Genomic DNA, 70,874 nt, shown 5'->3' with positions numbered 1-70,874 from the left:
TCACCTCGACAGTAAGTCAAATCAAATTTATTTATATAGCCCTTCGTGCATCAGCTGATATCTCAAAGTGCTGTACAGAAACCCAGCCTAAAACCCCAAACAGCAAACAATGCAGGTGTAAAAGCACGGTGGCTAGGAAAAACTCCCTAGAAAGGCCAAAACCTAGGAATAAACTTAGAGAGGAACCGGGCTATGTGGGGTGGCCAGTCCTCTTCTGGCTGTGCCGGGTAGCGATTATAACAGAACATGACCAACAAAGCCTTATTTTTTTCATCCATTGTGAATGACAGTAATAGTTCCTCGCAGTATTTGAAAAAATCTTTCCAACACTCTCCTGGCCTCGACAATCACCAAGACTCTGTGTGAAAGAGCAAACTATTACGATCTAATGATCCTATATATCCAGTGGAAACATAAAATACCTGAACACTTTTCCCAAGCGCAAAAACAGCTGTCGTGCAGGAAACTGCTGGCCCGGAATAGGCTAGTTGATACAATGTCACAGCTTTGGGTGGGACCCAGTTGATTGATTTGACACAATGTTGCACTTCACTAGCTCAAGTCAAGACCGATAGAAAGGGAGGCAGACGGGCGGAGTAGAGATGAACGCGATTGAAAGAACCTGCATTTGTCGACTTTAGGCTCATGTATTTTACTTAGCTGACGATGGAAGTTATAGGCATGGAAGGTAAACACCGTATATCCGGGTATTTGGGAAAAGCCACGGGATGATTTGTCAATACCGTTAACCATTTCTTTCAAGTTAATACATTTTCATATTTGTAGCTACTTTAAGTCAATACCCGCAGTCACTTGTGCAATACTTTAGGAGAAAAAAGCAGATGGAGTTAATTTCACCTGTCACATTCTGAAGTTTACCGTAGTTCACCAGAACAGTTGAGCCAGCCATGTGTTTGGCACACCGGGAGAAAGCGGGAGCAGGTGAGTGCAGCTGTGTATTGACAGGGGTCGCGTTTTATCCGAGACAGAAAATACATTTGTGCAACATTTTCATCCGATGGAAAAATAAGTGCATTGCTAACGTTATTTGGCTGGCAGCCACAAAAGTAAACGAGTTTACAATGTAGCCAGCTCAATTTCCTAATGTTTTGCTTTAAGTTACACGTGCGTTTTACAAGCGAAAAGTAGCTACACATCAGTTCGAGCGCTGATTGAATGCTTGTTAGCGAATTCTCATTTGAGTGGAGAAGTGCAACTGATGCACGAAATTAGACTGATGCCAAGCAAAAATTACAATAGAAGTATTTTTACATTTTGTTTTTACAAAAATAAATGTTATGCGTTATTTGTCTCATGTGTTAACGCTAAATTCCGCTTTAATGTGACCCCTAAATTTAACTTGCTAGTTAATCAAATTAAGCGACTGAATTAATAAGGTGACAGGGCATCATATTGTGTTTGTTTTAGCCTTTGTAAGTTGTTTTGTACATATTGTTGCTGCTACCTTCTCTTATGACCACAGGAGCTTCTGGACATTGGAACTGGGATTGCTCACCTCAAACTGTACAAAGAGTTCTTCTTCAATGAGTCAGACCGGAGGGATATAGACACTAGACCAGGTCCCTGTGATTCACTGGAAAGGGAAACTGATTTTGCGGAAAGAGATCAAGATCCCTTGTGAGGATCAGGCGACGAGTGGCTAATCTGCCTTCCGTCCAGCTAGCTAACGTTCAATCGCTGGAAAATAAAAAAAGGGATGAACTGAAAGCACGTTTATCCTACCAACGGGACATTAGTAACTGTAATATCTTATGTTTCACTGAGTCGTGTCTAAACGACAACATTAAGAACATACAGCTGGCGGGTTATACACTCTATCGGCAGAGTAGAACAGCAGCCTCTGCTAAGACACGGGGCGGGGGCCTATGCATATATGTAAACAACAGCTGGTGCATGATATCTAAGGAAGTCTCAAGGTTTTGCTCACCTGAGGTAGATTATCTCATGATAAACTGTAGACCACACTATCTACCTAGAGAGTTTATCTGTATTTTTCGTAGCATACCACCACTAAAACCGCACTCAATGAAATGCATACCATCATAAGCAAACAGGAAAACGCTCATCCAGAGGCAGCGCTCCTAGTGGCTCCGTGCTTTTACACCTGCATTGTTTGCTGTTTGGGGTTTTAGGCTGGGTTTCTGTACAGCACTGAGATATCAGCTGATGTACGAAGGGCTATATAAATAAATGTGATTTTTTTTTTTTTTTTTTGGGGGGACTTTAATGCAGGGAAACATTTACATCAGTTTTACCTCCTTTCTATCAGCATGTTAAATGTGCTACCAGATGGAGAAAATTATAGTACACCTTTACTCCACACAGAGACACGTACAAAGCTCTCCATTTGGCAAATCTGACCATAATTCTATCCTCTTGATTCCTGCTTACAAGCTAAAATTAAAAGCAGGAAGCGCCAGATACTCGGTCTATAAAAGTGGTCAGATGAAGCAGATGCTAAACTACAAGACTGTTTTGCTAGCACAGACTGGAATATGTTCAGGGATTCTTCAGATGGCATTGAAGGAGTACACCATATCAGTCACTGGCTTTATCAATAAGTGCATTGAGGATGTCGTCCAAAAGCCATGGATTACAGGAAACATTCACACTGAGCTAAAGGATAGAGCTACGCTTTCAAGGAGCGGGAATCTAACCCGGAAGCTTATAAGAAATACTGCTATGCCCTCCGACGAACCATCAAATAGGCAAAGTGTCAATGCAGGACTAGGATCGAATCGTAATACACCAGCTCCGACGCTTGTCGGATGTGGCAGGGCTTGCAAACCATTACGGACTACAAAGGGAAGCACAGCCGAGAGCTGCCCAGTGACACGAGCCTAAAAGACAAGCTAACTAACTACTATGCTCGCTTCAAGGAAAGTAACACTGAAACATGCATGAGAGCATCAGCTGTTCAGGACAACTGTGTGATCCCGCTCTCCTTGGCCGATGTGAGTAAGACCTTTAAACAGGTCAACATTCACAAGGCTGCAGGGCCAGACGGATTACCAGGACGTGCACACTGAGCATGCGTTGACCAACTGGCAAGTGTCTTCACTGGCATTTTCAACCTATCCCTGACTGAGTCTGTAATACCAACATTTTTCAAAGAGACCACCATAGTCCCTGTGCCCATGAACACCAAGGTAACCTGCCTAAATGACTACCGACCCGTAGCACTCACTTCTGTAGCCATGCAATGCTTTGAAAGGCTGGTCATGGCTTACGTCAACTCTATTTTCCCAGAAATCCAAGACCCACTCCAATTTGCATACCGCACCAACAGATCCACAGATGATGCAATCTCTATTGCACTCAACACTGCCCTTTCACACCTGGACAAAAGGAACACCTATGTGACAATGCTATTCATTGACTACAGCTCAGCGTTCAACACCATAGTGCCCTAAAAGCTCATCACTAAGTTAAGGACCCTGGGACTAAACACCTCCCTCTGCAACTGGGTAGGTAACAACACAACCGCCACACTGATCCTCAACACTGGGGCCCCCTCTGGTGTGTGCTTAGTCCCCTCCTGTATTCCCTGTTCACTCATGACTGCACGACTCTTACACCATCATTAAGTTAGCTGATGACAACAGTGGTCGGCCTGATCACCGACAACGATGAGACAGCCTATATGGAGGAGGTCAGAGACCTGGCCGTGTGGTGCCAGGACAACAACCTCTCCCTCACCGTGATCAAGACAAAGGAGATGATTGTGGACTACAAGAAAAGGAGGACCGAGCACGCTCCCATTCTCATCGACAGGGCTGTAGTGGAGCATGTTGAGAGCTTCAAGTTCCTTGGCGTCTACATCACCAACAAACTAACATGGTCCAAGCACACCAAGACAGTCGTGAAGAGGGCACGACAAAACCTATTCCTCCCCCCACCCCCCCAGGAGACTGAAAATATTTGGCATGGGTCCTCATATCTTCAAAAGGTTTTACAGCTGCACCATCGAGAGCATCCTGATGGGTTGCATCACTGCCTGATATGGCAACTTCTCGGTCTCCGACCGCAAGTAACTACAGAGGGTAGTGCGTACGGCCCAGTACATCACTGGGGCCAAGCTTTCTGCCATCCGGGACCTCTATACCAGTCAGTGTCAGAATAATGGTCAAAGACTCCAGCCACCCTAGTCATAGACTGTTCTCTCTCGCTCGGCAAGCGGTACCAGAGTGCCAAGTCTAGGTCCCAGAGCCTCTTAAATAGCTTCCACCCTCAAGCCAAAAGACTCCTGAACAGCTAATGAACAGCTAATGAAATGGCTATTTTCATTGCCCCCCCCACCCCATCTGGAACGCTGCTGCTACTCTTATCTATGCATAGTCACTTTAACTCTACCTACATGTACATATTACCTCGACACCGGTGCCCCCGCACATTGACTCTGTACCGGTACCCCCTGTATATAGCCCCGCTATTGTTATTTACTGCTGCTCTTTAATGATTTGTTATTCTTATCTCTTATTTTGGGGGGAGATATCTTCTCAAAACTGCATGTTTTTGTGTTCGGCGCATGTGACAAATAAAATTGGATTTGTTTGAAAAGTCAAAGTCCTTTTGGATTAGTTATTTGTACAGCTGCCACTAACTTGATTTCCTTGGGATTTTTCTCCTCTGTACTACCACTTAACTGTATTACCACCACAACGGTAGTCAGGAGTCACATGACCACAGTGAAATTCCACATGACCATTTTGAGTCACGGTATCAAGGCTTCTCCATAACTGTGCTCTGATGTCTCTGATGGTCATTAGTAGCCTACCAAACTTGCTAACAGCCAGTCGCTAATGGCCGGTACTCAGCACTCTATTGTCCTTCTAAATCCCTCCGACATCAATACAAATGAAATTACACTTTATGAGTGCCCTGGTATTCTGAGTTTGAGTGGAATAGGATCACCTGTTTGGCAGCGAGAGCCAGCTCCTCATAACTGGTTGATGCATGGAATAAAGTGTTTGTTGCACAACATTTCCATAGGCAAGGCAATTGCATGAGACCACAGAGTTGATGGCCTCTTTTTAATAGAGGACCCATTAGCTTTCTATAGGCTAGGACTATTATATTTATTTCTCAACTTTCCATAGATTAAGCATTTTTAAAAATCTTTACAACTAGAGTAGCCTGCCTGGCTGGCATGAAAATGAACAGTGGGAAAAGCGTCCTTTACTATTCAAGTGCATACTGATGGCGTCTTTCGTTTTTACACTGCCCCTGCTCTGACAGGTGCATGATAAATGTCCCATTTGAAATCGAAACAAATTTCACACACATTTAAAGACAAGATTAAATTGAGAATAGTCTGAATGGTGAGAGTTATCACTTGTGAATGATGCACAGCACATGCCTTCTTCTGTGTGCAACTTTTTCAAATCAGTCGCATGCATCATGCCCAGCCCATGTTTTGCATCACAAAATGGTGTAAGCCCAGCTGAACGGTGTTTCCTCAGACACAGTGGTGCAGCTGGTTTCCGGGTTAAGGGAGCAGTGTGTCAAGAAGCAATGCGGCTTGGCAGGGTGCTTTTTCGGAGGATGCATGGCTCTCGACTGTCGCAGCGATGGGACAAGACTAACTACCTCTTGGATATCACAAAATTGTGGAGGAAAAATGGGTAAAAAGTACAAAACGATAATAAAAAAAGGAATGGCTTGGAGATCGGTTGGTGACCACTGGTGTAAAGTAAATATATGCATTATCGGCAGTTGTCTCCCTCTTACCCTTTTCTTGTCTTTAACGTCCTCAGTGATACTACCTTTTCCCCTTCTCTGTGCTCAGCTTTCCTTCTCCCTCACTCTTCTCCTTTCCTTCTCCCTCACTCTTCTCCTTTTTATATCCCTCACTCTTCTCCTTTTTATATCCCTCACTCTTCTCCTTTTTATATCCCTCACTCTTCTCCTTTTTATATCCCTCACTCTTCTCCTTTTTATATCCCTCACTCTTCTCCTTTTTATATCCCTCACTCTTCTCCTTTTTATATCCCTCACTCTTCTCCTTTTTGTCTTCCACACTTTTTTATTGTCTTCCACACTTTTACTCCTATTAGTCTTCCACGCTTTTCTCCTCTGGTTTCTCCATCTTCACAGCTGCTTTCCTGGGAGCCAGATAACAGAGAAGTACAAAGCATGTTCCATTTACTTGTTCCACTGCCATCTCTGCAGCTTATAAGCCTCTTACACCACTACAGATTTCTTCTAAACTTCCCATAGCAAAGTTAGGTTAAGGCCCAAATGGCACCCTATATAATGCACTAAAATTGTTTAGGGCCTATACGGCTCTGGGCAAAAGTAGTGCACTATATAGGGAATAGGATGCCATTTGACACACTTATTTCTTCTAAACAAACTGCAGAGAGCAAACTCATTCATATAGGATGTTTCAGTGCTAGGGAGGAAGTAAGTGTGTGGGGAAAAATCTCAAAGAAATTGCTGATAGGGGCTTTCTTGGCTTGGGGGCTTTGACACTTTGTCCTCAGTTTCTTTCGGCTCCTTTACTGCCTTTTCATTTTTAGGACTTTTCTGCTTGTCTTTGTCATCCTTTACTGCCATCTTTTGAGTTTTACGGCTTTTTCCCTTTTCCCTCCAACTTCTTTCCATCATCCTCCCCCTTCTCGGTCATGGTCTCTTTCACATTTCTTTCTCCTTCTCTTCGTCTTTAGTCTTCTCTTCACCTGTCTCTTTCTGCTCTTTTTTCCCGGCTCTACCTCAAGGCGTACCCACACTTTTTCCCCTCTCCTCCCACCTCCATCGCTTCCTCTTCATTGTCGACAGAGAGAGAGAGAGTGATGCAATACGAGGGGTAGGAAGCAACACACCTGTAATGGAGGAAAATAAACCTTACCTGTGCTGTGTTTTGTCAACCCGTGCTCTTTTTTTTCTGAGGTCCTTGTTCTTCCTTCACCTCCCTCTTTGGGAACGGCTTCCTTGCATTACTACTGAGCACGTGTGCAATTATGCAGCCTAATTCCTTTCTCAAACAACTTGTGTGCAAGCTTCTCTTTACTTTTAGTAATAATTCCCACGCACCTGCAACGAGTAAAACCAGATGTGAGTGAATTTTTTTCATTTTTCAAACACCTTTGAAAATGCAAGCTGCACTAGATAACATGGACAGTTAACAGCGTGTTATTAGAGGCTGATGGACTTGTATAGAGACTGACCGGTCCGGCGCTTGAGTATTACTGAAGGTGAGGTGGACGTGGCAGTTTCAGGGGTGGCAGCTGGGGTGCCATTTGACACACTTATTTCTTCTAAACAAACTGCAGAGAGCAAACTCATTCATATAGGATGTTTCAGTGCTAGGGAGGAAGTAAGTGTGTGGGGAAAAATCTCAAAGAAATTGCTGATAGGGGCTTTCTTGGCTTGGGGGCTTTGACACTTTGTCCTCAGTTTCAGGAGTGACGGGGGCAGCAGGAGTGACGGGGGCAGCAGCAGGGTACAAGGGGGTGGGGAGTGCCTTGAATACTTCATCCTGTGAGGGAAAGAAAAAAGTTGTTACTCAGATCTACACACACACACACACACACACATGTGCGTGCACACACACTTTGCTTCGTCTTTAATTGCATAGACCAGGGGTTTAAAGTAGGTAGCTGATCTAGAACCCGTTTTGCCTTTTAGATTCTAATGAATAAGATTACATGGTCAGGGGGGACCTGATCCTACTATGAGGCGCTTTGTAAATACAGGCCCAGTGCAGGGTGTGCAAATAATCTCCTTATTAGAGAGGGTTTACATAGAGAAGGAAATGTGGTGGGAAATGTAGTAGCTACCTTTTCCTTCCTGGGTAGGACAGCCCTGTCCTCTTGTTCCTGTTTGACTGCCTGTTCTTTCCCGACTGGAGCCTCATCACTGTCCAGGATCTGACGACTGCGTTTACTGAACTTTTTTTACTTGCAAATCAAGCTGGTTGTGGACTCCATTCTGCACTTTGAGAGAACTTTTGACAGGTCTAGCAAGTGTCGTGTCTTTGGCATCATTAAAAGTGAAGACTTGTTTATCAAATCACTTCTCTGTAATTATTATTACGCGATTAAACTAATCATGTAAATGTAATTAACTAGGAAGTCGGGGCACCAAGGAAATCTTATGATTAAAGTTATAATTTTCCTAATATAACTCAACTTAATATCTGATCCATTAGTCTAATTAATGAATGATTCTTTACCTCATGTTAGTCTCATTCCAAATGTCGGAAATTGTAGGTTATATGCACGAACCCAGCCTTTACTATGAATCATCCATACACCAATTATCTTAATAGTTTATTTACTAACTAAATAATCACAGAAATGCATAAACAAACAGATATGGTTACAAGGAAATGATTGGGGAGGTTCCTTAGTGGGCTAAGCCAATATGACTGCTTGGTGGACAACGGGAAGTGGATGTGGACTGAACAGTGGGAAAGACCAACAAAAGGAATCACTACAGTTGATAATTATATTAATTGAAATGCTAATCCTTTGCACATGACTGCTCACTCATTCGGGAATAACTGCAATCAATATATATTTATGCTCAGTGTGTCGTTGTGGAATCGTCTGTCTGAGTTCATACGAGTCTCTCTCGCTCTCTGCCTCCCTGAAGATCAAGTCTTTCGTGGTTAAAATGAATACTTCAGAGTGCCATTCCGAAATCTTCTCATAGAATAGATGTTTCGGCGGTTGTCGGTAGAGGTCGACCGATTTATGATTTTTCAATGCCTATACCGATTATTGGAGGACCAAAAAAAAGCAGATGCCGATTTTTACTTTTTACTTTAAAAAAAAAATATATATATATATATATATGTATTAATGACAATTACAACAATACTGAATGAACACTTCTTTTAACACATCAATAACATTAATTTAGTCTCAAATAAATAATGAAACAATTCTCAATTTGGTTTAAATAATGCACAAACAAAGTGTTGGAGAAGTAAAAGTGCAACATGTGCTATGTAAAAAAGCTAAATGTTTAAGTTCCTTGCTCAGAACATGAGAACATATGAAAGCTGGTGGTTCCTTTTAACATGAGTCTTCAACATTCCCAGGTAAGAAGTTGTAGGTTGTAGTTATTATAGGACTATTTCTCTCTATACCATTTGTATTTCATATACCTTTGACTATTGGATGTTCTTAAAGGCACTAGTATTGCCAGCCTAATCTCGGGAGTTGATAGGCTTGAAGTCATAAACATCGCAATGCTTGAAGCACAGCGAAGAGCTGCTGACAAATGCAGGAAAGTGCTGTTTGAATGAATGCTTACGAGCCTGCTGCTGCCTACCACCGCTCAGTCAGACTGCTCTATCAAATCAGACTTAATTATAATATAATAACACGCAAATACGAGCCTTAGCTCATTAATATGGTCAAATCCGGAAACTATAATTTAAAAAACAAAAACATTCATTCTTTCAGTGAAATACGGAACCGTTCCGTATTTTATCCAATGGGTGGCATCCATAAGTCTAAATATTGCTGTTACATTGCACAACCTTCAATGTTATGTCATAATTATGTAAAATTCTGCAACAAGCCAGTCGGCCCAAACTGTTGCATATACCCTGACTCTGAGCGCAATGAACGCAAGAGAAGTGACAATTTAATATTTCCTGCTAACATGAATTTCTATTAACTAAATATGCAGGTTTAAAAATATATACTTCTGTGTATTGATTTGAAGAAAGGCATTGATGTTTATGGTTAGGTACATTCGTGCAACGATTGTGCTTTTTTTTAGCAAATGCGCTTCTGTTAAATCATCCCCCGTTTGGCGAAGTTTGCTGTCTTTGTTAGGAAGAAATGGTCTTCACACAGTTTGAAACAAGCCAGACGGCCCAAACTGCTGCATATACACTGACTGTTGCACAGAACGCAAGAGAAGTGACACAATTTCCCCAGTTAAAAGAAATTCATGTTAGCGGGCAATAAACTAAATATGCAGGTTTAAAAATATATACTTGTGTATTGATTTTAAGAAAGACATTGATGTTTATAGTTAGGTACACATTGGCGAAGTAGGCTGTGATTCAATGATAAATTAATTGATTGATTATATGCAACCCAGGAGAAGCTAGATAAACTAGTTATATAATTATTGATAGATTTTTATAAGATACGTTTAATGCTAGCTAGCACCTTGGTTCCTTGCTGCACTCACATAACAGGTAGTCAGCCTGCCACGCAGTCTCCTGTGGAGTGCAATGTAATCGGCCATAATCTGTGTCCAAAAATGCAGATTACCGATTGTTATGAAAACTTGACATCGTCCCTAATTAATCAGCCATTCCGATTAATCGGCCGACCTCTAGTTGTCGGTCTTCACATCCCAGGTTGACAATTTCTAGCTGCAGACTAGTAATTAGTATCTAAGATTTGCTCTTATTCTGTCAGGATTGATAGTCTCAGAGTTTAACCATTTCCACCTGTGTAGCCAATGCTCCACGTGGTATGGTTAGGAATTCAACAACCATTGCAACCTTCGGACTCTGAGGCTTTTGTGGTTTGAAGAGGATTTCCTCTGGAGGTTTTTTTTATCCGTAACAGTAGAAAAGGGCTTTTCCATTACGCCAGATCATGTCTCGAGCCAATGACTTGGTTAAACTTTAAAGGAATACAATTCTCCTTCATTAAAAGGTTTATCACCTTACATTTCACAAATAGTTTTATCTTTACTCATTAATTTTATACAAGAATTGGATGCAAACACCATAATTGAGAAATGTACATATTCAGAGATCTAGTTGTGTGTTTCCTGTCCTCTCGGAGGTCACCAAATGAAACACACTCGTCATACCTGTCCCTTAAGTGTCCACGGACTATTCCCACCTCACAAGTGGACCTTTTGTATCAAATACCCATTTTGGGCATTTAGGAGTTAGCCATGTGAAATCCTTTGTTCTCTCTGTGTGTCTCTTTCTGTAGACCTACACTGCAACAAATTATCATATCACCCTAGACCAATCTGTTTGCTTTCGCCACAGCTAATTGCTTTGTCATCCAAGCAACGGCTAGGCCCCAAGTTGCTAGGTCCCAATTCCTTTTTGTAGTGCACTGCTTTTGACCAGGACGCATAGAAGTCTGGTCAAAAGTACTGCAATATGTGCCATTTGAGACGCAGATGGGGTACAGTTTAAGCTTGAGGCATTTCCAAGTTATATTCTTAAAGAATCAACAGTATCAGTCAAAAGTTGACACACCTAATTCCAGGGTTTTTCCCTTTATTATTTTCTAAGTTGTAGAATAGCGAAGACAAACTATGAAAACAAATAATCATGTAGTTTAAAAAATAAAAAGCATTAAACAAATCAAAATATATTTGAGAAAGATTGCCTTGACAGCTTTGCACACTCTTGCCATTCTCTCAACCAGCTTTATGATGTAGTCATCTGGAATGCATTTAAATTAACAGGACTACCTGACATGATGACTCCTTGCTGTCCCCGGTCCACCTGACTGTGCTGCTGCTCCAGTTTCAACTGTTCTGCCTTGTTATTATTCGACCATGCTGGTCATTTATGAACATTTGAACATCTTGGCCATGTTCTGTTATAATCTCCACCCGGCACAGCCAGAAGAGGACTGGCCACCCCACATAGCCTGGTTCCTCTCTAGGTTTCTTCCTAGGTTTTGGCCTTTCTAGGGAGTTTTTCCTAGCCACCGTGCTTCTACACCTGCATTGCTTGCTGTTTGGGGTTTTAGGCTGGGTTTCTGTACAGCACTTTGAGATATCAGCTGATGTACGAAGGGCTATATAAATAAATTTGATTTGATTTAGGTGTGCCTTGTTAAAAGTTCATTTGTGGAAATACCATTCCAAGATGGCGTAGCAGTCAGACGTCTTTGTCTTGTCCATGTGAATATATTTTTATATATTTTTCTTCGCATTCTTTTTCATATTTTTCCTAAACCTCAACTTCAAAATACACTCCTGCAACCCGCCTCACCCAATGTGGCGTGGATCTGTTTTCTTTCTAAAGTATTTCTATTTACCTCTGAACTAGAATACCTCAACTGAAGCTAGCTAGCTAACAGCTATCAGTTATCTAACCACTGCTAGCGGTCATCAGCTAACCACTGCTAGCGGTCATCAGCTAACCACTGCTAGCGGTCATCAGCTAACCACTGCTAGCGGTCATCAGCTAACCACTGCTAGCGGTCATCAGCTAACCACTGCTAGAGGTCATCAGCAAACCACTGCTAGAGGTCATCAGCTAACCACTGCTAGAGGTCATCAGCTAACCACTGCTAGAGGTCATCAGCTAACCACTGCTAGAGGTCATCAGCTAACCACTGCTAGAGGTCATCAGCTAACCACTGCTAGAGGTCATCAGCTAACCACTGCTAGAGGTCATCAGCTAACCACTGCTAGCGGTCATCAGCTAACCACTGCTAGCGGTCATCAGCTAACCACTGCTAGCGGTCATCAGCTAACCACTGCTAGCGGTCATCAGCTAACCACTGCTAGCGGTCATCAGCTAACCACTGCTAGCGGTCATCAGCTAACCACTGCTAGCGGTCATCAGCTAACCTTTAGCTCGGAAAGCTCTCGCCAGTTCGTACAACACGTTTCAAACCAGAGCATACCGGACCTATTTTTCTCTCCATATCCCAGTGATTCCTACTGCAAACTCTGAACCTTTTCATCTGGATCGTGGCAGCTTGCGCGACATCCCCCGAAGGCCCATTCTGCTAACGGCGGCCTGCTAGCTATCTATAGCATATTGGACTGTTAGCTGATCCATGGGCCAGTTTCTTGGACCACTATACCCATTTTGCAAATTGGACTTGGACCCCTCTGCTACTTGGAACCCTACTAATTCCATGACTGGTCTATCGACATCACTGCACAAGGAGGCAAAAACAGACTTCCTCCATCGCGATGTCCCTCTAAGGCCCTTCTGCTAGCTTGCTAGCCCCGGCCTGCTAACTGTCTGAATCGCAGTGTCTCCAGCCAGCCCAACCACTCACTGGACCCATATGTTCACTTGGCTACACATGCCTCTCTCTAATATCAATATGCCATGTCCATTTCTGTCCTGGTTAGTGACTACTGTTTTATTTCACTGTAGAGCCTCTAGTCCTGCTGAATATGCCTTAACCAACCATGTTGTTCCACCTCCCACATATGCGATGACATCACCTGGTTTAAAACGTCTCTATAGACTATATCTCTCTCATCATTACTCAATGACCAGGTTTACCTCCAATGTACTCTCTTCCTACCATACCTTTGTCTGTACATTATGCCTTGAATCTATGCTATCGTGCCCAGAAACCTGCTCCCTTACTCTCTGTTTCGAACAAACCAGTTCTTATAGCCTGTAGTCGTACCCTTATCCTACTTCGCCTCTGGTGATGTAGAGGTGAATCCAAGACCTGCAGTGCCTAGCTCCACTCCTACTCCCCAGGTGCTCTCATTTGTTGACTTTGTGACCGTAAAAGCCTTGGTTTCATGCACGTTAACAATAGAAGCCTACTCCCTAAGTTTACTTTATTCACTGCTTTAGCACATTCTGCCAACCCAGATGTCTTAGCTGTGTCTGAATCCTGGCTTCGGAAAACCACCAAAAACTCTGAAATTTCCATCCCTAACTATAACATTTTCCACAAAGATAGAACTGCCAAAGGGGGTGGTGTTGCAATCTACTGCAGAGAAAGCCTGCAGAGTTCTGTCTTACTATCCAGGTCTGTACCAAACAATTCAAGCTTCTACTTCTAAAAATTCACCTTTACAGAAAGAAGTCTCTCACCATTGTCGCTTGCTATAGACTACCCTCTGCCCCCAGCTGTGCCCTGGACACCATATGTGTCCCCCCATCAATCTTCTGAGCTCGTGCTGTTAGGTGACCTAAACTGGGACATGCTTAACACCCCGGCCATCCTACAATCCAAGCTTGATGCTCTCAATCTCACACAAATTATCAATGAACCTACCAGGTACAACCCCAAATCCGTGAACACGGGCACCCTCATAGATATCATCCTAACTAACTCGCCCTCCAAATACACCTCTGCTGTTTTCAACCAAGATCTCAGAGATCATTGCCTGCATCCGTAATGGGTCTGCGGTCAAACGACCACCCCTCAACACTGTCAAACGCTCCCTAAAACACTTTAGCGAACAGGCCTTTCTTAACGACCTGGCCGGGGTATCCTGGAATGACATTGACCTCATTCCGTCAGTAGAGGATGCCTGGTTATTCTTTAAAAGTGCCTTCCTCACCATCTTAAATAAGCATGCTCCGTTCAAAAAATGTATAACTAGGAATAGATATAGCCCTTGGTTCACTCCAGACCTGTCTGCCCTTGACCATCACATCATTACCATCGAATAGCCCCAGTGATATCCAACTTTTCAGGGAAGTTCGGTACCAATATACACAGGCAGTTAGGAAAGCTAAGGCTAGCGTTTTCAAGCAGATATTTGCATCCTGTAGTACAAACTCAAATGTTCTGGGACACTGTAAAGTCCATAGAGAATAAGAGCACCTCCCAACTGCCCGCTGCACTGAGGCTAGGAAACACTGTCACCACCAATAAATCCACAATAATTGAGAATTTCAATAAGCATTTTTCTACGGCTGGCCACGCTTTCCACCTGGCTACCCCTACCCCGGTCAACAGTCCTGCGCTCCCCACAGCAACTCGCCCAAGCCTCCCCACTTCTCCTTCACCCAAATCCAGAAAGCTGATATTCTGAAAGAGCTGCAAAATCTGGACCCCTAAAAATAAGCCGGGCTAGACAATCTGGACGCTCTTTCTGAAATTATCTGCCGAAATTGCAACCCCTATTACTAGCCTGTTCAACCTCTCTTTCATACCGTCTGAGATTCCCATAGATTGGAAATATGCCGCAGTCATCCACCTCTTCAAAGGGGGGGACACTCTTTACCCAAACTGCTACAGACTTATCTATTCTACCCTGCCTTTCTAAGGTCTTTGAAAGCCAAGTTAAAACAGATGACCGACCATTTTGAATCTCACCATACCTTCTCCGCTATGCAATGTGGTTTCAGAGCTGGTCATGGGTGCACCTCAGCCACGCTCAAGGTCCTAAACGATATCTTAACCCCCATCGATAAGAGACATTACTGTGCAGCCGTATTCATCGACCTGGCTAAGGATTTCAACTCTGCCAATCACAACATTCTTATTGGCAGACTCAACAGCCTTGGTTTCTCAAATGATCGCTTGGTTCACCAACTAATTCTCCGATAGAGTTCAGTATGTCAAATCGGAGGGCCTGTTGTCCGGACCTCTGGCAGTCTCTATGGGGGTGCCACAGGGTTAAATTCTCAGGCCGACTCTTCTCTGTATATATCAATTTCGCTCTCGCTGCTGGTGATTCTTTGAGCCACTTCTACGCAGACGACACCATTCTGTATACCTCTGGCCCTTTGTTGGACACTGTGTCAACTAACCTCCAGATGAGCTTCAATGCCATACAACTCTCCTTCTGTGGCCTCCAACTGCTCTTAAATGCAAGTAAAACTGAATGCATGCTCTTCAACCGATCGCTGCCCGCCCACCCATCCAGCATCACTACTCTGGATGGTTCTGACTTAGAATATGTGGACAACTACAAAAACCTAGGTGTCTGGTTAGACTGTAAACTCTCCTTCCAGACTCACATTAAACATCTCCAATACAAAATGAAATCTAGAATTGGCTTCCTATTTCGCAACAAAGCATCCTTCACTCATGCTGCCAAACATCATAAAACTGACCATCCTACCGATCCTAGACTTCTGCGATGTCATTTATAAAATAGCTTCCAATACTCTTCTCAGCAAACTGGATGCAGTCTATCACAGTGCCATCCGTTTTGTCACCAAAGCCCCATATACTACCCACCACTGCGACCTGTATTCTCTCGTTGGCTGGCCCTCGCTTCATACTCATTGCCAAACCCACTGGCTCCAGGTCATCTACAAGTCTCTAAAAGGTAAAGCCCTGCCTTATCTCAGCTCACTGGTCACCATAGTAGCACCCACCCGTCGCACGAGCTCCAGCAGGTATATCTCACTGGTCTCCCCCAAAGCCAATTCTTCCTTTGGCCGCCTCTCCTTCCAGTTCTCTGCTGCCAATGACTGGAACAAACTGCAAAAATCTCAAACTGGAGACTCCCTCTCTAGCTTTAAGCACCAGCTGTCATAGCAGCTCACAGATCTCTGTAAATAGCTCATCCAATCTACCTCATCCACATACTGTATTTATTTATCTTGCTCCTTTGCACCCCAGTATCTCAACTTGCACATTCATCTTCTGCACATTCTACCATTCCAGTGTTTAATTGCTATATTGTAATTACTTTGCCACCATGGCCTATTTTTTTGCCTTACCTCTCTTATCCTACCTCAATTGCACATGCTGTATATAGATTTTTCTACTGTATTATTTATTGTATGTTTCTTCAATTAAGTAACTCTTGTTGTATGTGTCTCACTGCTTTGCTTTATCTTGGCCAGGTTGCAAATGAGAACTTGTTCTCAACTAGCCTACCTGGTTAAATAAAGGTGAAATATATATTTTTAAATTAAATTTAAAAAATGCTTTCCTTAATGCGTTTGAGCCAATCAGTTGTGACAAGGTAGGGATGGTATAAGATAACCCTATTTGGTAAAAGACCAAGTCCATATTATGGCAAGAACAGCTCAAATAAGCAAAGAGAAACGACAGTCCATCATTACCTTAAGACATGATGGTCAGTCAATGTGGAAAATGTCAACAACCTTAAGTTTCTTCAGTTGCAAAAAACATCCAGGTCTATGATTAAACTGGCTCTCATGAGGACTGCTACATACAGGAAAGGAAGACCCAGAGTTACCTCTGCTGCAGAGGATAAGGTCACTTGACCTCTGAAATTGCAGCCCAAACAAATGCTTCAGAGTTCAACAGACACATCAACATCAATTGTTCAAAGGAGTCTGTGTGAATCAGGCCTTCGTGGTTGAATTGCTGCAAAGAAACCACTACTAAAGGATACCAATAATAAGAAGACTTGCTTGGGCCAAGAAACACAAGCAATGGACATTAGACCGGTGAAAATCTGTCCTTTGGTCTGATGAGTCCAAATGTGAGACTATTGCTTCCAGCCGCCATGTCTTTGAGACGCAGAGTAGGATAATCTCCTCGTGTGGTTCCCACCGTGAAGCATGGAGGAGGAGTGATGGTGTGGGAGTGCTTTGCTGCTGACACTGTCAGTGATTTATTTAGAATTCAAGGCACACTATACTAGCATGGCTGCCACAACATTCTGCAGCAATACCTCATCCCATCTGGTTTAAGCTTAGCTTAAGCTCATTTGTTTTTCAACAGGAAAATGAACCAAAACACACCTCCGCTGTGTAAGGGCTATTTGACCAATGAGAGTGATTGCGTTCTGCATCAGATCACCTCTCCCCAACTGAGATGGTTTGGGATGAGTTGGACTGCAGAGTGAAGGAAAAGCAGCCAACAAGTGCCCAGCAAATGTGGGAACTCCTTCAAGACTTTTGTAAACACATTCCTTATGAAGCTTGTTGAGAGAATGCAAAGAGTGTGCAAAGCTGTCATCAAGGCAAAGGGTAGCTACTTTGAAGAATCTCATGTGTAGTGTAAGTCCAAAAATGTATGTAGAAACTAAGGATTCTAGCTTTAAAACACTTACTCTAGTTTCTCCTTCACTGGTCCATCAAACTTTGCTTTCCTTTGCCAGTTTGGGACTGGAAGAAAGAGCTAGAGAAAATGGAAGAGAAGTCAGAAATATGTGCATAAATATCTTCCATAATAGGTTGTGAATACGGTATGTTTAATGTCTGACAAATCGTTTGTGATAATTTTTCTATCGGGGAGCTCCCACAAATCAGTGGGGCCAGAACGGTTTGACGCTTCGTCCATTTCAGGTGGCGTTATCTTGTCCAATCATATACAATTAGGGTATCACCTCCAAGTTCACTGACGTCTGGAATGAGTTTTGTGGAGGAGCAAGCTAAAATAAAAATAAAATGCCTAAGTGATAAAGTAAGCAAGGTTCCATCTACATGACTCAAACGCATATCACTAGGTAGCTAACGCGTTAAACAGCTCAGATTCTTTGGAACAGTTTGCATGCGGAATTGTTGAAGCGATCATATTTACTACGAGTAGGTCGATATCGTTTATTGTATAAGCTCTGAAAATGTCTTGTTGATTGGTCGTTCCTCCTTGAGATATGAGTTTTTGTTTGTTAACCTGAGTTCACCTGTGTTGTTGGTCCCATTTTTGTAAAATTCTTCGTCACATTGACCTGTGCATTAATTAGCACAACATTCAAGTGCGCTTGAAGTTACTTGGATAATGTCGAAGATACTGGCTGTACTAAAACGTTAAAGTTACTTATGCTTCGCTGCATGTTATTTCAGTTTTCCGTTGTGGTCAATTGTATTTAAATGCAAATTCCTTGCTTAACACTGAAATTAAACCAACACCACACGGACACTACCTGTGCAGAAATGCGATCGAAATGTTCGGTGACTTCAGACGATTCTCCCGGGGAAATGTTTTTTGAGCCATTAGCAGCTGTGATACTGTCTCAAGCTGGAGTGGAGTCGTGTAGCTACAGCACGATACTGGTGATTTTATGGGGATGCTTTATTAGTCTTTAGGTAGCCCAAATATTTTTATATTTTTATATTCATAAAGCACAGGACAACAATTTGACAAGTGAGATATTTGATAATACATAAACTACATCTCTGAAGATTGTAGAAAGTTCACTGTTCATACAATTCATCATACATATCATACAGTTGCAATTTATCTGCTCTATACATGAAGTGCTTTGTTACACAAACATATTATAAAACGACCTCAATAGGAACAATACTATTATAAAATTGTAACTTCAATAACAGCCTTTTCAGCAAAAAAACTACAGACAAAGACCTATTATAATGTCAAAAGAGGAAATTCTCTCCTGCATTTCTCCTCCTCTGACTCTACTCTCCATCAACATTTCCCACATTTCTCTCTCCTGTTTTGATCCCACTCTCTTTCGCTCCCAGTCCCACACGAAGGGTGGTGGTTCTGTTCACATTGTTCAAACCCCACTCTGAGCCAACCTTGGTTGGCCAGCCGTTGGGCTGGAGGTGTAAAGCAGCAGAGGTGGGAGGTGGAAGGACTGCTGAGAGTTCACTCGGGTTAGAGCTCCCAGGAGGAGGGGGCACAGAGAGGAAAGGTAAGTGTCCCTGAAGATAGTGGGACTGAGGGAACGGGATGGGCTTCTGGAGGCAGTACGGAAGCAGGAGAGGGTGTGTGACACACTGGAGGGCTGTCAATCAAAAGAAACACAGACAGACACCACACACAGTCAGTAAGCCACATACACATTGATTTACATCAAAAGATGGCACAAATATCTTGAGGACAAGGGGCTATAGGTATTAAGCATCTCAGAGTAGGAGTGCTGATCTAGGATCAGTTCCCTCTTGTCCATATAATCTTATTCATTGTAATCTGAAAGGCAAAACAGCACTCTTAATCTGAGAAGGTTGATACATACAGCCCCTGAAATCTTGGAGCCCAAAATGAGCACTGAGTAACGTCAAATCAATTGAAGCGGAATGATATGATCAATCATCAATATGGTGGAGTGTGTTATCATGAGGTTTTATGGGAGGGAGGGTTGGGTTCTTACCTCTGTCCATCATGGCCCCTCTCCCTCCTCCACACAGTGGGGCCCCAGTCACCCCACCCTCAGGGAGGGGGAACGGAAGAGGGGCACTCTGTACCAGCTGGGAGGGACAGGGATGGTATGGAGATGGTCAAAAAGAGAAGGTGTGTTCATAACATTACATCCTTATATGCAGTGAGGTTGGTATGGTTGTGAGATGGTAGGATATGTGTATTTAGCTGTGTCCCAAATGGAACCCTATTCCCTGTATGGTGCACTACTTTAGACCATAGATCTGTATAGGGAACCGGGTGCCTTTTGGGACGCACACCGTGAGATAAACGGGGGATATAATGACCTGGTGGCAAGGTGGGTACCCTGGGTAGTTAACCAGGATCAGTTTACTGAAGTTAAACTTGTAGGTGAATCTCTTCCCTTTGGTCTTATGAAGAATCCTCTTATTGTAGTAGTACCTGTTGGTAACAAAGAAGGAGCAACAGTAGTATTGACAGTGTATGTGTAGCAGTGGAGGCTGCTGAAGGGAGGACGGCTCATAATAATGTCTGGAATGGAGCCAATGGAACGGCATCAAACCATGTGTTTGTGTTTGATACCATTCCACTGATACCGCTCAAGCCATTACCACGAGCCCTTTCTCCCCAATTAAGGTGCCACCAACCTCCTGTGATATGTAGCCTGATCCACCATCCTGACTTTACTAAGGTCACGAGATCAGGATGGTTGAACGAGGCTACTGTATGTGAGCTTAGCGTAAGAGTCTGTGTGTGTGTGTGTGCGTGCGTGCATGCATGACTTGTGTGTTTGTGGAATTACAGTTACATCTGTAAAACATCCTCATCATCATCACCATTTGAGTGTGTTATGTCACCTCACCTCAGTGCTCTGCTCAGCTTGTCATAGTTCATGTGGGGTTTGCCTTTCCTTTCTCCCCACAGCCTCGCCAGCCTCTCAGGGTCTCTGATGACAAACTCCCCCCACTCCCCCCCCCATCCGATCGCCCCGCCCTCACCCCGCCCAAGGAGTTCCAACAGGAAGTGCCACAGCTGCACCTGTCTGGAGCCAGGTGACCATGCAGGCTTGTATGCCCAATCAGGGAATAACACTGCTAACAGGAAGAGACAGGAGGAATCGTTAGATTAAACACACAGGATCTTTATCAGTTCTTCCATTCCTTGCATCCTCTCTCCTCACCTACTTCTCAACCGTATTGTAGTAGAAGGTCAGAGGTCCTTTCCTTCGGACCTTCGTCTCCAATTAGTTTTGAGAAGGACGAGAGGAGAGAGGATGCGAGCAAATCAAGGAAATACAATTGAGATTTGCTTGCAGAGAGAAATGCATAGACACAGACACCTACGTAGACCACGCAAACCTCAATTTGCAATGATAGTAAATGCATTGTAAAAATGTGCGCACACACTGTACCTGCCCAGTGCCTAAATGATGTAATTACTTACTCATGTTTTAGGGACACAATATAAAATGGGACCCTTACTTCTGCTCCAATATGGTGAGGGAAGGGATCCTATAGAGGCGTGACAGTTACACTGCATCTGTAAAATATCATCATCGTCATCTTTATCTTCGTCGCCATAATCATCATTATCATCATCACTACCACAATGAAGTCATATTTTCAAGAACATCTGTAAAGTTGTTTAAATATCTTCATTACCACAGTAAGGTATTGAAATAAGGTATATAATATATATAAAATAATAATAATATATGCCATTTAGCAGACGCTTTTATCCAAAGCGACTTACAGTGTATGTGTGCATACATTCTACATATGGGTGGTCCCGGGGATCGAACCCACTACCCTGGCGTTACAAGCGCCATGCTCTACCAACTGAGCTACAGAAGGACCACCCACTTTCTTTCATCTTTCTTTATGAACTGGATGACAAATGACAGTAACAGTCACAGCAGAAATGCAGTCAATAATAATATTAGAAAACTTCAAATGTGTAAAGATTTCTTTTCTATAAATGTCAAATATTTATGTTAAGATGTTACAATAGAAATCCAATGTCATCCTAAGCAGCTGATTCCTCTTCACACTGAAGTAATATGATTGCATCATCATTGTTGATGGCCTCCAAAAATACCATTCCACCAACCTAGACTGAAACGTGCATTTAATCATGGGACAAATAAAACATACCGTCTCTTAAAATGTAATTCGTTTGTTTGTAAAATGCTCACATTTAGAAAGGAAAGCAGACAATTTCATGTCATTTGTAGTTTCGTTACAACCTCTTAGAAAATAGATATACAGTACAGTTATAAGAACCAACAAATAAATTGCAGCATGAAAGCAGAATCGCCCATCACAGCACACAGCTGAACTGAGGATGTTTTTACTAAACAACCTATACGATTCCTCCAATTTCAGGAACAAAATAGAATCAAATAACTTTATTTTTCCCTTGAGTGAACTTCTTATTTTTTTGGAGTGGTTAAACGATAAACAAACACAAGCAGAGGAGGAAATGTGATATAAGAGTGGTGCTATAGTTACCTCTGTGGCCAGTGTTGCAGAAATGTAGGCTGATGCTTCTCCAGATGAGCAGAGAAGAGCAGTTTGTCTGTTAGTCCCCTTGACGAAGTCTGGACAGATTGAGGGACAGCAGTCTTGTCAGAATCGAGCTTATACCCCCATCCCATCTACCTTTCTCTCCTACCCTCCTCCTTCCTCGCTCTCCACGCCTTCCACTGTTCTTCTTTCCTACCGTCCCATGATCTAGAGTTAAACTGAAGAGATCGCTATGATTGCCAGTGTGGTGACATTCAAAATGATGTCAAAATGTACATATTTATTTATTTGTTTGTCAGGGACCATGTACAACATGCCATTGCACCAGATTTAGCTCGATCGCTCATTTTCATCTGTTGTCCCTGGGCAGAAAACAATCATCAATACATCATTACAATGCTACGATATAACACACTATTAATATATATAATATAACAAATCATAATATACAACAATAGACAATATAATGATAATATTACATCAGAGTTTAAATGTCCCGTCCAAGCAATCCATATGGGTTCTGGTCAAAAGTAGTACACTGTATAGGGAATAGGGTTCCTTTTAGGACGCAGTCTGTTTTCACCTATGAATAGTGTCTTTGATCAAGGAACAGCAAGGCAGACAGTATAAGTAGAGTTAGCCAGTATCATCAGAGCCCATCTCCCCCTATCTCAATCGCAGTATACATGAGTGTTTCATTGAAACGTCGTCAAAGGTGATTAGGCGTATACTGTGTCCGGGCCTCTGCCCTTTTCAAGTGTTAAAAATAAGATTTACAATAACACTTTTAATGCAGCAATGGTTGCTGAAGAGCACTTTATTCTCGATATAGCAATGGTTTGATAAAGGTGTGGAATCAGTGCACCCTTCCCGCCCGCTGTCCCCTCAGATACGATAGCTGACACCGGAGGCTTTTAATTCCAGTGTAAATACAAATACTCTTCCAGACAGACATCAATTATGCATGCTGCTAATTGAGTTGAATGTTGTGCTTTGAGCAGTCTTGGGACTCCGGGTCACATGCGGGTGGATCGCCTGAAACCAGACACACATGCATGCACCCCACACACACATACAGAGCCCTTGGCAGCCCAAAAGGGATACACTGGTGACACAGCCTACGGTGGACATAGATCACACACAGAGTTACAGATACAAGAGGCATTGAAGTCATCATTGGGGGTGTCAAAAATATGTTTCAGTTTGGCGTAAAATTCCTTGTTTTTTCCCCCCTCTGACTCCGCCTGCTATTGGACCAGTCAGTCATCAACATTGCAATGCTCAATAGAAAACCCAACTTGCACACAGGAATTTGGTTTTACAACAACTTGCTCTGAGCTTCTTCTCCTCTTTCAATAGTATGTACTGGATGCATTCCAAATGGCCCCCTATTCCCTACATAGTGCACTTTTTTTTGACCAGATCCTTGTGGGCCCTGGTCAAAAGTAGTGCACTATAAAGGAATAGGGGGCCAGTTCAGACGCTGAATATGTCCACTGTGACTAAACTTATCATAGTGTTTTGTATGTATGTGCATGAATGGGATGGGGGGGGGGGGCTAAATAAGGATTACCTTCTTCTAAAAGGACTACTGTTTGTTTTACAGCTGACGACCCAGAAGCTTAATCTGCTACTTAGCTTAGCCTCTGTTCAATCTCTTTCCGCGACTTTTCATGCCTCCGTCCTCTCCTCCTCTCTCTCCCTTCAAACCGTCCATTTCAATCCTTTCCTCACCCAATTTCTCTTCCTTTTTTCCCACTCTCCTCTTCTTTTCCTTTCACTGAGTGAAGGGATATGGTGAGAGAACTGTTTATGATACAGGTTGATGATTCCATAGTATGTATGAGAGGGGAAAGTGTGGTCGCGTTCCAAATGGCTACCTATTTTCTATGGGCCCTGGGAAAAAGTGGCCCACTACAAAGGGTATAGGATGCCGTTTGGGATGCTGAAGCCTGTATGGGAGACAGGATGATGGTATTGTGTGGGATGAGGGTCATGCTGCAGGTCTTAGGGTCAAATCCTGTTAGGAGTAAGAGGGATGAAGGTTTTAGTGTTTTTTCAGGGCCTAGTATTCAGTCATGGCAATGAGTTTAGTGGGAACATCAGTTCTCATCATGTGTGTATGTGAGAATGGAAAGTGTACGTTTGTGGCTTTATCCCCAATGGTACACTGTTCCCTATGCAGTGCACTACTTTTGACCAGAGCCCTGGTTAAAAGTAGTGCACTATATAGGGAATGGGTTGCTATTTGTGACAAACACGTGTGTGTGTGTTGAACAGGACCCAGATTACCGCCCCACTCTTTTTTTGCTAATGCCCTCTGAGCTAAAGCCACTTAAACCCAGAAGGTTACAGGACCAATAGTCTTTTCCTCCCTCTTTCCTTGAATGTGTCCCAAATGGCACCTTATTCCATGCATAGTGCAGGCCCGGTCAAAAGTAGTGCACTACATAGGGTATAGGTTGCCATTTGGGATGTACTCCTTTTCTACCCAAAAAACACTTGTCTGTCTTTTTTCCTGCTGACTCTTCTCTCACCCTCCCTCTCCCACTCTCTCTCCAGGGAGCTTGTGGGTTTTGAAAGGTTTCTCAATGTTCCTAATCCTTCCATCTCTTTGTCGGGGAAAAAATATATCCGCATGAAACTCAAGAAGAGCCCAAAAGGAGCTAGGTTAGGTGTGTGACTGTGTGTGTGTGAGGTCATAAAAAATGTGTGCACCTTTGGTTCACTGGTGTACATCACAAGGCATAGAACTGGCATAGAACTGGCATAGAACTGGCATGGAACTGGCATAGAACTGCTCTAAACGTTTAATTTGGATAGAATGTAACTGGATCGTTCCTCCAATTTAGTGCCGTTTGAGAAGTGTAACTGTTAAAAAAAAAAAAATTGAATATCACCTAATTTTAACATTGTCATAAAACTCATATGTTTTTATTATTATTTAACCAGGCAAGTCAGTTAAAAACAAATTCTTATTTACAATGACAGCCTACCCCAGCCAAACGGAGATGAAGCTGGGCCAATTGTGCATCGCCCTATGGGACTCCCAATCACGGCCAGTTGTGATACAGCCTGGAATCAAACCAGGGTCTGTAGTGTACTGAAATGCAGTGCCTTAGACCGCTGCGCCACTCGGGAGCTCATGTTCATAAACAACATTTTCCCCATCTCAAGAGGTTGAATAAAAAAATAACTATAGTAAGTGCCAAATAAAGTAGCAGGGTTAGCTGACAGGGTTGACAACTTCTTCTTAAATCAGCCATACATCCCCTTGTCACAGCGTGATTGGAACCAAGGTTGTGTGCAACAGAGTGGAAATGTAATGCAAGCTTCACAAAACATTTTAATTGAACATTTCTAGCCTATCTATGGGTAACAGGGTTGACGACAGTGGAGGCTGCTGAAGGGACAACAGCTCATAATAATGGTCGGAACGGCGCAAATGGAACGGAATGAAACTCCTGGAAACCATGTGTTTGATCCCATTCCACTGATTCCACTCCAGCCATTACCACAAGCCCGTTCTCCCCAATTTAAGGTGCCACCAACCTCCTGTGGTTGATTTTTATGCTCAGCTCAGTTTTCCACCACAAAATGCCCAAAAAGAGTAGAACCAGCTCACCTGATTTTACTATTAGATTTTCAATGTTTGTTTTGAAAATAATATTTAAAAAGGAATAGTTTCGCCATATTAAAAAATAGTTCAGTTCATGTAACAGGGTTGCCGTTAAAATGAGGTACAGACATAAATTAATCACTAATCACATGAAATAAATCAATTTTCAGAAATGACTTTGTCAAAGCAACAAAATAACCAGGGCTTCACAATGATGGTGAAACTTGGATACATTTTGGGATTCAGTGGGTTCAAATCTTCCTAGAAGTGACACAGGGGGAGGGACATGTCAAAATGCAGAATTTTTGCACTTTAACAAGCAAGCCTTTTCATGTAAAACAAAATCTGATTTATTGAATTCTCAATGTTGTCTATTGTAAAGGGCACTTAATTTTAAAGGGATTCTCTGGTACTTGTTTATACTTTTTAGCCAGTAGTTCTGAAAGCAGCACTCACGAGCCAAAAGTGGTCCCTGAAAATGGTGTACTATGTCACATGTGCACCCCATCATTGCTCTCTTTCGCGCTCTGCTGTGTGTGCATCATGCTAGCGGTCATTCATATGGCGAGGGACTGAAGCCTATTGGTTGAACTCGAATTGCTTGAAGGCTGGCCCACATGGGGGAAAATGTAGGGGAATTGGTGCAGCACAGCTTCCAGAAAAAAAGTTGCTTTCAAGCTAAGGATTTTGTGGCTAATTGAGGTAAAACAATAATTCTGCTCATAGATTTAGCATATTTATAACTGGGTGGTTCAAGCCCTAAATTCTGATTGGCTGACGGTCATGGTATATAAGAACATTTATTTTTTACTCAAATTACGTTTGTAACCATTTTGTAATCGCGTTGTCGTGCCTAAGAACAGCCCTTAGCCGTGGTATATTCGCCATATACCACACCCCCAAGGCCCTATTGCTTAAATGAACAACTGACACATCCAGCCCAAAGCTGGAAGTTAAAAAAATACTAAGATGCCAAAGTTCGAGCATGTCTAAAATAAGTATTTTAAAAATAAATATTGGTGCAAAATGTCTATTCAAAATATCAACGGGTCTCAAAAGGCACTCATTTTGTGAAATGACACGAACTACACTGCTCAAAAAAATAAAGGGAACACTTAAACAACACAATGTAACTCCAAGTCAATCACACTTCTGTGAAATCAAACTGTCCACTTAGGAAGCAACACTGACAATATATTTCACATGCTGTTGTGCAAATGGAATAGACAACAGGTAGAAATTATAGGCAATTAGCAAGACACCCCCAATAAAGGAGTGGTTCTGCAGGTGGTGACCACAGACCACTTCTCAGTTCCTATGCTTCCTGGCTGATGTTTTGGTCACTTTTGAATGCTGGCGGTGCTTTCACTCTAGTGGTAGCACGAGACGGAGTCTACAACCCACACAAGTGGCTCAGGTAGTGCAGCTCATCCAGGATGGAACATCAATGCGAGCTGTGGCAAGAAGGTTTGCTGTGTCTGTCAGCGTAGTGTCTAGAGAATGGAGGCGCTACCAGGAGAAAGGCCAGTACATCAGGAGACGTGGAGGAGGCTATAGGAGGGCAACAACCCAGCAGCAGGACCGCTACCTCCGCCTTTGTGCAAGGAGGAGCCGGAGGAGCACTGCCAGAGCCCTGCAAAATGACCTCCAAATGGGCATGTGTCTGCTCAAATGGTCAGAAACAGACTCCATGAGGGTGGTATGAGAGCCCGACGTCCACAGGTGGGGGTTGTGCTTACAGCCCAACACTGTGCAGGACGTTTGGCATTTGCCAGAGAACACCAAGATTGGCAAATTCGCCACTGGCGCCCTGTGCTCTTCACAGATGAAAGCAGGTTCACACTGAGCACGTGACAAGAATCTGGTGACGCCGTGGAGAACGTTCTGCTGCCTGCAACATCCTCCAGCATGACCGGTTTGGCGGTGCGTCAGTCATGGTGTGGGATGGCATTTCTTTGCGGGGCCGCACAGCCCTCCATGTGCTCGCCAGAGGTAGCCTGACTGCCATTAGGTACCGAGATGAAATCCTCAGACCCCTTGTGAGACCATATGCTGGTGCAGTTGGCCCTGGGTTCCTCCTAATGCAAGACAATGCTAGACCTCATGTGGCTGGAGTGTGTCAGCAGTTCCTGCAAAAGGAAGGCATTGATGCTATGGACTGGCCCGCCCGTTCCCCAGACCTGAATCCAATTGAGCACATCTGGGACATCATGTCTCGCTCCATCCACCAACGCCACGTTGCACCACAGACTGTCCAGGAGTTGGCAGATGCTTTAGTCCAGGTCTGGGAGGAGATCCCTCAGGAGACCATCCGCCACCTCATCAGGAGCATGCCCAGGCGTTGTAGGGAGGTCATACAGGCACGTGGAGGCCACACACACTACTGAGCCTCATTTTGACTTGTTTTAAGGACATTACATCAAAGTTGGATCAGCCTGTAGTGTGGTTTTCCACTTTTAATTTTGAGTGGGACTCCAAATCCAGACCTCCATGGGTTGATACATTTGATTTCCATTGATAATTCTTGTGTGATTCTGTTGTCAGCACATTCAACGAAGTAAAAAAATAATTTTAATAAGAATATTTAATTAATTCAGATCTAGGATGTGTTACGTTCCCTTTTTATTTGTTTGAGCAGTGTATAACAACCTGTGGAAGTGTCCGAGTATCTGGACTACTCACCACTAAGCAGTTGTTTTGTCTTATGTTTGGATTTGATTATTGTATTGTCTGTTATTGAGATGTTGTTGTAAACTGTCTTAAAAGCAATTACAAAACAGCCTAAAAAGCATTCTGATATTTTCATACGTCTTTATTGTGTGTAAACAAACTGAAGAGCGCATCAGCCAGGTTCTTGATCATTGGGATCATTAACATGATCAATATTGTACATAAATATCATGATTAAAACAATCATTATAATAAATAACATTTTAAAATAACTCACTGCGACTGTAACAGTTCTGTCAAGCAGGGTAACAATCTAAGAGCTGCTACTGTAACAGTTCTGTCAAGCAGGGTGACCATCTAAGAGCTGCTACTGTAACAGTTCTGTCAAGCAGGGTGACCATCTAAGAGCTGCTACTGTAACAGTTCTGTCAAGCAGGGTGACCATCTAAGAGCTGCTACTGTAACAGTTCTGTCAAGCAGGGTGACCATCTAAGAGCTGCTACTGTAACAGTTCTGTCAAGCAGGGTGACCATCTTAGAGCTGCTACTGTAACAGTTCTGTCAAGCAGGGTAACCATCTAAGAGCTGCTACTGTAACAGTTCTGTCAAGCAGGGTGACCATCTAAGAGCTGCTACTGTAACAGTTCTGTCAAGCAGGGTAACCATCTAAGAGCTGCTACTGTAACAGTTCTGTCAAGCAGGGTAACCATCTAAGAGCTGCTACTGTAACAGTTCTGTCAAGCAGGGTAACCATCTAAGAGCTGCATGTGTAAAACTATGCAATTAATGTGGACATTGTGGTTAAATATTTGTGTGTGCGATTTAAGATTGACACATAGTCCAGAGGTTTAACGGGTTAGTAGGTCATCAAATCAGTAACAACTTTCCAGATTCCATTAAAAAGGGTTGCAAAAATAACCCTATTAAATCAACAAAACAGTTCTCCAAGAATCAGTCATGTAGTGTTATGCACGAGTTCAACAGAATATCTGCTTAGTAATAATTACTCACATGAACAACATATGTACAATTAATTAAAACAAACTAACATATCTGTAATAAAAAAAATATATATAAACTACCATAATCAGAACCACAGACAAGTTAGTGTTATAGGGTTAGTTTGACTGTTTGAATATGCAGGTAGTGTATTCTCTTCACTGACTGTTTCCTCACCCTGACAGCATCCCAAATGGTAACCTACTCCCCATTTAGTGCACTACTTTTGCCCAGAGCCATATACGGGCTCTGGACAAAAGGAGTGCTCTATATAGGGAATAGGGTGCCATTTGGGATGTAATCCCAACCTGAAGGACAGCCTCGCCGAGGCACAGGGTCTACAACAACCACAGCCTGCTTCAGTCATCAAGGACTCATTTTGATCATGGAGGGTAGATTTTGCCTGACGACTCAACCCCAATTTAATTCTGCTGCTCTATGGATCGCTCCACATGTCAGCCTGAACCTGCCATCCTAGTCATTTGTGCCGATGTCAAAATGACGTGATTCATATCAGGCCCAACTCATCGGTTTCTGGGACCAATCAGAACAATCAAAATGTTGACACATTTTCAAAGGGTCAGGGAGGAAAGCAAATCCCGACTCATTGTGGAGAAGAAACGTTAGATGGGTAGCCAGGCAAAGATGTACTGTAGTTTGACCATAGCTGGGTAGTGGGCACACCTGGCCCAAAGCCTGTTTAACATGGGCAGCACCACTGAGGGCTTTCATCATTTTGAGGCTCTATAGTACAGTGTACATCTATGGGTTACACTGACAGCTTACATCTAAGCTATTAGCTCTGTGTGTGTGTGTGTGTGTGTGTGTGTGTGTGTGTGTGTGTGTGTGTGTGTGAGTAAGAGAGAGAAGGGCTGTGTGTGTCTAAGATTGAACAGCCTCATCTCAAGCTCTCTCTCTAACTTGGCTCCCAAGTGGCGCAGCGTCTAAGGCACTGCATCTCAGTGCAAGAGGCGCCACTACAGTCCTTGGTTCGAATCCAGGCTGTATCACATCCGGACACGATTGGTAGTCCCATAGGGCGGCGCACAATTGGCACAGCGTCATCCGAGTTTGGCCGCGGTAGGCCGTCATTTGTAAATAATAATTTGTTCTTAACTGACTTGCCTAGTTAAATTAGGTGAAAGGTTAAATAAAAACTGCTTTTAAGGCTTCCAAGCCACTTTGGATCAAAGACTGCCAGTCCCACAGATTATGCACCATGACAGACAAGGGAGGGTAACATGGGTGGCATTTACTTTGCACTGGCCTCATTTTAGCTTATTTTGCCTTTCTTAAAATGCTTCAAGGGTTTACCAAAACAAATCAATCATGTAAAATGCCCAAGAACAGAACATGAGATCAGTGTTGCGAAGTAGCAGTCTTTTCCGAGGGTCATGTCATAATTGAAGACTTTCTTCCACTGAGCCACGGCAGGGCCTGAGTGATTAAAAACAGGGAAGGGACAGTAGTTGAACATGTTAAAACTAATTGAACTAGTAATGCAGCAGTCACGCTACTGCTCCTTCGGGAGTAAGTAAATGTTCATCATCCAGTTTGGAAACACATTGAACAGACTAAAGGGAAGGAGGAGGAAAACTTTGTTTTTTAATTTCCAGTTTCAATAAATATTATTTTAAAAGCTCCCCCCCCCCTTGCTCCTGCGGGTCTCCTCTCCCCTGTTTGTGTGGCTTTGGGGTGAAGTTTCCCCTAGGTACACATCTAGGAGATCAGCTTCTCATCCCACAATCTTAACGATAGCCATTTAAAGGGGGAAATGCGAAACTGACCCAAGATCAGCATCTAGGGGCAACTTCAACCTACACGTGTGTGTGTGTGTGTGTCTATGTGAAGTTCTGTAGGGGCTCACTAACACGCATGCAGGCCCAGTACAGAGCCCGGCCCAGGGTAAGGAGTACCAGCAGGATCAGCACGGCCCAGGAGGCATAGATACCCCCATAGTCCTGGGCCTTCACCCACGTACCAGCCTACAGAGAGAGAGAGAGAGAGAGAGAGAGAGAGAGAAAAAGGAGAGCATGTAACATTTTTATTTTTTGCAATGTGTTTAGTGGTGAGATGGGTCCTACAGACACAGAACAGAGTGAGAGAGAACACTTAACAAGGGTTTTTCCTGCCTCATGAAGGGGCTTAGGCGGTGGACATGGCAATGTTTGATACATCTATGATATGGGTTTGTCAAGTAATGTAGAGTGGACAGTATCGAGGGTGTACTCACCACCAGCCCAGCAGTGGAGATGCTGAAAAGCAAGCATAGTAGAAAACACCACAAGCTCCGCCTTCGAGGGTACCTCTGACCAATAGAGGAGCTGCACGTCGAAGGGTGTGGCAAAAGAGAGGGAAAAATGGACTGTAAACATTAAATAGAAAGGGTAATTTTCCTGGAGAAAAATTGTCCCACTTGCTTCGGCTGTCCAAAAGAACTTCATGGGTTTAAATTGTTAGTTGCTGAAGCAAGTCCTACTAATAAAAGGTTGTGTAAGAGTAACAGCTCAGACTTGAGAGGTTGCACACAAGTTAGTAAGGAGCTTATCCTGATGCCTAATGCTACAGGCTAATGGTACAGTCATCCAGCCACAACTATGAGCATGTCCTCCGATATAACGTTGCCACCAGCAACCACTGGAGAACATTATTTTTAGCATATTGTATAATCCCTTTTAAATGGACTCCTCTATTGACTGGGTACTGTGTGGACAGATAGAAACTCACACTTTCTTGCAGTGTGGGCACCTGGCGAGTGTCTTGTCAGTAAACTCTGTCCACTGAAACACATTACAAGACACTTATGTCAATATGATAGAGTATACATCCCAAATGGCACCTTATTGCCTAAATAGCGCACTACTTTTGACCAGAGCCATATGGGTTCTACTCAAAAGTAGTGCACTAAATAAGGAGTAGGGTACCATTTTGGATGCTGTCAGGGTGAGAGGAAACAGTCAGTGAAGAGAATACATACATACTACCTGCATATTCAAAGACACAATCTAACCATGTAACATTGACTTGTCTGTGGTTTTAAATGTGGTAAGTTTGTTTTAATTCATTGTACAGACACACTGGCCAGTTTTAGGTACACCACCCTTCACGAAAATGGATCGCTCCCAGACAGTGAGTCACATGGCTGTGGCTTGCCATATAAAGCAGACAGACATTCAATTGAATGTTGGAATGGGTAAAACTTTGAGCGTGATGCCAGGCACGCCGAATCGGTCGGTGCCAGGCACGCCGAATCCAGTATCTCAGAAACTGCCGCCCTCCTGGGCTTTTCACTCACAACAGTGTCTATGGGTTCCCGAGAATGGTGCGACAAACAAACATCCAGTCAGCGGCAGTCCTGTGGTCGAAAGCAGCTCGTTGATGAGGTCGAAGGAGAACGGCAAGAATGGCGTAAGCCAACAGGCGGGCCATAAACAGACATAACGATGCAGTACAACACTGGTGTGCAGAACGGCATCGTGGACCGCACAACTCGTTGATCCTTGTCACGGATGGGCTACTGCAGCAGACAACCACACCGGGTTCCACTCCTATCAGCTAAAAACAACAAGTGGCTCCAGTGGGCACGCATTCACCAACACTGGACAATTAAGGAGTGGAAAAACATTGAATGGTCCAGCAAATCCCAGTTCCGGTTGCATCATGCTGATGGCAGAGTCAGGATTTGGTGTAAGCAGCAGTCCATGGCCCCATCCTGCCTGGTGTCAAAGGTACAGGCTGGTGGCGGTGGTGTACCGCTGTCCAATCTGCAGCAACTGCGCGATGCCATCGCGGCAGCTTGGACCAACATCCCTGTGGAATGTTTCCGACTTGTAGAATCCATGCCCGAAGAATTCAGGCTGTCATGGAGGCAAATAAACTGGCCGGTGTATTTGTTGTTCATGTAAGGGTAAATAATACTAATCAGATTATGTTGCACTCGTGTGCATAGCACTAAATGATTGATTCTTGGAGAACTTGTATTTTTGTTTTGTTGTTTTAATAGGGTTATATTTGCAACCCATATTTTAACTGCAATCTGGAAAGAATTTACACTTATTTGATTACCTAATCACCCAATAAGCCTTAAACTTAAACTGGACAATATTTCCAAATCTTAACCACACACACCTCATTTACCTATAGACACAATCAAACATTTGGGCCCTGGTGCCCTTTTGGCGGGAATACGGTGATATTTGGGATGCAGCCTACTGTATATGATGGCTGTGAGAGAGGTGAGGGAAGGGTCGTACCAAGAAAGTATTGCTGCAGTGTCCACAGGAGACCCGAGCTCCGGCCGGCTGGGGGTCAGGGCTGGCTGGACCAGGGTGGACCGGACCCAGGTTTATTATCCTCTTACTGGGGGAAGATGACCACATAGCTCACTGATCAGTCTACAAGCCAGTATTCCTAGATTTAAATGCAACAGAGCGTAACCACACCTGTCAACTACAAGTTTACATTTAAGTCATTTTAGCAGACGCTCTTTTCCAGAGTCACAGTTAGTGCATTCATGTTTAGAAGGGAAAACAACCTCACAGCACAAGTAGACCCTTATTCGAAATAGCTGCTATCAGCAGAATCAGTGCCAGGATGGCAAAACAGCAACCACATAACTCACTGTTCAGTCTACAAGTCAGTATTCTTAGCTAGGTTTAAATGCTACCGAGCGTAAGTTCCATACAAGTCACCTAACTTATCCTAATGCAGATATCTGGGTTAGCCTAATGCAGCCCTTAAAGGAAAACTCCACCCAGAAACTATCTTTTGGTATTTGTTTCATAAAAGTCCATTATTGATATAGTCCCAAAATGTTTTGTATGTCAACAATCCAGTTTACAAGATATATAACTTTCAAAATAGAGAAAGACAGCCGGTACGAGCCTCATCTGATGCAAATCGCAGCATTAAAAAAAATGCATCATACAGGCATTATTTCTGTAGTTTGAAAGTTATACATCTTGACAACTTAGTTACACAGGAATACACATTGGGGGACCTGTTGTAATTCATGTCCTACATAGTCCTAGTTCACAGTAATCATTACTTGTACAGTTGAAGTCGAAGTTTACATGCACTTAGGTTGGAGTAATTTAAACTCGTTTTTCAACAACTCCACACATTTCATGCTAAACTATTGTTTTGGCAAGTCTATTAGGACATCTACTTTGTGCATGACACAAGTAATTTTTCCAACAATTGTTTACAGACATTTCACTGTATCACAATGGGTCAGAAGCTTACACACTAAGTTGACTGTGCCTTTCAACAGCTGGGAAAATTCCAGAAAATTATGTCATGGCTTTAGAAGCTTCTGTTTGACTCAAATGATGTCAATTAGGCCTACCTTCAAACTCAGTGCTTTGCTTGACATCATGGGAAAATCTAAAGAAATCAGCCAAGATCTCAGAAAAATGTTTAAATAAATTGTAGACCTCCACAAGTCTAGTTCATCTGTGAGAGCAATTTCCAAATGCTTGAAGGTACCACGTTCATCTGTACAAACAATCGTACGCAAGTATAAACACCATGGGACCATGCAGCCGTCATACCGCTCAGGAAGGAGAGGCGTTCTGTCTCCTAGAGATGAACGTACTTTGGTGAGAAAAGTGCAAATCAGTCCCAGAACAACAGCAAATGACCCTGTGAAGATGCTGGGGGAAACAGGTACTAAAGTACCTATATCCACAGTAAAACAAGTCCTATATTGACATAACCTGAAAGACTGCTCAGGAAGGAAGAAGCCACTGCTCCAAAACCGCCATAAAAAAGACAGACGATGGTTTGCACATGGGGACAAAGATTGTACTTCTTGGAGAAATATCCTCTGGTCTGATGAAGCAAATAGAACTGTTTGGCCATAATTATCATCATTATGTTTGGAGGAAAAAGGGGGAGGCTTGCAAGCCGAATAACACCATCCCAACCGTGAAGCACAGGGGTGGCAGCATCATGTTGTGGGGTTGCTTTGCTGCAGGAGGGACTGGTGCACTTCACAAAATAGATGACATCATAAGGACAGAAAATTATGTGGATATATTGAAGCAACATCTCAAGACATCAGTCAGGAAGCTAAAGCTTGGTCGCAAATGGGTCTTCCAAATGGACAATGACCCCAAGCATACTTCCAAAGTTGTGGCAAAATGGCTTAAGGACAACAACGGCAAGGTATTGAAGTGGCCATCACAAAGCCCTGACATCAATCCCATAGAAAATGTGTGGGCATAAGTGAAAAAGCATGTGCGAGCAAGGAGGCCTACAAACCTGACTCAGTTACATCAGCTCTTGTCAGAAGGAATGGGCCAAAATTCACCCAACTTATTGTGGGACACTTGTGGAAGGCTAACCTAAACATTTGACCCAAGTTAAACCATTTAAAAGGCAATACTACCAAATACTAATTGAGTGTATGTAAACTTCTGACCCACTGGGAATGTGATGAAAGAAATAAAAGCTGAAATAAATCCCCTCTTTCTTATTCTGAAATTTCACATTTTTAAAATAAAGTGGTGATCCTAACTGACCTAAAACAGGGAATTTTTACCTGGATTAAATGTCAGGAATTGTGTATGCATGTATATATATATATATGCCCTGAGACACTGTTGCCTTGACTGAAGTTGCATCTGCTGCTGCCAGGTAATGTTGTTTTTTGAAGGGACGGAATCATTTCTCATATAACCGTTGTTGTCTGTCTTCCTCCCTCTTTGATTATGTGGCGACATCCCAAATGACAGCCTATTTCCCTATAGTGTATTACTTCATTCCCTATATAGTCCACTATAACCAGGGCCCATCTAGCCAAAAGTAGTGCACTAAATAGTAAATATGGTGCCAATTGGGATGCATCCAGTCTCTCTTTCACACACTCCTTCTCACTCAACCCTCTGCCCTCCCTCTTACCAGTAGGGCCGGGGACAGGCGATCCTCTGGGAGGTGACTTTGCAGATGAGCAGACAGTTACAGGGGCAGCGGACATACTTCTTCCCTGCAGGCGCATTCTTGATGGGCTACAGAGGGAGACAGAGACAAAAGGAGAGGGACACAGAATGGTTAACAAGTTCAATTCCATTTCAAATAAATCCGTTGGCTATGGCGCTGGTCCCATGAATCTGTTTATTTTCATAAAACTTCCACATGGAATTATAACTTCTCCTAACCTTTTATCTTAAACCTAGGGTCAATTCAGGAAGTAAACTGAAATTCCACATTCATGGTCAGAGAAGCAATGAGGGAAATTCCAATGTCGGATTACTTCCTGAATTGAAATGGAATGAACCCTGACATGCAGGTTTATGTGGTAGGTCACCCACCCAGCCTGCCCACTGTATACAACTTGTATGGCTATGTCTATAGATGTGATGACACTACAGATAGATATGTCACCCACCGTAGCCTCGTTGCAGACCCCACACTTGACCACATGCTGGTGGATCTTCCCCTCCACGCTGATGAGGCTCTGACACACTCTACAGCTGATGCCTGGCACGCTGCCACTCTCTGGGGAGGTGAGAGGGGAGTACGGAGGAGGGTCCTCCCCCATAAGCACTGAGGGCTGGGTGGGGCTGGGGAAGGGAGGAAAGCCTGGGGGGGTGAACATGAACGTTTTGGTCAATTAGCAGACACTCTTATTCAGAGTGATTTACAAATCAGTGCATGCAACTAAGGTAGGAAAGACAACCAACCACATATTAGTCATCGCAAGTAAAACATTCTTCAATAAAACCCTGATTTCGCTGCTAGTTGCCATGGCACCCTAAGCACAGAGCTCCTATACATTTGTACATAGTTATTTTTAAATGCTTTTTTTATCAGACCTTTTGTTTTTGATAACATTGTGTTTTTATTGCATATCTGTTTTAGCACCACGGATTTGCAGATTGACTGACAGAATACATATAAAGTAGTGCACTGAACCATGAAAGGGTTACACAGAAAGTACTATTCCGTGTTTTACCTTTTAAATGAGGATTAACAAGATTGAGATTTGAGTCTTGAGTTCCAACAAAAAATGAGCTTTATAGAAGGACTGCAGGGGCTTATCTCTGTGTGTGTAGTACTATTATCGCGGAAATATGCAATTACCATTGTAATATTTCAAAAACAAAGAATTTAAGGTATAATGATGTGAACAAACACCTGTGTTACTGCAACTCGTGCCACTGTTCTGATATTTCCATAGATACAGTCGCCCCTCCCCAGACAACAGTAATTGGTCGACGTCTTATCTTGCAGTAATTATAAGCTTATTGAATGGCCCAAAGCGGTGCCAATCAAATCAGGTGCCTCGGTACACGCCTCAAACGAGATTAGCACACTAGCTTGTTAGCGTGAACATACTGGCGGTATATCTTCAAATGGTGATACAAATATTACTGACATGTTTTATTTCTGCAGGCCACTATAACATAACACGTGGATCATCAGGATATGGCAACTTGCATATTCTGTATTGAGAAATGGATTATAGCGAGGCTAGCTAGTTAGAAATCTTGCAGCAGACAACTAGCTAGTTAGCTCCATGCACACAACTCAACATAGTGTTTTGTTAGTTACATCCGTTTAACCATGATGCCTAAACGATAAATGCATAAAATGCTTTAAGGTTATAGAGAAATATTGCCAGCCAACTAAGTTAACTAACCGGCATGCTTGAGTCAACCGCTAGCTGGCTAGCAAACACAATAAATTCCCCAGACAAATCAGTGCAGACACAACATCGTCGTTACTATGTTTTTACCAAATACGCGCTGTTCATGTTCCTAGCTAGACAGCAACTTGGGCTCTGGCTATCTGGAAATCATAGGAACCGATGAGTTGTCAGCTAGCTAACCAGTCGACTGCCTTGGCTAGGTTGGAGAACATCCATGGCATGTATATACTCACTTTGTGGCTTATTTGGTAAACCATAAGGAGCCGAGCCAGGTGACACTCCGCCGTTACCACCCCCAAGACCACCATCTCCGAGATCTGCCAGTAGCGGGGACCTCTCTCCGTCCGCCATACCGAAAGCAAGGCGTGGGGGTAGTAGGACTGTGTAAAGCGATGATATGGAGCCGTTGCGTCTGGGATTGTGCCGGGAAAGTAACGTATGCGTCACATGATCACGAGTTCGCTACTGCGACTATGTCGGACCATGTACTTACTCCCTCATAATTGATCAACACAGCCCACGGCCACAACTAACTTATAATAAAACAATATTGAATAATAACAAACAATAATGGTAATCTATAGCAAAGAGGGTGTTGATAAATGTAGCACAATGAGAACAAACCACAAATACACGAGTGTAACAAAGGTTGAATAACTGTATTTCTTGAAATGCAAACAATATTCCATGTAACAGACCAAATATATTCCATGAACAGAGACAAGACTAATGAAAACCATGGAAATCTAATCCATAGTGGCAGTAATGACATTACCCATCTTTTCTGCTTCATAACAGAAGATGGGAGCTCTGCACTCACCTGTGCACATTCCTACCTACTCCTCTCAACTCAAGCTTGTTACATGCATTGATAACAAAAGCCTGCATATTTAGGCCAAGCACAGGCGCAAAGTCCTTTGTTGGAAATGCAGAAAAAATGTGGTAGTGCAGTTTGTATAATTTTGGGTATTCCACCCTAACTTGCTATGTCATTCATTGCAGGTTGCTTTGATCCATGAAGCGGTTCATGGGTAGAGTAACCTCCAGCCCGTGTCTTTCACTGTAGAACTGGGCTTTTCCCGCCTGACTGTGTACTGGGTGCGGAAGTTGCAGGCCCAGTTTACTGTCGAGAGAGAAGTAAGGATTTAATGAGTTGGGAGGGGAAAAGAGAGTGAGACAGAGAAATTGTGTGTGTGTGTCAAACAGACAGTCAGAAGATTTTGTATTTTTATTTAACCAGGCAAGTCGGTAAAGAACAAATTGTCATTTACAATGACGGCTAACCCCGCCAAACCCTAACAACGCTGGGCCAATTGTGCGCCGCCCAATGGGACTCCCAATAACGGCCAGTTGGGATACAGCCTGAAATCGAACCAGGGTCTGTAGTGATACCTCTAGCACTGAGATACAGTGCCTTAGACCGCTGCGCCACTCGGGAGCCCAAAACTGTCAAACGAAACAACAAGAGCAGATGTGTAGTTTCAACAAGAGTAGCTGTTTATTTCCATGAGCACTATTACAAATGATTGTTGTTTTAGCCTAGAACATCTATTAGCGAATTCCTATGAATATTATAAGGGGATCAAAGTCTATACATTTGAGCGCTTAGAATTTACGCCCGAAAGGCGGCAGCAGCAGTAACCGGAAGGTTGTGAGTTCAAACCCCCGAGCTGACAAGGTACACATCTGTCGTTCTGCCCCTGAACAGGCAGTTAACCCACTGTTCCCAGGCCGTCATTGAAAATAAGAATGTGTTCTTAACTGACTTGCCTGGTTAAATAAAGGTCAAATTAAAAAAAATTGAACCACTCTGCCGATAAGCAGCTACAGGTTTGAAGCCTGTACCTCGGACCACCGATGCTCATCTGGACAAAGGGAGAGCAAAAGAGGGGATTTTCAGTCATTTCAACACTTCTCTCCTTATGAAGAAAAAAGGAGCATGAGAGGAGGTCAGCAAATCGTAGCAAAGAGTTTTCTGGCTGTGGATTGATATCCTGGAACTCTTTGCAGAAGGATGACAGGCAAGCAACTTAGATGGTGTTTGCAAGAACAAGGACTTTCTCCTTCACATCCATCCAGGACTATATCTGTTGCTTTGGTGTCTGGCAGTTGGATTTTCACCTGAGGATGGGGAAAAAGTTAATATACAGTACTAGTCAAAAGTTTGGACACATCTACTCATTCAAGGGTTTTTCTTTATTTTGACTATTTTCTACATTGTAGAATAATAGTGAATCAAATCAAATGTTATTTGTCACATGCGCTGAATACAACACTGGACCTTACAGTGAAATGCTTACTTACAAGCCCTTAACCAACAATGCAGTTAAGAAAAATGAGTGTTCGATAAGTAAAAAATAGAAAATAAAAGTAACAAATAATTAAAGAGCAGCAGTAAAATAACAATAGCGAGGCTATATACAGGGGGTACCGGTACAGAATCAAGGTGCGGGGCACCGGTTAGTCGAGGTAATTGAGATAATATGTACATTTAGGTAGAGTTAAATGACTATGCATAGATAATAAACAGAGAGTAGCAGAAGCATAAAAGAGGGGTCTGGGTAGCCCTTTGATTAGCTGTTCAGGAGTCGTATGGCTTGGTGGTAGAAGCTGTTTTAGAAGCCTTTTGGACCTAGACATGGCACTCCAGTACAGATTGCCGTTCGGTAGCAGAGAGAAGACTATGACTAGGGTGGCTGGAGTCTTTGACAATTTTTAGGGCCTTCCTCTGACACCGCCTGGTATAGAGGTCCTGGATTGTAGGACGCTTGGTCCCAGTGATGTACTGGGCCGTATGCACTACCCTCTATCGTTCCTTGCGGTCGGAGGCCGAGCAGTTGCCATACCAGGCAGTGATGCAACGAGTCAGGATGCTCTCGATGGTGCAGTTGTACTACGTTTCGAGGATCTGAGGTCCTATGCCAAATCTTTTCAGTCTCCTGAGCGGGAATAGCTTAGCTCAACAGTTTTGTCCTGCCCTCTTCACGACTGTCTTTGTGTGTTTGGACCATGATAGTTTGTTTCGGCGATGTAGACACCAAGGAGCTCGAAGCTCTCAACCTGCTCCACTTCAGCCCCATCGATGAAAATGGGGGCGTGCTCGGTCCTCCTTTTCCTGTAGTCTACAATCATCTCCTTTGTCTTGATCAAGTTGAGGGAGATGTTGTTGTCCTGGCACCACACGGCCAGGTCTCTGACCTCCTCCATATAGGCTGTCTCATCGTTGTCGGTGATGAGGCCGACCACTGTTGTGTCATTGGCAAACTTGATGATGGTGTTGGAGTCATGCCTGGCCATGCAGTCCTGAGTGAACAGGGAGTACAGGAGGGGACTGAACATGCACCCCTGAGGGGCCCCCGTGTTGAGTATCAGTGTGGCGGATGTGTTGTTACCTACACTTACCACCTGGGGGCGGCCCGTCAGGAAGTCCTGGATCCAGTTGCAGAGGGAGGTGTTTAGTCCCAGGGTCCTTAGCTAAGTGATGAGTTTTGAGGGCACGGTGTTGAACGCTGAGCTGTAGTCAATGAATAGCATTCTCACATAGGTGTTCCTTTTGTCCAGGTGGGAAAGGGCAGTGTTGAGTGCAATAGCGATTGCATCATCTGTGAATCTGTGCAAATTGGAGTGGGTTTCTGAGATAATGGTGTTGATGTGAGCCATGACCAGCCTCTCAAAGCACTTCGTGGCTACAGACATGAGTGCTATGAGTCGGTAGTCATTTAGGGAGGTTAACTTCGTGTTCCTGGGCACAGGGACTATGATGGTCTGCTTGAAATATGTTGGTATTACAGACTCAGTCAGGGATAGGTTGAAAATGCCAGTGAAGACACTTGCCAGTTGGTCAGCGCATGCTCGGAGTACATGTCCTGGTAATCCGTCTGGCCCTGCAGCCTTGAGAATGTTGACCTGTTGAAAGGTCTTACTCACATCGACTACAGAGAGCGTGATCACACAGTCGTCTGTAACAGCTGAAGCTCTGATGCATGTTTCAGTGTTACTTTCCTCAAAGCGAGCATAGAAGTCATTTAGCTCATCTGGTAGGCTTGTGTCACTGGGCACCTCTCGGCTGTGCTTCCCTTTGAAGTCTGTAATAGTTTGCAAGCCCTGCCACATCCAACGAGCATCGGAGCCAGTGTAGTACGATTCAGTCTTAGTCCTGTTTTGACGCTTTGCCTGTTTGATGTTTCGTCGGAGGGCATAGCGGGATTTCTTATAAGCTTCCGGGTTAGAGTCCCGCTCCTTGAAAGCAACAACTCTACCCTTTAGCTTCGGACAATGACCCCAAGCATACTTCCAAAGTTGTGGCAAAATGGCTTAAGGACAACAATGTCAAGGTATTGGAGTGACCATCATAAAGCCCTGACCTCAACCCTATCAAAAATTTGTGGGCAGAACTGAAAAAGCGTGTACTCACAAGGATGAACCAGACTTGTGGAGGTCTACAAATTTTTTTTCTGAGGTTTTGGCTGATTTCTTTTGATTTTCCCATGATGTCAAGCAAAGAGGCACTGAGTTTGAAGGTAGGCCTTGAAATACATCCACAGGTACACCTCCAATTGACTCAAATGATGTCAATTAACCTATCAGAAGCTTCTAAAGCCATGATGTCATGATGTCTGGAATTTTCCAAACTGTTTAAAGGCACAGTCAACTTAGTGTATGTAAACTTCTGACCCACCTGAATTGTGATACTGTGAATTATAAGTGAAATAATCTGTCTGAAACAATTGTTGGAAAAATTACTTATGTCATGCACAAAGTAGATGTCCTAACCGACTTGCCAAAACTATAGTTTTTCAACCACTCCATAAATTTTTTGTTAACAAACAAGTTTTAATGACTCCAACTTAAGTGTATGTGAACTTCCGACTTCAACTGTACGTAAGGTCACTGTGGGGACGACATCAACAATGCTCTTATTGATGAAGCCAGTGACTGATGTGGTGTACTCCTCAATGCCATCCAAAGAATCCCGGGAACATATTCCAGTCTGTGTATATAGACCAAGGATAACAGTCCTGTAGCTTAAGATCTGCTTCATCTGACCACTTCCGTATTGACCAAGTCACTGGTGCTTCCTGCTTTAGTTTTTGCTTGTGAGCAGGAATCAGGAGGATATAATTATGGTCAGATTTGCCAAATGGAGGGCGAGGGAGAGCTTTGTACGTCTCTGTGTGTGGAATAAAGGTGGTCTAGAGTTTTTTTTTTCCCTCTGGTTGCACATTTAACATGCTGGTGGAAACAGATGTACGTTTGTTTCTCTGCATTAAAGACATCAAAACTATGAAATAACACATATGGAATCATGTAGTAACAAAAAACGTGTTAAACAAATCAAATTAGATTTTTCAAAGTAGCCACCCTTTGCCAAACACACACAGAAAGTGTACACAAGCGAGCCAACAACAAACACAATGATCAATGAGACGTGGTAACTGTCTTGTCTTGAATGTTGTTTTATTTTTCTTGACGACTGCAAACTTGTCTATGTCTCAAATGGCACCTTATTCTCTATATAGTGCACTACTTTTGACCAGAGCCCTATGGGCCCCAGTCAAAAGTAGTGCCCATAAGGAATGTCACTTAAGAGGTTGTTATTGCCCTGATATAAGCCATTTTGGTAAGTTGGTCAACCATTGTTTGTAAGTGCTGTGATAAAATACTGTGTCAAACAATGAATTTGAAGAATGTATGTTTGTTAATTAGCTAGCCAGCCATTCCATAAATGTTTCAAATTAACTGCCAATATGCCAACATTTCATTGAAACAATGCCCTTCAATCCAGTCATACACTGGCTGAAATCAGTGATAGAACATCAGACTGCTCAACAGCAATCACTAACTCGGAGAGGCTGCTGCCTACATTGAGACACAATCACTGGCCACTTTAATAAATTAATCACTAGTCACTTATACAATGCACTCTAAATAATGGCACTTTAATAATGTTTACATATCTTCCATTACTCATATCACATGTATATACTGTATTTTATACCATCTATTGCACCTTGCATATGTCGCTCGGCCATCGCTCATCCATATACTTACATGTACATATTCTCATTCACCCCTTTAGATTTGTGTGTATTAGGTAGTTGTTGGGTAATTGTTAGATATTACTCCACTGTTGGAAGTAAAAGCACAAGCACTTTACTACACTTGCATTAACATCTGCTAACCATGTGTATGTGACAAATACATTTTGATTTGACTTAAATTGTAAATGAAACAAGTACTGATATTGTATCATGTAGCCTAATAACACTCACAGCTCTCCAATAAAACAATAATTGAGAAATGTATGGTCTGTTTCCATAGATTTTAGATGCTATTTATACAGAAAAATGGCATAAAACCCATTTAACTGTATAAGGATATGACAATATTATGTTTTTTTTTGTTATTAGATAGAAATATTGTCAATTAGACAGTTTCTGATATAACACATGCCTTACTTTTATTTTCCTGCATAAGTAAAATCAGGAAATGCATCACCTATGCCTCTACTGCCATTCATTCCAAATTTAGACTGGTTTTGGATTTCTCCCAGACAACAACGGCTTCTATTTTCCCCGCATTCTGGAACTTTCATGGTTTATGACATAGCCCCTCTAGTAATTGAATAGGATCTCTATGGTTTTAGCAGCTTATCTCAATGATGGACGTTAGCAATGCCTTACCTTACTTACAATCATCTTCATCATCCTCGTCCTGCGTGGATAAGAGGGCAGAGAGGTCTTGTAGATTCTGGAATTATGACCCCCCCATTTGTGAAATAATTCACGTGCTCGAGCAAAGGCTCCCTCCCTGGCAAAGTCAGTTACTGCTAGCTAGCATGTTGCAACAAACAATATCGCTGGATACTTACATTCTCGAGCTAAACTTGATGGCTAATATAACCTCAGTGTACCTAAAATAGGCGAATCAACTTTGTCTAAACAAAATACGTTCACAGCGACAGCATGATGTGCCAGTCCCAAAAACGGGGAAAGTGTTGGTCTTATTGCTGTTTCCTGGGAGACGGTTGCTCAGTTTTTTTTGTCGATGCCATGGTGACCGTGACGACGTCGTCTCCTTTTAGACAAGTGGGAGTGGCGAAAAGCATAGAACGATACTATTACGTTCTAATTATATGAGTAAAACAGAAATTGTCAGACTGTAACTCGTACTCAGATCTGAAATGACAGGATAGGTGAAGCAAATACCATATTTGTTAAACTTATTATTTTCAGATATACAGGAGTGCTTAGGAATTCTTGAGAATTCAGCACACCTCTCTTTGAGCCTCTGGTCCTCAGATTTCATTTGACTCTCTGGTCCTCAGAATTCATCCTCTCGTCTCCCATGTTCTTCTCTCTCACTGGGTTGTCACTTGCTACTAGAGGCACAACGCCAAATTGGCTATATCATAAAAATGAATGAAAACAAAAACTTTTTGGACTTCATTTAAGGTTAGCAGTGTGGTTAGGGTTAGTTTTCAAATCATATTTTAAGAATAGAAATTGTACACATAGGTGGGGTTTTGCCATAATTCTAACTTTGTGGCTGTGGTAACTAGTGATGACCATCTCCCTGAGCATGACCCTGTTGCCTAAGAAACAGCGGGGACCCCTCACTGTGGCAGTCAACAGGCCTGAGCTCTTCAGTTCCATCGTGAGGACAAGATAGGGATTTCATCCTAGGGATTGGTGAACTGGTACACTAGTCTCTTTTCACAGATGCTGTGCCACATTGAGTGAACTGGCAACATCTGATTTGTCAAGTATTGCCAATAGTCTCTAACCCAGATTGTCTCACACAAAACAAATTGTTGGACAAATGGATAGACAGAAGTGAAATTGTTCAATGCAACAGTATACCCCAAATGATTAACAGTGAAAAACTACAATAAAGACCACATTGATAAAAGTGAGGGGTAAAGATGAAGAAAGTTGGTGTGGAATATAGTTTATTAATTCTTATAGAATGAATTTTTCTATATTAAAAATGCTCACAAATGTACACAGCAGCAGAAGCAGGAGGTTGGGCTGAGCTGAGCAGGACATTGTTGTGCTTAAATCCTATGAGGCTGGCGAAAGAAGATATTTAATTGCGCACTGAAACATTCCCAAGAGAGCAAATGCTTGGTTTTATCTCAAAACTTGTCAGATGACTCCTTCCACTACTCACCCTATTGGGATGGGGTCAGCGATAAGCTACAGTACTTGTGATGTGAACATTTAAGTGAACACAGAAATTATTTTACATCTATTAGAGTCACAAAACGGAGGTTGTTTTATAACGTCATCCATTCTTAATGTACACGTCTATCTATTAGAGATACCATTTCAATTTATTCCTTTGTATCCTCGATACACGTTAAAGTGAAAAACATACGTGGTCTCTTCTATCACACTATCCCATTGTCTGTAATACATCTTTCCTTTTTAAACATTGTCTCTCCCATTCAGCCAACACATGACATGCTTCTCTTTCCGCCTCTGAACGTTCCAGAATGTTCCAAAACAAGCTGCTCTTTCTATGTCTCTGAACATTTCAGTATCCTACCTGGCTGAACATCCTATTTCCTGACTAAGAATTGTCAATACTTCATTCTTTTAAATAACAGTGTATTAATTAATATCATGTATATTGGCAGAGGTGATTAGAGCAATAACAATAGAAGATATAATATAATTCTAGTGTAGCACAGACGCTCATGGTAAGAATTAAACATCATAAAGACAAAATGTAATTGATATAATTTGTCATTTCTAGTCAGTGTTATTAAACAAAGCAATGAAGTAACAATGAGCCTTTTTAAACCACCCATCTCTCCCTTGGGAACAAATGTTCTAGGCTGTATATTATACATTAGCTAAAAATCATTTACAGTACTGTAGTTGTGGGTCCTCCTGTCATGACATTGATTGAAAGTATGTCCCAAATGGCAGCCTATTCCGTATATAGTACAGGGCTTTGATCAAAAGTAGTGCACTGTATAGGGGATAGGGCGCCATTTTGGAACTCTACCAGATCTACTTTAGGCCTCTGATTCTGACTGGTCGGTGGTGACACAACCATTCAACTCTCCTGGTCCTGACTGCTCTTGTATTCTAGTGATCTCTCCGACAATAAATGTGGGACCAACAACCCCTCCTTTCCCATTGTCTAGCTGCTTTCCTGATTGGTTGGTCAGAGAAGATCCCTCCCATTTCTCTTCATCCAGTTTACTGGAGATCGACCAATACAGATGAGCCTCCAATCGGGCCGCAGCCAATGAGAGTTCGTGCGCTGAGCAGGAGGGTGTGTCCACCTAAGGGAAAAATAGGTATGAGCTGCAGTTAACAGACACAACTTGAAAGAAGATTTTCAAAATCAGGGTAAAATCATTTGTGACATGACAAGAGTAAAAGAGGAAACACACCAGAGGGGCAAACGGTTCAACTGTGTTGTTTTGTTCTAGTGGTAGTGATGTACATAGCCAGGTACATGATTAAAAGCAGCTGTTTATTTCCACATGTTGAATCGCCACCGCATCCAGCATGTGATCGCTAACACTTTTTATTTAACCTTTATTTAACTAGGCAAGTCAGTTAAGAACAAATTCTTATTAACAACGATGGCCTATCCTGGCCAAACTCAGACGACGCTGGGCCAATTGTGCGCCGCCCTATGCAACTCCCAATCACGCCCAGATGTGATTCAGCCTGGATACGAACCAGGGACTATAGTGACGCCTCATGCACTGAGATGGAGTGCCTTAGACCGCTGCACCACTCGGGAGCCCCAACACACCGCGGCCCTTGCTGCTTTCAGCCTTTCCTCTTTCTGGAGTGTTGTGTGTTTGTGTGTTCTTACCTCTATGGTTTGATGGAAGGCGCCATAGTCGATGTCAAAGAACCCTTCGGCCAGTGACATCATAGGGCTGAACCTGTGACCCCACTGGACCTCATCTGCCAGGTAAGAGCTCCGCGCCTGGCACGTCATACCTGGGGGCACACACACACACACACACACACACACACACACACACACACACACACACACACACACACACACACACACACACACACACACACACACACACACACACACACACACACACACACACACCCATAGTGAGAACACATACTGTATTAACCTTCCCTGGCAGCTCACCTTCAGCTACTATGATGACTAAGCAAAAATTTTCTCAGTGGGCGGTGAAGTCACTTCCACTTTCAAAGCATGGTGCACCCATAGGTATCATATAATTCACTGTGTGTGTGTGTGTGTCTGCAGGATATCTGTGTGTGCACCACACTATACAACAGTCTCATAATAGATCATGAGAACATGATCATGGACTAACCAGTGGCCTCCACCATTCCCTCCAGGATGACGACCATTTCGAAGTCGTCTTTCTCCAGCTGGCCTTGAGACATGTCCCAGAAGGGCGAGTGGTGGTCAATCTCGTGGGAGATGACCAGTGGAGACACCAGGAACAGGCGGTCGTCCCCTGTCTCAAAACCGACACTGATGTCTGTCTGGTCCAGAGGGATAAACTCGCCTTTAGAGGCAGGCGAGAGAGGGGGAGAAATGGAGAGGCAGGGTGAGATGAGGAGAGAGGGAGCACGAGAGAGCAGGTGAGAAGTGACTTATAAGACCTTCAGGGCTAGGTTTTCAGTCCAGGACTAGGATTAATCTGTGACCAGAAAATATGCATATACTGTAGCAGTAAAAAGTTTGGACACAACTACTAATTCAAGGGTTTTTATTAAATTTGACTATTTTCTACATTGTAGAATAATAGTGAAGACATCAAAACTATGAAATTACACAAATGGAATCATGTACAAAACAAAAAAGTGTTAAACAAATCAAAATATATTTGAGATTTGAGATTCTTCAAAGTAGCCACCCTTTGCCTTGATGATAGCTTTGCACACTCTTGGTATTCTCTCAACCAGCTCAATCATGAGGTAGTCACCTGGAATGCATTTCAATTAACAGGTGTGCCTTGTTAGAAGTTCATTTGTGGTATTTCTTTCCTTCTTGATGCGTTTAAGCCAATCAGTTGTGTTGTGACAAGGTAGGGGTGGTATACAAAAGATAGCCCTATTTGGTAAAATACCAAGTCCATATTATGGCAAGAACAGCTCAAATAAGCAAAGAGAAATGACAGTCCACCATTACCTTAAGACATGAAGGTCAGTCAATGCGGAAAATGTCAAGAACTTTTAAAGTTTCTTCAAGTGCAGTCGCAAAAACCATCATGCACTATGATGAATCTGGCTCTCATGAGGACCGCCACAATAAAGGAAGACCCAAAGTTACCTCTGCTGCAGAAGATAAGTTCATTTAAGTTAACAACCACAGATTGCAGCCCAAATAAAGGCTTCACAGAGTTCAAGTAACAGACACATCTCAACATCAACTGTTCAGAGGAGACTGCGTGAATCAGGCCTTCATGGAAAAATGTTCTACAAAGAAACCACTACTAAAGGATACCAATAAGAAGAAGAGACTTGCTTGGGCCAAGAAACACGAGCAAAGGACATTAGACCGGTGGAAATCTGTCCTTTGGTCTGTTGAATCCAAATTTGAGATTTTTGGTTCCAACCACCATGTCTTTGTGAGACGCAGAGTAGGTGAACGAATTATCTCGGCATGTGTGGTTCCCATCGTGACGCATAGAGGAGGAGATGTGGATGTGTTTTGCTGGTGACACTGTCAGTGATTTCTTTTGAATTTCAAGGCACACTTAAACAGCATGGCTACCACAGAATTTTGCAGCGATATGCCATCCCATCTGGTTTGCACTTAGTGGGACTATAATTTGCTTTTCAACAGGAAAATGACCCAAAATACACCTCCAGGCTTTTACCAAGAAGGATAGTGATGGAGTGCTGCATCAGATGACCTGGCCTCCACAATCACCCAACTTCAACCAAATTGAGATAGTTTGGGATGAGTTGGACCACAGAGTGAAGGAAAAGCAGCCAACAAGTGCTCAGCGTATGTGGGAACTCCTTCAAGACTGTTGGAAAAGCATTCCTCATGAAGCTGGTTAAGAGAATGCCAAGAGTTTGCGAAGCTGTCATCAAGGCAAAGGGTGGCTATTTGAACAATCTCAAAATATATTTTGATTTGTTTAACACTTTTTTGGTTACTATATGATTCCATATGTGCTATTTCATAGTATTGATGTCTTCACTGTTAGGTTATAATTCTCAGAGTAAAAACTTGACGGACAATATGAAAGCTTAAACCAAGTTGATTCTTCCCAGAAGATCAATACAGCTGCATTAGACAAAAACCTTTTCACACAAGCAGTGATATTTAACCCTTTCTCCTAGGCTGTCTCCTCCTACACATTTTATTTGTACTGCTAGGCAGGACACGACGTGATACGGGCCATAAAAGTTTATTTCTCCCTTAACGTGAACTCACCTGATCTCACTAATCCATGGCTCACTCCCCTTACCAATGCCTGTCACATGTGATCACTTTCCCTACACTTACTACATTCCAAGCATAATTGCCCCCACCATATACTTTCCTCCTACAGATAGCCGAGGGGCTACACCAGAGGTTAAGGGTTTTAGCACCCCTCATTTCTCTATTACAACTAATGATTAATAAGGATTTAAAGTTCATAAATCCAAACCTATCCTCATTATTATTCTACAATATAGAAAATAGTAAAAAATAAAGAAAAACCCTTGAATGAGTAAAAACCCTTGAAACTTTTGACCGGTAGTATATATCAGTGCCTTCAGAAAGTATTCATACCCCTTGACTTGAAAGCGGATCACGGTTCTACAGAGTTATCTCTCCCTCCTAAAGAGGGGAGAGGTATAGAGGGATTGATGGGGGGGGGACTGGAATGTCTGTTTGGGCCTTATGGAGATTCTACCTCAGAACTGTAACATGCAATAAATGGACTTTGTGACATTATATTTCATCAGCCAAAATGGTGGTGACAATGACAGATGTAATATGAAAATGTTGATTTTGTTATGTTATTAACAGTTAAATGAAGACCTTATAAAGAAAACATTCTAACTTGAAGAGTTTTCATAATATGTATGTGATGTTTACAAACTTTGTTGTGTAGAAAATATCCAGATGAAAGAGAATGTTTTAGTGACGATAAGACTGTGATTTTAGTTGTCTAAACGAGATCATAGCAATTTATAATACCTTGCCTCGTAACTAGCTACGCCCCAGGGAACCCAGAGAGCGTGTCATAAAGATGGGAATGCCCTTCCTACCCTGGGGTATAAAACATGCTGCAGCCAAAGTTTATGACTAGTCGTGACCCCGAAACGCAACACGAGGTTGAAAACATTACATAAGGTCCCAAAGTTGACAGTGCAGCAAAAACCAAGCCATGAGGTCGAAGGAATTCCCAGCAGAGCTCTGAGACAGGATTGTAAAAACTTTTTTATAACATTTTGCTCATTCTTATGTAAATAGCACATTTACATAAGTATTCAAACCTGTTACTCAATAATTTGTTGCACCTTTGGCAGCGATTACAGCCTCGAGTCTTCTTGACTATGACGCTACAAGCTTGGCACACCTGTATTTGGGGAGTTTCTCCAATTCTTCTCTGCAGATTTCCTCTGTCTTGTCCTGAAGCCACTCCTGCGTTGTCTTGGCTGTGTGCTTAGGGTCGATGTCCTGTTGGAAGGTGAACCTTCGACCCAGTCTGAGGTCCTGAGCGCTCTTTTCTCCGGTCATCTTTCTATCGATCCTGACTAGTCTCCAAGTCCCTGCAGCTGAAAAACATCCCCACAGAATGATGCTGCCACCACCAGGCTTCACCATAGAGATGGCATTGGCCAGGTGATGAGCAGTGCCAGGTTTCCTCCAGATGTGACGCTTGGCAAAGAGTTCAATCTTGGTTTCATCGGACCAGATAATCTTGTTTCTTATGGTCTGTGAGTCCTTCAAGTGCCTTTTGACAAACTCCAAGCAGGCTGACATGTAAATTGTAATGAGGAGTGGCTTCTGCCTGGCCACTCTACCATAAAGGCCTGATTGGTGGAGTGCTGCAGTGATGGTTGTCCTTCTGGAAGGTTCTCCCATCTCCACAGAGGAACTCTGGAGCCCTGTCAGAGTGACCATCTGGTTCTTGGTCACCTCCTTGACAAAGGCCCTTCACGCCAGATTGCTCAGTCTGGCCGGGTGGCCAGCTCTAGGAAGAGTCTTTGTGGTTCCAAACTACTTCCATTTAAGAATGATGGAGGCCACCGTGTTCTTGGGGACCTTCAATGCTGCAGAATTGTTTTGGAACCCTTCCCCAGATCTGTGCCTCGACACAATCCTGTCTCGGAGCGGATAATTCCTTCGACCTCATGGCTTGGTTTTTGCTCTGACATGCATTGTCAACTGTGGAACCTTATATAGACAGGTGTGTGCCTTTCCAAATCATGTCCAATCAATTGAATTGACCACGGGTGGACTCCAATCAAATCGTAGAAAACATCTCAAGGATGATCAAAGGAAACAGGATGCACCTGAGCTCAATTTTGAGTCTTATAGCAAAGGGTTTGAATACTTACTTAAATAAGGTATTTCAGTTTTTTTCATTTCAATAAATGTTCAAACATTTCTAAAAACCTGTTTTTACTTTGTCATTATGGGCTATTGTGTGTAGAATAATGAGAAAAATATATAATTTAATCAATTTTAGAATAACGCTGTAACGTAACAAAATGGAAAAAGTAAAGGGGTCTGAATACTTTCCAAAAGCTTCCATAATATACAGAAACAGATTATGTGAAAAGATATACCTGCATCCCAAATGGTACCCTATTCCCCATACAGTGCACTACATTTGACCAAAAGTAGTGCACTATATAGGGAATAGGGTGCCATTTGGGATGCATACCTTGTATGGCGATGGATGGTATGTTAGCCTCACCTTCCTGAGTCTGTTTAGACTTGATGAGTTTGGCCCTCATGTTGGCCCCTACAATGTGGGAGCTGCGCAGGTCCCCCACCCGGAACATCAAACACAGTTTGTCATCTCTCAGAGAGATCACTGCATTCTTAGAAAAAACCAGGGTCTCCGCTCGCTTATTGGGCTGAGAGATCTTCACAAACATACACCCCACCTGATCAAAAGATGAAGAAAAAGATTACTTAAAGGCCAAGTGCAGTCAAAAAGTGATTTCCTGTGTTTTATATACACTGAGTGTACAAAACATTAGTAGCACATGCTCTTTCCATGACATAGACGGACCAGGTGAATCCAGGTGAAAGCTATGATCACTTATTGATGTTGCCTGTTAAATCCTCTTCAATCAGTATAGATGAAGGGAAGGAGACAGGTTAAAGAAGGATTCTTAAGGGTTGAGACAACTGAGACACGGATTGTATAGTGTGCCATTCAGAAGGTGAATGGGCAAGACAAAATATGTAAGTGCCTTTGAACGGGGTATGGCTATAGGTGCCAGGCGCACTGGTTTGAGTTAGTAAAGAACTGCAATGCTGCTGTATTTTTCATGCTCAACAGTTTCCCGTGTGTATCAAGAAATGGGCCACCACCCAAAGGACATCCAGCCAACTTAACACAACTGTGGGATGCATTGGAGTCAAAATGGGCCAGTATCCCTGTGGAACACCTTTGAAGGCTGCAAAAGGGGGTGCAACTCAATATTAGGAAGGTGTTTCTACTGTTCTGTTCACTCAATGTATATTTCCACACTATGAGCAGTGGTGCAGTGGTGCCTGGAGACGTGGGTATACTTCTCCAATTTTGCCCCAAAAACCCCAAACGGCCAGCCCAGTAAAGGAAAGGTGCCCTGTGTGAAAAATTTAGTGACATACACTCTGAATTACCTAAAATGATAAATCTCATATTGGTCTTTCACAGCCAGGCCAACCCAAGCAATACTGTGCAAGTAGGCAACAGGAGGTTGGTGGCACCTTAATTGGGGAGGAATGGTTGGAGCAGAATAAGTGGAATGGTATCAAATACGTCAAACACATGGTTTCCATGGTTTCCATGTGTTTCCATGGTTTCCATGTGTTTGATGCCATTCCATTTGCTCCGTTCCAGACATTATTATGAGCCGTCCTCCCCTCAACAGCCTCCACCCATTTTGTAGGCTAATAGCGGCCTACTATTGAAATAGAGACTATCAACTGAGTCAGATACTCACAGATTTTCACTTTTTTTTTTAAGGTTTTCGCTCTCAAGGTTACACTTTTTCAATAGAAAAAAAAACTCAATTGGATGTTCTTTGTCCACAACAATGTTTAAACCACATCAGGAGACCACTTTTGAGGTCTGGGAAAAATTTAAGAAATGTACATTTTTGATTGTAGTTAGGCCCTGTTGTTTGGTTTGCTGTGTTTCTGTAGCGCACATGAGAGGGAGTTTTCAAAACACATGGTCACTGGTTTGATGCAAACAATCACAATATGATTCTGCCAGCACCACCCCAACATCAACATAAGGTACTGTAGGTGAAATTGCACGTTTCTATGTTTTGTAGTAAAAAAAGACAGAGAAAGATGTGTTTCCAATGACATCATCGGTGTGAGTCGTGTGATTTTAACCAATTATGAGTAGGCATTGCCTACTAATCTCCTCCTAATTATCTCCTAATTGGTTGATGATCTCATTGAAAACACTTATTGTCCTCTATCTTTTTTTACTTACAAAGCATTGAAATGCGCCATTTTCACATATGAAGTTAAACATTTTAAGTTTCCCTTTAACATTTAATTGAGAAGGTTTTTGGAAAAGCATTTCCATCTACCAGAAGATGGTTAGGCTTATCGTTAGCATCGCTATATTTCTCCTGTTCCTTAATTGTTTGAAACCTGGGCGTTTTACCTCATATTATGAGGCATGTCTTACTTCTTGTTACAAAGTAGCCTATAGCCAAAATTCAACCATAGAAACGTGGAAGCAATTATTTTATAAATATTTCCTCATGTGCTCTTGTTCTATTGGTTTTCAAATCAACTTTCTTTCCTTGTCTAGCATCCAAAGGCATTATCCTTGTCAGATTAGCAGCCCATGATAGTTGTTGCATCTTTAGATCTCCCCTCTTTCTATATTTTTAATGATATTCCCATCTCTGTCCATGATAGTTGTTGCATCTTTAGATATCTGCTCTTTCTATATTTTTAATGATATTTCCATCTCTGTCCATGATAGTTGTTGCATCTTTAGATCTCCCCTCTTTCTATATTTTTAATGATATTTCCATCTCTGTCCATGATAGTTGTTGCATCTTTAGATCTCTGCTCTTTCTATATTTTTAATGATATTTCCATCTCTGTCCATGATAGTTGTTGCATCTTTAGATCTCCCCTCTTTCTATATTTTTAATGATATTCCCATCTCTGTCCATGATAGTTGTTGCATCTTTAGATATCTGCTCTTTCTATATTTTTAATGATATTCCCATCTCTGTCCATGATAGTTGTTGCATCTTTAGATCTCCCCTCTTTCTATATTTTTAATGATATTCCCATCTCTGTCCATGATAGTTGTTGCATCTTTAGATATCTGCTCTTTCTATATTTTTAATGATATTCCCATCTCTGTCCATGATAGTTGTTGCATCTTTAGATCTCCCCTCTTTCTATATTTTTTATGATATTTCCATCTCTGTCCATGATAGTTGTTGCATCTTTAGACCTCTGCTCTTTCTATATTTTTAATGATATTCCCATCTCTGTCCAGGATAGTTGTTGCATCTTTAGATCTCTGCTCTTTCTATACTTTTAATGATATTCCCATCTCTGTCCATGATAGTTGTTGCATCTTTAGATCTCTGCTCTTTCTATATGTTTAATGATATTCCCATCTCTGTCCATGATAGTTGTTGCATCTTTAGATATCTGCTCTTTCTATATTTTTAATGATATTTCCATCTCTGTCCATGATAGTTGTTGCATCTTTAGATATCCCCTCTTTCTATATGTTTAATGATATTCCCATCTCTGTCCATGATAGTTGCTGCATCTTTAGATCTCTGCTCTTTCTATATTTTTAATGATATTCCCATCTCTGTCCATGATAATTGTTGCATCTTTAGATCTCCCCTCTTTCTATATTTTTTTATGATATTTCCATCTCTGTCCATGATAGTTGTTGCATCTTTAGACCTCTGCTCTTTCTATATTTTTTATGATATTCCCATCTCTGTCCAGGATAGTTGTTGCATCTTTAGATCTCCCCTCTTTCTTTTTTTAATGATATTTCCATCTCTGTCCATGATAGTTGTTGCATCTTTAGACCTCTGCTCTTTCTATATTTTTAATGATATTCCCATCTCTGTCCAGGATAGTTGTTGCATCTTTAGATCTCCCCTCTTTCTATATTTTTTATGATATTCCCATCTCTGTCCATGATAGTTGTTGCATCTTTAGATCTCTGCTCTTTCTATATGTTTAATGATATTCCCATCTCTGTCCATGATAGTTGTTGCATCTTTAGATCTCTGCTCTTTCTATATGTTTAATGATATTCCCATCTCTGTCCATGATAGTTGTTGCATCTTTAGATCTCTGCTCTTTCTATATTTTTAATGATGTTCCCATCTCTGTCCATGATAGTTGTTGCATCTTTAGCTATCCTCTCTTTCTATATTTTTAATGATATTCCCATCTCTGTCCATGATAGCGCGCATTTTCCTGCACCTTGTATTTTCAAACATTTGCACAAAGGCCTAGCTCCGTGTGCACATTGTTGTGCTTAAAATGTGAAGAAATAATAATTTATCTACATTTTAAGCAAAACATTGTGATCTGTTCCATCAGCCTTATTCGTTGATGCTGAATATCCCTCCACTACACTACTAGGTATCGCATCGTGGGGATAAAAAAAATGGGTATACGTAATGCCCACAAAAAAAGTGGGTCTACGGCATAATACCTGCGTAAACCTTCCACTACACCACTGACTCTGAGTTTGGAATAATACTATGAAATTGGAAACATTATGATAATGCTCTTTGAAAAGACAGACTAAAATTTCAACCTGTCTTGGTGGGATGGAGTTTTGGTCTGCCTGGTGTCATAACCAGGTGGTAAATCAGTTAATAGACCAATAAAAAAGAGAGTTCCATAACTCTCTCCCAATAACAGCTAGTTTAAATTTTCCCTCCCCAATAAGACCACTCCCAGACAGTCCTAGCAACATTCTAGCTTGAGAAATGTATCTTTGCTAAGAAGCTATTTTGGTTTCTTTTTGAGCATTTTGATTTAAAAACAATCACAGTAAGGTACTTAATTGTTATCTCAGCACCCCCTGCAGCAACTTGCCCAAGCCCACCCCACAGCTTCTCCTTCACCCAAATCCAGACAGCTAATGTTCTGAAAGAGCTGCAAAATCTGGATCCCTACAAATCAGCTGGGCTAGACAATCTGAACCCTCTCTTTCTAAAATGATCCGCCAAAATAGTTTCAACCCCTATTACTAGCCTATTCAACCTCTTGTTTGTATCCTCTGAGATGCCCAAAAGATTGGAAAGCTGCCGCGGTCATCCCCTTCTTCAAAGGGGGAAACACTCTAGACCAAAACTGTTATAGACCTATATCCATCCTGCTCTGCTTGTCTAAAATCTTCGAAAGTCAAGTTAACAAACAGATCACCAACCATTTCGAATCCCACAGTACCTTCTCCACTATGCAATCTGGTTTCCGAGCTGATCATGGGTGCACCTCAGCCACGATCAAGGTCCTAAACGATATCATAACTGCCAGCGATAAAAGACAGTACTGTGCAGCCGTCTTCATCTACATGGCCAAGGCTTTCAACTCTGTAAATCACCGCATTCTTATAGGTTGACTCAATTGTCTTGGTTTCTCAAATGGCTGCCTCGCCTGGTTCACCAACTACTTCTCAGATAGAGTTCAGTGTGTCAAATCGGAGGGCTTGTTGTACGGACCTCTAGCAGTCTCTATTGGGGGGGCCACAGGGTTAAATTCTCAGGCCGACTCTTTTCTCTGTATACATCAATGATGTCGCTCTTGCTGCCGGTGATTCTCTGATCCACCTCTACGCAGACGACACCATTCTGTATACTTCTGTCCCTTCTTTAGACACTGTGTTAACAAACCTCCAAATGAGCTTCAATGCCATACAACACTACTTCCGAGGCCTCCAACTGCTTTTAAATGAATAAGTGCATGCTCTTCAACCGATTGCTGCCCGCACCCTCCTGCTCGACTAGCATCACTACTCTGGATGGTTCTGACTTAGAATATATGGACAACTACAAATACCTAGGTGTCTGGTTAGACTGTAAACTCTCCTTCCAGACTCACATTAAGCATCTCCAATACAAAATGAAATTTAGAATTGGCTTCCTATTTTGCAACAAAGAATCCTTCATTCATGCTGCCAAACACCCTCATAAAACTGACTATCCTACCAATCCTTGACGTCGGCGATGTAATTTACAAAATAGCCTCCAACACTGTACTCAGCAAACTGGATCTAGTCTATCACAATGCCACCAAAGCCCCATATACTACCCACCACTGCAACCTGTATGCTCTCGTTGGCTGGCCCTCACTACATACTCGTCGCCAAACCCACTGGCTCCAGGTCATCTATAAGTCTATGCTAGGCAAAGCTCCACCTTACCTCAGTATACTGGTCACCATAGCAACACCCACCCGTAGCACACGCTCCAGCAGGTATATTTCACTGGTCATCCCCAAAGCCAACACTTACTTTGGATTCCTTTCCTTACAGTTCTCTGCTGCCAATGACTGGAACAAATTGCAAAAATCACTGAAGCTGGAGTCTTATATCTCCCTCACTAACTTTAAGCATCAGCTGTCAGAGCAGCTTACCAATCATTGCACCTGTACACAGCCCATCTGTAAATAGCACACCCAACTACCTCATCCCCATATTGTTATTTACCCTCTTGCTCTTTTGCACCCCAGTATCTCTACTTGCACATCATCATCTGCACATCTATCACTCCAGTGTTAATGCTAAATTGTAATTATTTCACCTCTATGGCCTATTTATTGCCTTTACATCCCTACTCTTCTACATTTGCACACACTGTAACCTAGATTTTCTATTGTGTTATTGACTGTACATTTGTTTATGTGTAACTCCGTGTTTTTGTTTTTTGTCGCACTGCCTTGCTTTATCTTGGCCAGGTCGCAGTTGTAAATGAGAACTTGTTCTCAACTGGCCTTCCTGGTTAAATAAAGGTGAAATAAAAAATATATTTAAAAAATGTTCTACCCTTTTTGACCAAACAGCTTCAAATAGATGGGCTACAAATACAGAGACAGAGGGGCGCTGTTTCGCTCGCTCGGATGCTTTATCCAATGAGATACATTCAGCCTCTTGTGAATTGAAGGAAAATCATGAAACAAAGAGAAACGACACATAAATAATTGTTTCTTTTTTTCTTCAAATGTTTTGAGGGGAAGCCTCAGGGATCTGGTCAAAATTAGTGCACTTACATAGGGCTCTGGTCAAAATTAGTGCACTACATAGGGCTCTGGTCAAAATTAGTGCACTACATAGGGCTCTGGTCAAAATTAGTGCACGACATAGGGCTCTGGTCAAAATTATTGTACTATATAGGGCTCTGGTCAAAAGTAGAGCACTATATGGGGATTAGGGTGCCATTTGAGATGCAGTCCATGAGTCTCACCATGAAGGCGTTGACCATAGATCCCAGTATGGCCTGGAGCAGGAGCAGCATGGTGCCCACTGGACACTGGTCAGTGATGACACGGTAGCCGTAACCGATGGTGGTCTCTGTCTCAATGGAGAAGAGGAAGGCCGAGATGAATCCGTTCACGTTGTTGACGCACGGTGTCCATGTCTCATCCTCCAGATGATCTAGATCCCCTCTGGGTGGGAGGCAGGAGGGAGAGTGAAGGGGAGAGAGGGGGAGAAGCAAAGAGGCGACAAAAATGTAGGATGTGAAAAAACTATCCATTGACTAATATACTTTCACTTGCTTTACAGAGAAGAAATTACATCATCTAGAGCAGGGTTTCCCAATAGGCAGTGATTTTATTTGGCCCTCAAGTTTTCAGAGCAAAATGTATTTATTATTTATCAGAATTTTCATTGTTGGACATAAAAGACTGTATGCCTAAATGCGTATGTGATTGTATCCCAATGTAATCAAGATTTGAATTTATACGGTTTTTGTCAAATACTATATCTGTTTGGGATTCTTGCAGTCAATTTGCAGTGTTCAAATTATTCATCACTATGTTCTGGGTTCCAGACTGTCTGCTCAAAGACAAATCGGCCCACAGCTGAATGTAATTGGGGACCCCTGATCTAGAGTGATTCTCTCAGACAGAGATACCGTGGATGTGTCTGAAATGGCACTCTCCTCCCTAGTGCACTACTTTTGGCCAGGGCCCATAGGGGAATAGGGTGTTTAGAGAATAGGGTGCCATTTGGGACTCACCCTAAAAAAGTGCTTGGGTCTAAGCGGATAATAGAGAATAGAGTGTCATTTGGGACGTATCCCAAGTGTCCCCTGGCATGCTCCGTATGAGTGCTGTCCTCGCCTGCTTTCTGTCTCTCTCACCTGAGGTAAGCTATCAGGTACCAGATGGCTCCAAAGAAGAGCCACGTGATGGCGTAGGCCATAACGAAGACGAAGAGAGAGCAGCGCCAGTTGAGGTCCACCAGGGTGGTGAAGATATCTGTCAGATAACGGTACGTCTCCCTCATGTTGCCATGCGACACGTTACATCTGCCATTCTTCTCCACATAGCGCTGCCTCTTACGTCTCTTAGCTGGAGAGAGAGGAGACAGAGAGAGAGAGAGAGAGAGAGAGAGAGTGACAGAGAGAGAGTCAGATAGATGAGAAAGACTACATTGACATATCGACAGTAGAACTAAAGGGACTTAGTAATAAGAAGACAGAGGGGTTGTTGTGAGAATATCCAAATCACTGAGGGAGAAACCAAAGGAACAGCCATTTTGCACAGGAGTAGGAGGAAGAGATGCTGGAGGAGGAGGTGAAACTGGGGAAGGAGAATAGGGAGGGAGAAAGTACACATGTTCGGCCAATACGCAATGTGTAAGTGTGAAGGGGGAGGGAGAGAAAAATAGTAGAGTGCATAGTCAATAACCCCCTATCTGCAGACTACTGTGGCACCGTATTCCCTATATAGTGCACTACTTTTGACCAGAGCCCTATGGGATGCCAATAGGCTGCCATATGGGACACAGTTAAAGTTACCAGCACTACTACTCACCCCAGCCAAATCTGCCCCTCTCCTTCTCCATCACCCGAGGCAGCTTCTTAACATACTCATCAGATGCTGCATTTGCCTGCCTCTCTGCCAGCTTGGACTTCCACGATCTGTTAGCGGAGGGATGGGCGGTATCTGTCGTAACCACATGGCCCAGTTCCTCGGACACATGAAATACTCCGGTGGACACCATCACCTCGGAAGCCTCTTCCACCAGCACCTTCCCTTTCTCCACCACGGGGGGAGAGAGGGACTCGGGGCTCAAGGTGAAAACAGAGTTCTCAAGCGCCATCAGGAATGATGGTGTGTGTGTTTGTGTTCCTGGGTCCTCGATGTATTCCTATGGCAGACTCTGTCCGATGGTTATTGACTGTTTAATCGGGTTCTGTCCGTCAAGGTCCTGGGAAACAAAACAAGGATGGGGAAATTGATTCACATTATTATTGTGAGATCATAGAATAGTGGGGCATTTAAAGTGCTCTGCTTTCAGTAAAAAAAATATATAAAGGGACTGTAGGGCTAGTGTTGAGCAGAACTGATGTCCTTCACTATACTGATTAACTGTATCCCAAATGACACCCTATTCCCTATGAGCCAGGGTAAAAAGTAATGCACACTATAGTAACTAGGGTGCCATTTGGGGAGCAGAATATGTCCCTCACTAAATTGTCCTCAATACCCAACCCATAAGTACTGACCAACGGCGATGTCTTTTGGGCATCTTTTTTTGGTCCTGTCTTTTTTATTTATTTTTAAACCGGACAAAATATGAACCAATCATAGACGTCTACTCTACTGTGCCCTGTACAGTAGAGCATAGTAGAGTATAGTACGGTATAATGTGCTGTATTGTACACTACTTTAGTCGAATGTACTCTACTGAACTAAACTGTACTGCACTATACTGTACTGAATTAAACTCTACTGTACTGTATTGAATTAAACTCTACTGTACTGCTCTACTATACTGGATAAAACTCAACTTTCCTGTACTGCATTGTGCTCTACTGTACTGAACTGTGCTATTTACATTTGTGAAACACTAGATGTTTATGATTAGGACAGATTTTTTCTGTTTTCACATCGACATTTTGGTCATTCAGCAGACACTCCAGAGCGACTCAGTGCATTGAACAAACAACATATCACAGTCATAGCAATATTTTTTTGTTAACCGTTACTCAGAATATTGGTAGTCCGTGGTCTTGTTGGTTTATTCGTTAGGTCAGACTCCTTTGAACACAATCGTGGCAAGTTTTAAAGCTTTCGAATAAGCTAACATAAGTGCATGTGAGTGCATGTGACAAACAGGAGCAATAATTAATATTTTAAGTTACAATCTTCAATTGGCTCCTCTTTCGTCATGGATTTAAACATCCTTATTGGGCTATAATGTTTACTTCATTGAGAATGTGTGTGCAGTTGAAATTTGGCCATAGAATCAATGACCAAAAAATAAGTATTTTCAATGTTTGTAAATTAAAGTCTTTTCAACTTTCATTCTGAACCAAAAATGAACCTGATTTCAACATCCGGAAAATGCGTATTTTCACCTTCCATTCCATACCTAAAATGAGCGTAACTTCAATGTCTGGAAAATAAGTATTTTCAACGTCATTTTGCATACTGGGATGTCTGTCCTTATATACGTTATCTACTCAACCTATCCCATTACTTTCAGTCTAATAATCTATATTTATGGAATATGTAATTCTATAATGGGGAGGGGAGTGTGTGTGTGTCTGTGTGTGTCATAGATGTAGATTACAGGAATATTGTGTCATAGATTACAGGAATATTTTTGACGGAGTAAGAAGGCTATTCTTACTCAGAAAAGGTACAATACCACTTTTAATGTATTATGTAATACATAGCTATAAGAACACAAAACAGCAAACAGGCAAATGTCATTCTAATATGAATAATCATCGTGTTTCATGTTAACAATGGATGCCTAAAGCGCTACCTTCAAGATTATCCTAATATATTTTATCCCATCGCTTTATTTATAAGGACCTTACAGATAGATGAGTCGATGGTCCAATATTGAGCCTCGGAGATCGTCCGCTTAGGTTCAATTCTACCCATTTTTTATGTTTACCATCAACTCTGATGATCGGGTGGGTGTTCGACGAAGCATCAGTTCAGTCTCTCCTCTCTCACCAGGAAACAAAGGCAACCCCAACCAAACGACTGTTTTTTTTGTAGATGTTATCCTCAATTGGAAGCGGGCTAATTATAGAAACATCCCTTTAGTATTGACAAATAGCCAATTATTGTATTTTCCTACTTTGTTTTCAAAGATTTTAAGATGGTGGCAGTTCGTCTATACCGATCATTGGGCATAGACAGTGCAAGCAGCACCACCGATCCGCGTCCGATAGAGTTGTATTAATCACTTAAACTGTGCAGGTGTTAGATCATGGACGTGACGGTCGAGGGGATGCTGTCGTCATCACCGTCACTATTATTCAATAGGCTTGCAGTAGACCATACCGGTGTTCGTGTTGTGGAGGATGACGTTTAGGAAATGAATGAATTCATATCAATTTAATGTGAAACAAACTATGTTTTTCTCCTGGACAGCCACATTGCCTAGCATCATTTAAAATAAACGAATCGATAGTATTTTTCTAAATTAATTGGTCTTCCGATGCATTTAATTTTTAATCACATGTATTATAGTCTACTACTTTAAGTGTTTTTTCATATAGCGTTGCCTCTGTGTGCAATGCGAACTCCAATGCAGCAGGTGACGCACCTTTCAATACTTGCATATAAAACTACCGTAAGTGTAATATATATTTATTTTCTCAAGATGTCGGTGTACGGACCAGTGGTGAAAATTCACCCTGTCGTTCTCGCCTCCATCGGTGACTCATACGAACGGAGAAATGAGGGAGCGAGTCGTGTGATTGGAACCTTGCTTGGTACTTTACATTTATTCCGAAACGTAGCTATAAAGAAAATGTATTCGAAGCGCAGTGAATCCGGCATGTCTCGCTTGTTAGTTTCTAGCTACAGCGGTATATCTTGCTTGCTAGCTACAGCGTCATGTCTCGTTAGCTAGTTGCTAGCTACAGCGGTATGTCTCGCTAGCTACAGCGGTATGTCTCGCTAGCTACAGCGGTATGTCTCGCTAGCTACAGCATCATGTCTCGCTAGCTAGTTGCTAGCTACAGTGGCATGTCTCGCTAGCTAGTTGCTAGCTACAGCGGTATGTCTTGCTAGTTACAGCGGTATGTCTTGCTAGCTAGTTGCTAGTTACAGCGGTATGTCTTGCTAGTTACAGCGGTATGTCTTGCTAGTTACAGCGGTATGTCTCGCTAGTTACAGCGGTATATTTCGCTAGCTACAGCTGTATGCCTCGCTAGCTAGTTTCTAGCTACAGCGGCATGTCTCGCTAGCTAGTGCCTGTCAGTCTCACATCTTGACAATTATAGCTACCTAACTAGCTACCAAAGCTCTGATTTAACTTACGATTTTACCAAATATTCTAATGTTTTTTAGTTGAAACGTTGCTAGCTAGTTAGTAATCACATTCTTTGTCACATACACATGGTTAGCAGATGTTAATGCGAGTGTAGCTAAATGCTTGTGCTTGTTGGTCATTACTGCATTGTCGGAACTACGAGTAATCTAACCTAACAATTTCACAACAACTACCTTATACACAAGTGTAAAGGTATGAAGAATATGTACATAAAGATATATGAATGAGTGATGGTACAGAACGGCATAGGCAAGATGCCGTAGATGGTATCGAGCACTATATATATATATATATATGAGTTTAAGTGATACAATTTTTGCATCAATTTTTCCAATATTAAAGTGGCTGGTGTTGAGTCAGTATGTTGGCAGCAGCCACTCTGTCAGTGGTGGCTGTTTAGCATCTAATGGCCTTGAGATAGGAGCTGATAGAAGCTGTTTTTCAGTCTCTCGGTCCCTGCTTTGATGCACCTGAACTGACCTCGCCTTCTGGATGATAGCGGGGTGAACAGGCAGTTGCTCGGGTGGTTGTTGTCCTTGATGATCTTTATGGCCTTCCTGTGACATCGGGTGGTGTAGGTGTCCTGGAGGGCAGGTAGTTTGCCCCCGGTGATGTGTTGTGCAGACCTCACTACCCTCTGGAGAGCCTTACGGTTGTGGGTGGAGCAGTTTCCGTACCAGGCGGTGATACAGCCCGCTGTAAAAGTTTGAGTGTTTTTGGTGACAAGCCAAATTTCCCCAGCCTCCTGAGGTTGAAGAGGCGCTGCTGCGCTGCCTTCACCACGCTGTCTGTGTGGGTGGACCAATTCAGTTTGTCCGTGATGTATACGCTGAGGAAATTAACTTACTACTGTCCCATCGATGTGGATCGGGGGGTGCTCCCTCTGCTGTTTCCTGAAGACCACGATCATCTCCTTGTTTTGTTGACGTTGAGTGTGAGGTTATTTTCCTGACAAACTCCGAGGGCCCTCACCACCTCGCAGTAGGCTGTCTCGTCGTTGTTGGTAATCAAGCCTACCACTGTAGTGTCGTCTGCAAACTTGATGATTGAGTTGGAGGCGTGCATGGCCACGCAGTCATGGGCGTACAGGAAAGGGCTCATAACACACATTTGTTGGGCCCCAGTGTTGAGGATCAGTGAGGTGGAGATGTTGTTACCTACCCTCACCACCTGGGGGTGGCCTGTCAGGAAGTCCAGGACCCAGTTGCACAGGGCGAGACCCAGGGTCTCGAGTTTGGAGGGTACTATGGTGTTAAATGCTGAGCTGTAGTCGATGAACAGCATTCTCACGTAGGCATTCCTCTTGTCCAGATGGGTTAGGATAGTGTGCAATTGTGTCGTTTGTGGACCGATTGGTAAATTGGAGTGGGTCTAGGGTGTCAGGTAGGGTGGAGGTGATATGGTCCTTGACTAGTCTCTCAAAGCACTTCATGATGACTGACTTCATGATGACGGAATTGAGTGCTACGGGGTAGTCGTTTAGCACGGTTACCTTAGCTTTCTTTGGAACATGAACAATGCTGGCCCTCTTGACGCATGTGGGAACAGCAGACTGGGATAAGGATTGATTGAATATGTCCGTAAACACACCAGCCAGCTGGTCTGCGCATGCTCTGAGGACGTGGCTGGTGATGCCGTCTGGGCCTGCAGCCTTGCGAGTGTTAACACGTTTAAATGTTTTACTCATGTCGGCTGTAGTGAAGGAGAGTCTGCAGGTTTTGGTAGCGGGCCGTGTCAGTGGCACTGTCCTCAAAGCGAGCAAAGAATTTGTTTAGTCTGTCTGGGAGCAAGACATCCTGGTCCGTGACGTGGCTGGTTTTCTTTTTGTAATCGGTGATTGACTGTAGACCCTGCCACATACTACTTGTGTCTGAGCCATTGGAGAATAGCTGGTCATGTTTCTGGTCACCTTGCCCTGGTTGAAAGCAGTGGTTCGCGCTTTTAGTTTCGTGCGAATGCTGCCATCAATCCACAGTTTCTGGTTTGGGAATGTTTTAATAGTTGCTCTGGGTACGACATCGCCGATGCACTTGCTAATAAACTCGCTCACCGAATCAGCGTATTCATCAATGTTGTTTGACGCAATGCGGAACAAATCCCAATCCACGTGATTGCTTCAATCTTGAAGCGTGGAATCAGATTGGTCGGACCAGCGTTGAACAGACCTGAGCGTGGGAGCTTCCTGTTTTAGTCTCTGTCTAAAAGCAGGGAGCAACAAAATGGAGTCATGTTCAGCTTTTCCCGAAAGGAGGGTGGGGAGGGCCTTATATGCGTCGCGGAAGTTAGAATAACAATGATCCAGGGTTTTTACCGGCCAGCAGACTGGGATCGCACAATCGATATGCTGAATGAATTTAGGGTGTGATTATAATTGGAAGAGAATTCTCTTGGTAGATAATGCAGTTGACATTTGATTGTAAGGAATTCTAAGTCAGGTGAACAGAAGGACTTGAAGTAGTTGAACTTATTTGTCCCCATAAACACAATAGTATGATAACTTGTTGCATTCTTGTTTCCCTAAGGTACCATTGACAAGCACTCTGTTGAGGTCACCAACTGTTTCTCTGTCCCCCACAATGAGTCTGAAGATGAGGTGAGTAGAAACGGATGCTGTCTATCGATCTCTGTAAAGTAGAAATGAGTAAAGTTGGTACATGTGAAACTAGAAGTGTCACTTCTATTCTTTGTGATGGTGACAGGTTGCTGTTGACATGGAGTTTGCCAAGAACATGTATGAGCTCCATAAGAGGGTGTCACCCAGCGAGGTCATCGTCGGATGGTGAGTAGGCCAATGTTTTCCTACTCTCATCCAGTAAAGCTTTTGTCTCATGCCAGTACTAACAATTAATGACCCAATGTAATGTATTCAATCTAATGGAATGGGTACATTCCCTAAATGAAAATGTGGTTCTGTGTCCAAAAGCCTATGCTGGAGTTAGAACTCTGCTCTAAAGTGAAACCATTCTCCTTCATCAGGTATGCCACTGGCTTTGAGATTACGGAACACTCTGTGCTGATCCATGAGTATTACAGCCGAGAGGCCACAAACCCCATTCACCTGACCATGGACACGGCCCTGCAGAGTGGCAAGATGAACATCCGCGCCTACCTCAGGTCAGTGACTTCCCTCACAACCAGTCGCACTTCTGTCTCATTACGTGTTTGTCCATTGGAAAGCTATTGCTGACGCAAAGAATTTCAACATGGGTCTGGGAGGCTCACAAGGATATTGGTATCCACAGTACTCCACCAATTATATATATTTCAACTCAATAATTAATATATTCTCCCATTTAAGCTTTAAAACTGCAATGTTTTCTCTGCCCATGACAAAATGTGTAGAATTTCAGGAAATGGGTTTGAAAAAATGCACTGCACGAAGTCATCGTAAAACTCCTTTATGATATTTTTTATATCACTTGAGTTGTTCTGATTGAGGGGGTTCCTGATGAATTTGCTTTCACAAAAGTTTGAGAATCCCTGCTTTATACATTAAATGAATAATTCTTATTCCGTTGCTTTGTTTCCTCTGACAGTGCCCAGATGGGTGTGCTGGGAAAGACAGTCGGTGTGATGTTCACCCCTCTGAGTGTGAAATACAAATATTACGACACTGAGAGGATAGGCAGTAAGAATGTTCTCTCTTTGCCATGTTTTCTGTCCATTTAACTTGTCTATGTCCCAATTTGTGTCTTTCTTGGACATAGTTTATTTATGTCATATGTTACATTGGAGGGGGAATGGAACACTCCTTGATAAATGGTAAATAATGGTCTTTATATTCCAGTTGACCTTCTCGAGAGGACGAGAGATGCTCCTAACACCACCAATGGACTGACCTCTGACCTCTGCCAGGTTGGCGGGGCTGCTGGCCGGGTTCAGGACATGCTGGCCACGGTACTGACCTACATAGAGGATGTGTTGGTGAGTACATACACAGAGCCTATAAATGGGGATGACACATTGCACCCTATTCCCTATGTAGTGCACTACTTTTGACTAGGGCCCGTAGTGCTCGGGTTTTCAGTCGGTAGTCTCTGTTTGCATCGCTATTGGAGTGATCTGTGTGTAGATGTCAGCTGCATGATATGTTATAGATAGCTCTGGGTAGTGTTTACAGCGACGTATAGCTTAGTTTTCTGAAATACTTTTCTCTCTGTGGCTGTTTCAGTCTGGTAAACAGACAGCCGATAACAGTGTTGGACGTTACCTGATGGATCTGGTCAACAAAGTTCCTAAGATCACAGCAGAGGACTTTGAGACCATGCTCAACTCCAACATCAACGTGAGTATGCCTCCTTTGGATATGGGTCTGTTTTTATCAAGTGTCTCCGAGTGCTGATTTAGCATCAGTTTAGGCTTTTAGATCACAATTAATACGATTACATGGACTGCGTGGAGCTGTTCTAAAATCAGCACTCCGACTCAGACACTCGGTACGTACAGCACCTGAGCTGTAGAATTGTTGAACAGTTCTAAAACATACTGTATTTGTCCCTAGTCCTCATGACGTTTGTGTAAATGTATACCTTTTACTATTTGCAGGACCTGTTGATGGTGACCTATCTATCGAATCTGACTCAAGCACAGATCGCCTTGAACGAAAAAATCGTGGTACTCTGAGCATTGGGGGATTGGGGTTGTTTATTTCTTTTCTTTTTTAGAGTTGTATTTCATTTTTTTTGTGTATTCTTAAGCTCAAATTAATAAAGGTGTTATAACAGTACCTAATTGCTACGGTTGCTTTTATAACTGAAGTAATGTCTTCTAACTGAGACACTTTATTTACCAATTCCACAATGTCCTGAATAGGACAATGCATGCGTAGTTGTAGGGTCATTTTAATTTCTGGAAAAGGGGAGGTCCGATACATTTGCTTGAGCGAATTCTATTTCCTTCTATGGGTGTTGTCACAAGAAATACAAATAGAGCTCATACTGTATTCAGATTAGTTGCCACTTCACCAGTCCCTAGGATGAAATCTATCTTGTCCACATGGTGGCACTAAAGAGCTCAGGCCTGTTCCCTTGCATGGTGAGGTCCCCGCTGTTTCCTAGGCAACAGGAGTCATGGCCAGGGAGAGGACAGAATATGGGAGAGGATGAATGAATTCTGAGGACTAGATGGTCAGAGGGGTCTGCAGAATTCCCCGTAACAATTTGGGCTGCACATTAAGATAATAGTAGTCTTTTTTTTTGTATCTGATTTTATGTACATCCTATTTATGCCTCAGACCCTCCTTTTACATAAGATTTATTTGACTGAGATCAACATCAATGAAACCTAGTTCATGCATGCATACATTAATTTCTTTGAATTGATTTTAAAACTGTCTAGTGAACTTCACAAACAGTTCAGTCCTTTCCCCATCGTTACCATGAATAGAATTAGTATCAAGGGGATACGTTTAACAAGTGTTGACATTCTCATCCTAGTCGGATCAATGCAGCTGTGTTGTAATTCAATTATCATATACTGTTTAACAAATTACTTTGAGCCTCTTAAATGTCCTTGAGTACCCTGAAAGCCATCTGCCACAAAGTGTATTATAATAGCTGGCATGCAAACCCTGCTGTCATTATCTTATAAACTATTACAGTATTATGATCTGAGGAAGTGGGTTTCACTAAGTTTGAGTGTGTGCAAAATGGTAATTGTATTCCCTGTATGGTGCAGTACTGTTGACCAGAGCCCTATGGCTCTAGGAAATAGGATGCCATTTAGAATGTATCCTTAGTTGGAGCTTGAAGGGGATAGAGGGTCAGGGTAGTTGGCAGCAGAAGAATTGTGTAGTTATGCTCAGTAAGTAACATACAGGACTACTGAAAGTCCTGCATTTATCCATGGAGATTGTCCTTTTGTGGAGCTTTGAAAGGAACCTGGACTAACACAAGAATACCAGGGCCATGTGTCTTCATACAGCTTTAAACTCCTTATACATACTGTATGCATCCAAAATTGCACTCTATGGGCCCTTGTAAAAAGCAGTGCACTAAAGGGAAAGGGGTGCCATTTTGGATCCTCAGTCA

The 70,874-nt window shown here is 42.6% G+C and overlaps 4 protein-coding genes and 1 non-coding gene across 10 annotated transcripts; 1 reads left to right on the top strand and 4 right to left on the bottom strand.

Moving 5' to 3' along the window:
• Positions 1–18,631: 18,631 nt before the first annotated feature.
• LOC118395148 (ETS domain-containing transcription factor ERF-like) lies at positions 18,632–22,345 on the bottom strand. Of its 2 annotated transcripts, none has more exons than XM_035788917.2 (6): positions 22,196–22,345; positions 21,167–21,224; positions 20,548–20,779; positions 20,012–20,126; positions 19,678–19,774; positions 18,632–19,311 (listed from the first exon to the last, which is right to left on the bottom strand). In XM_035788917.2, the coding sequence occupies exons 2-6, from the start codon at positions 21,222–21,224 to the stop codon at positions 18,980–18,982; spliced, it is 834 nt and encodes a 277-aa protein (XP_035644810.1). In that variant the 5' UTR covers positions 22,196–22,345; the 3' UTR covers positions 18,632–18,979. The 2 variants fall into 2 exon arrangements, with proteins under 2 accessions (XP_035644810.1, XP_052320254.1); XM_052464294.1 differs by having other exon boundaries at positions 20,548–20,776.
• Positions 22,346–28,626: 6,281 nt separating this feature from the next.
• Positions 28,627–38,629, bottom strand: LOC118394935 (type I phosphatidylinositol 4,5-bisphosphate 4-phosphatase-A). 2 transcript variants are annotated; one of them, XM_035788639.2, is made up of 8 exons: positions 38,384–38,629; positions 36,888–37,081; positions 36,401–36,507; positions 33,751–33,856; positions 32,225–32,277; positions 31,731–31,821; positions 31,369–31,482; positions 28,627–30,934 (listed from the first exon to the last, which is right to left on the bottom strand). In XM_035788639.2, the coding sequence occupies exons 1-8, from the start codon at positions 38,499–38,501 to the stop codon at positions 30,890–30,892; spliced, it is 828 nt and encodes a 275-aa protein (XP_035644532.1). In that variant the 5' UTR covers positions 38,502–38,629; the 3' UTR covers positions 28,627–30,889. The 2 variants fall into 2 exon arrangements, with proteins under 2 accessions (XP_035644532.1, XP_035644533.1); XM_035788640.2 differs by having other exon boundaries at positions 28,627–31,482; positions 38,384–38,626.
• A 1,307-nt stretch (positions 38,630–39,936) lies between these two features.
• Positions 39,937–40,016, bottom strand: trnastop-uca (transfer RNA opal suppressor (anticodon UCA)). Its single transcript has one exon. It is a non-coding gene; the product is annotated as a tRNA-Sec (tRNA).
• A 6,068-nt stretch (positions 40,017–46,084) lies between these two features.
• Positions 46,085–64,024, bottom strand: LOC118394932 (G protein-activated inward rectifier potassium channel 3). Of its 4 annotated transcripts, none has more exons than XM_035788636.2 (8): positions 63,319–64,024; positions 61,356–61,752; positions 60,680–60,890; positions 59,780–59,981; positions 53,050–53,242; positions 48,487–48,684; positions 47,994–48,124; positions 46,085–47,448 (listed from the first exon to the last, which is right to left on the bottom strand). In XM_035788636.2, the coding sequence occupies exons 2-8, from the start codon at positions 61,642–61,644 to the stop codon at positions 47,176–47,178; spliced, it is 1,497 nt and encodes a 498-aa protein (XP_035644529.1). In that variant the 5' UTR covers positions 61,645–61,752; positions 63,319–64,024; the 3' UTR covers positions 46,085–47,175. The 4 variants fall into 4 exon arrangements, with proteins under 4 accessions (XP_035644529.1, XP_035644530.1, XP_035644526.1 ...); XM_035788637.2 differs by having other exon boundaries at positions 63,369–64,024; XM_035788633.2 differs by having other exon boundaries at positions 63,374–64,024.
• Positions 64,025–64,126: 102 nt separating this feature from the next.
• Positions 64,127–69,571, top strand: LOC118394934 (eukaryotic translation initiation factor 3 subunit F-like). The gene is made up of 8 exons (XM_035788638.2): positions 64,127–64,282; positions 67,368–67,438; positions 67,545–67,624; positions 67,822–67,959; positions 68,382–68,473; positions 68,633–68,769; positions 69,017–69,130; positions 69,391–69,571. The coding sequence occupies exons 1-8, from the start codon at positions 64,171–64,173 to the stop codon at positions 69,466–69,468; spliced, it is 822 nt and encodes a 273-aa protein (XP_035644531.1). The 5' UTR covers positions 64,127–64,170; the 3' UTR covers positions 69,469–69,571.
• The last annotated feature ends 1,303 nt before the right edge of the window (positions 69,572–70,874 follow it).

The sequence above is a fragment of the Oncorhynchus keta genome, chromosome 15 (assembly GCF_023373465.1).
Source record: "Oncorhynchus keta strain PuntledgeMale-10-30-2019 chromosome 15, Oket_V2, whole genome shotgun sequence".
In the NCBI taxonomy this organism is placed as follows: Eukaryota; Metazoa; Chordata; class Actinopteri; order Salmoniformes; family Salmonidae; genus Oncorhynchus; species Oncorhynchus keta.
This window is presented reverse-complemented; position numbering and strand designations above follow the sequence as displayed.

Excerpts from the sequence above, each read along its gene's own strand:
- LOC118394934 (XM_035788638.2), top strand. The coding sequence starts at position 64,171 with ATGTCGGTGTACGGACCAGTGGTGAAAATTCACCCTGTCGTTCTCGCC. Across the intron at positions 67,960-68,381 it reads AACATCCGCGCCTACCTCAG|TGCCCAGATGGGTGTGCTGG; the intron begins GTCAGTGACTTC and ends TTCCTCTGACAG. Across the intron at positions 68,770-69,016 it reads CCTACATAGAGGATGTGTTG|TCTGGTAAACAGACAGCCGA; the intron begins GTGAGTACATAC and ends TGGCTGTTTCAG.
- LOC118394932 (XM_035788636.2), bottom strand. The coding sequence starts at position 61,644 with ATGGCGCTTGAGAACTCTGTTTTCACCTTGAGCCCCGAGTCCCTCTCT. Across the intron at positions 60,891-61,355 it reads GAGGGGCAGATTTGGCTGGG|CTAAGAGACGTAAGAGGCAG; the intron begins GTGAGTAGTAGT and ends CTCTCTCTCCAG. Across the intron at positions 53,243-59,779 it reads CTATGGTCAACGCCTTCATG|GTGGGGTGTATGTTTGTGAA; the intron begins GTGAGACTCATG and ends TCTTTTGATCAG.
- LOC118395148 (XM_035788917.2), bottom strand. The coding sequence starts at position 21,224 with ATGCAGTGTAACTGTCACGCCTCTATAGGATCCCTTCCCTCACCATAT. Across the intron at positions 20,780-21,166 it reads CTCACCATATTGGAGCAGAA|CAGTGTTATTCCCTGATTGG; the intron begins GTAAGGGTCCCA and ends TCTTCCTGTTAG. Across the intron at positions 20,127-20,547 it reads AAGCTGAGCAGAGCACTGAG|GTACTACTACAATAAGAGGA; the intron begins GTGAGGTGACAT and ends TGTTACCAACAG.
- LOC118394935 (XM_035788639.2), bottom strand. The coding sequence starts at position 38,501 with ATGGCGGACGGAGAGAGGTCCCCGCTACTGGCAGATCTCGGAGATGGT. Across the intron at positions 37,082-38,383 it reads TTTACCAAATAAGCCACAAA|GCTTTCCTCCCTTCCCCAGC; the intron begins GTGAGTATATAC and ends TCACCCCCCCAG. Across the intron at positions 33,857-36,400 it reads GCCTGTCCCCGGCCCTACTG|TAAGAGGATAATAAACCTGG; the intron begins GTAAGAGGGAGG and ends ATCTTCCCCCAG.